The 72089-nt window shown below is 35.1% G+C and overlaps 3 protein-coding genes across 5 annotated transcripts; 2 read left to right on the top strand and 1 right to left on the bottom strand.

The window, feature by feature from the left end:
• Positions 1–303: 303 nt before the first annotated feature.
• On the bottom strand, positions 304–3865 carry LOC104896024 (14-3-3 protein 2). 2 transcript variants are annotated; one of them, XM_010682696.4, is made up of 4 exons: positions 3246–3865; positions 2089–2211; positions 586–702; positions 304–499 (listed from the first exon to the last, which is right to left on the bottom strand). In XM_010682696.4, the coding sequence occupies exons 1-4, from the start codon at positions 3729–3731 to the stop codon at positions 443–445; spliced, it is 783 nt and encodes a 260-aa protein (XP_010680998.1). In that variant the 5' UTR covers positions 3732–3865; the 3' UTR covers positions 304–442. The 2 variants fall into 2 exon arrangements, with proteins under 2 accessions (XP_010680998.1, XP_010680999.1); XM_010682697.4 differs by having other exon boundaries at positions 2089–2208; positions 3246–3862.
• Positions 3866–25259: 21394 nt separating this feature from the next.
• Positions 25260–31670, top strand: LOC104896022 (lanC-like protein GCL1). Of its 2 annotated transcripts, none has more exons than XM_019250239.3 (5): positions 25260–25633; positions 26857–27041; positions 29334–29457; positions 29590–30060; positions 30927–31670. In XM_019250239.3, exons 1-5 carry the CDS (start codon positions 25451–25453, stop codon positions 31269–31271), a joined length of 1308 nt encoding a protein of 435 aa, XP_019105784.2. In that variant the 5' UTR covers positions 25260–25450; the 3' UTR covers positions 31272–31670. The 2 variants fall into 2 exon arrangements, with proteins under 2 accessions (XP_019105784.2, XP_010680997.2); XM_010682695.4 differs by having other exon boundaries at positions 25262–25633; positions 29346–29457.
• A 10297-nt stretch (positions 31671–41967) lies between these two features.
• On the top strand, positions 41968–45913 carry LOC104896021 (serine/threonine-protein kinase SAPK1). Its single transcript, XM_010682694.4, has 8 exons — positions 41968–42252; positions 42363–42437; positions 43207–43308; positions 43811–43864; positions 43962–44147; positions 44492–44596; positions 44719–44817; positions 45340–45913. The coding sequence occupies exons 1-8, from the start codon at positions 42133–42135 to the stop codon at positions 45643–45645; spliced, it is 1047 nt and encodes a 348-aa protein (XP_010680996.2). The 5' UTR covers positions 41968–42132; the 3' UTR covers positions 45646–45913.
• The last annotated feature ends 26176 nt before the right edge of the window (positions 45914–72089 follow it).

Here is a 72089-nt window from a genome sequence, read left to right as displayed (position 1 = left end):
AAAGAACATAGGTAGTATATTGTAACAAATCGGGGAGACTCTGGGCAAAACTAGTTGAACTTTTAGGCAGATCCAATGAACGAGTCTGGGGTTCAAGCATCCCAATCATGGGTGTCATTACGAAAGCTCGACATATTATTAGGATGTAGTGATGGCTGTTCGCTAGCCATTGGGTCTCTTTTTGCTTGCTGGTTCTGGAGCTCGAGACGCAGAGTGAGATAGAATAGTGAGAAGGGAAAGAATGTATTAGTAAATATAAATGGAGATAGGCAGGCAACCAGCCATTTGCAATAGAACTTAAAATTTAGAAAAAGATATTGTTCGATATAACTTAAAATCAAGACAACAGCTAGGAACTGTCAAATATTCAGCAGCACCCTCAATTCAAAAATAAACCATTGCAAGTCAAAAAAAGGAAATCCTAATTCTAAAGAACAAGGTTTCACTTTTCTTCGTCCTGCTTGTTGGATGATTCTTTGATCTCATCAGCTCCATCCTCCTGCATTGGATAAAACAAACCCATCAAGGAACAAAATGGTGACGTAGTAGTTTACAGATACAAGGAAAGAGCTAACTATTATTTACCTGCATATCGGAAGTCCACAAAGTCAGATTATCCCGGAGTAGCTGCATGATCAGAGTGCTGTCTTTGTAGGAGTCTTCACCAAGGGTGTCCAACTCGGCAATAGCTTCATCAAAGGCCTTGCAGAGAAAGAAAGTCATTATGTTAAATGAAACTACACGAAACACAGCTCGTGATAGGTTTACCGCATGTTAGCAAACCTTGTAGAGAAAAAAAAAGGGGAGGGTGATTTGGCCACCCACTATACCGCCGATAATAAGTTATCAGCATGTCACAAAATCAGACAACAAAAATTGTATCATACAGATAAATTTGCAGTATATTGTACACTTAATTGATTGATGCACGACACAGAGCTGATTTGAATGACATAATTGATGAATGTCCAACACTCCAATACAGAAAAAAACTGCTAGACTGCACAGTATAGGGGTGAGTGATGTTCAAACAATCAACATCAAATAAGAGAAAAGGATGTTAGGGTAGCAATTTAAAGTTAGAAGAAAAGAATTCCCTTTATGCAAGACGAACATAATGGGAACCGGGATTATCGGTATGGCACTCAAGATAGAAAAATAATTTAGGTCAAGAAAAGAAAGTTAAAGTCACAAAACCTCTCAATTTCCTTATGTGTTTAGTTTGACAAGGGGAATTTTAATGCCCAACATAAACACCTGCACACTCAACCTTCCCCCACCCCCTAACCCTCTCTCCACCGTCTTCTCTATTTCCCCTCCATACACCCATGGGTCTGCTGCATAGCATGCCGTCTCTTCCTCAATCGGCATTGCATGTGGACCAACACCACGACTAGACATTTGGTGGTTGACTTTGACCATCAAAGATCCATATCGGGAGCTTTCATGGTCAAAGTTGACCATCCTAAGCTAAATCCACATTTTCATGGTTGAATATACAAGCTTTCTTTTCTCTTTATCTCTCTATCCTGTCGAATCTCTTTTCCAACATATCAGTTTGTGAAGACATGTTGGTCGTGGCCTCATGGGTCGAATTTGGGAGTGTGGGGGGCTTCAGTGTTTGTTGAGATTCCAGAGGGAAATATTTCGGATGGTGGAGGATTGTTGGTGGTCAGTGGTGAGGGAGGTGTGAGGTTGAAAGTGCCCAGTAGTGGATTTATTGGGGGGACTGTTGGTGAAGCTTGTGATGGAGCTTGAAAGTGCCCAGTGGTGGAGCTCGTCATGGAGCTGGGTTGGGATTGCGTTTATGCTAGAGGTCAAAGGAGGCTATGGTGTAGACGAGTTTTGTAGCTTGGTGGGGGGGGGGGGGATTTAGAGAATAGAAGTTTCCGACTTTCGGGGAAACTGGAGATAAGGGAAACGGAACCCAAAAAGTATTAACCAGACACTATTCAAGGGAATACCTTTCTTAAAGCCCTTATACCAAAAGCCAGTGAGATGTTAGATTAAAACACAAACCATAAATACCCAATTAACCATATAAGATAAGTAAGAAGAGAGTAACTCTTTCCAAGTTATGATTGTCACCTGTTTAGCCAGACTGCAGGCACGATCAGGGGAGTTGAGGATCTCGTAATAGAAGACTGAGAAGTTAAGTGCAAGACCAAGCCTAATAGGATGTGTTGGAGGCAAGTCATTCGCAATATCCTGCTAAATAGAAAACAAGCAGATCATTTCTCATTAGTTGTCTAATACACTAACTCACGGTGACAGACCAAACAGAACATTCAAGAAAACAAATAACTGAATAAGTTTAAGAGAACACATCTTCAAAATAGCAGTTTCATCAGAAAGAGATCCCAAAAGTCATTTCCCAACTGAACAATGATCCATCTATTTTTAAGATTGACCAACCCTTCAATTTTAATTGGTCAATACTCAAAAACATATCCTAATATTGCATTTATGGCAATTCTTACTTAGATTATTGAATTTATCACACTTTTCTATCTTGCATCATAGCTAACCCTGAAGGTCAATCAAAGGATCAAACATCTCCCCAATTCTAATCCTTCCTTTGAGCAAAAACCATTCGAGGCTCAGTTACTATTGCTTGAAAAACAAAAAACCGAAGCTATAAGATAGTCAATTACAACCAGACACATATCCACACCCACACCATGAGTATTCGAAGGTTGAATATCGTCAACCCTTCTCTGGCACTTCAGACCTCTATACAGTGACAAATTTAGATTAAATGCGACCGAGTAGATCCGCATTCGTTGTCTAAAATTGGCAATGATAAGTGAAATTTGCATCTAAGAATCAAATACCTAGACCATCACCAAAACTAAATACATTCAACAGTAAAGATCAACTTCGCCATCATCAAGAGGTCCCCAAGAGAACGCAAAACAAGAACGACTCCTCGAATCCCTTTCACATAAATAACGTTGATAATCTGATCCATCTTCCTTAACCTTTGCTCATATCAGTGCACATTGCCATATTATAAACAGTGTTATAAAACTGCCTAATCACAATTTATATAAACAGAATCCATATTAACTATAAGATCGGCCAACATCGTCGATTTAATGTATCGATCATAACAATGTCAATAAGAGCATCCACAATATAAACAACAAAACCTAATTCAGATGCTAAATCCATCACATCGCACAAACAAATCATACAATCAAATGAAGAAAATTCGCAAAAGAAGAAACGATCGAGTAAAATACCTGAGCAGCTTTATAAGCGGAGAGAGTATTCTCAGCAGCCTCCTTCCTTTCAGATCCAGTGGTAAACTCAGCCAAATAACGATAATAATCACCTTTCATCTTAAGATAAAACACCTTTGAATCAGGATTAGAAGCAACAGGAATAAGCTTAGATTCAAGCAGCTTAAGAATACCATCACAGATTTTAGAAAGTTCAGATTCAATCTTAGATCTGTAACTTTTAATGGTGGAAACATGATCTTCATTTCCACGACTTTCTTCCTTTTGTTCGATCGATGATACGATCCTCCATGAAGCACGACGAGCTCCAATCACGTTTTTGTATGCGACAGAGAGAAGATTTCGCTCCTCAACTGTTAGTTCTTCGCCTTCGCAAGCAGCAGACACGACTTTTTCCATAAATTCCACCATTTCTTCGTAACGCTCTGCTTGTTCGGCGAGTTTCGCCATGTATACATTTTCGTCTCTTGCTGATGATGCCGCCATTGTTGGAGCTTCGAGATTTGAGTTTTTTGTTTTGATTTTTTTTTTTTGGTTTGGATTTTGAAATTTGTGTGTTTGGATTCGGAGGAAATAAAGGAAAGGGGAGGGAAGAGAGTGGGGAGAGAAAGTAAAGAGGGGTGCCAGCTATATAATAACCGGTTTAAGCGCTGTTAAGGTTTCTTTTTTGTCCTTTTTTAGGTTTTTTTTTTTAACCTTATGGTACTTTTCTTGCAAATAATAAGGATTCAATTTTATGTAGGCTCTGTTTGGTAGGGCGTAAAACGTTTTTCTGGAAAACTGTTTTCCTCTATTTTAAGTTTTACATTGTTTGGTTGGCAAAAGAGTGTAAAACCATTTTCCCTTGGGGTAAAATTACTCTCCCAAGGATGGAAAACCATTTTCCTTTCAAAATGAAGGGAAAACTATTTTCCTTCTCTCTCTTGTACACTCCTCTCACTACCTCCTTACTTTCCCTTTCATTTTCCTTTCATTTCATCATTTTTTTACATCAAACGAAACAACGAAAAACTAATTTTGAAATTGTGTTTTCCATTGTAAATTGTTTTTCATGAAAATCAATTTACACTGAAAATATTATACGCCCTACCAAACGGAGCCGTAATGTGCAAGCACATAGAGCACTATCGAACTCCGAATTATATTGGGATGGGATGGGACAATCAAAACAATGACATACTTTGTGGTCTCACATACTCCCTCAGTTTCATATTAATCTACACACTTTGACATTTTACACTATTCACAAATTGCACTTTGACTCTCGTTTGTGATTTATATGTGAATAAAAACATAATCATGTGGGATCTTGTTAGATTCGTATTAGTATGTATTTTATTAATATGTATTTTTTATAATTTTTACAAATACAAAATTAAAGATATATGTCCTCAAAGTTTTACATTGGCATGCGTGAAAAGTGTAAGTGTGTAGATTAAAATGAAACGGATGGAGTATCTTCTAAGTATTTAGGTAAACATCGTATTGTCTATGATATTCTTGCACCCTTTTTTCCATGGTAACAATGGGTTTGAGCACGATTTATAAAGAAATAGAGAAGGTGGATAATTTATCATAAAGGTATCCTTTGAATTAATTAGAATAGGAGAAAAATAAATCTTTAATAAAATAAAAGCAACTTTATCCGACAAAGTTAGTAATTAACGATGGTTTAGTAAGATAAAGTAAGGGTTATATTGTCCACTATTTTTTTTCCTTACCAACAGTGTAATTGCAGCTGTAGATGTGAAACTAACCGAAATGGTAATTGTTGCGATAGAAAAAGAACGAGGAAGTAAGTCATAAGAGATCTTAAAACCTATAAATCAATTCTTTAGGGAGTTGATACATGTGCTATATATTTTTATTGATAAGTTAAGAGAAAAGAAATTTAGGAGACCCTCCACATGAGGAGAACTCCTAAATTATCAGTTACAAGGATTGAATTAAGAGCTGAATAATTACAATCATCAATAAATAAAGTGACAAAGTGGACTGAACTAGGTGATCAATATTGACATTCCAATCAAATGTCGTGTTTGCTTCATGTTAGATGTGGTTGATGCTCCAGCTATAGAATTGTTGCACGAGGTTTTGGATGTCTTGTATGATGTGTGAAATCTGTCATGGGGGTCCAAATGTCTTTGACCGAGTTGATGACCAAGAGATTGTCGCCTTCAATGTGGAGATGAGAAATTTTATACTTGATACCTGAAGAGATGCCTTGATGTAAAGTGGAAGCTTCTGCTACGAACACTGGGTTTATTGCCAAGATTGTAGCGCATGCTTAAACAAGTTTGCCGGTGTGTGGTCACCTGCTGCTGCCGGAATAGGAAAAGTGTAACGTGTTGAAAAGAAAGGTGGTCGCACCGAACCGTCAAAGTTAAGTTTGAAGTGTTGTGGTGGAGGAGGTTTCCAAGAGACAAGGATGGTGTTTTGCTGATATGCTGGAAGGGCGGAGCTGGAAGATGTGGATGAAAATGGAGATCTAGTTGTATGACAATTGTCTATTTAATTTGTTTTCTCATATTCCATTCAATGAAATAGAACTTTACTTTAAGAGTATATCCTACGAATGTTTCATTTTTCATTGTTGAAAATGATATCATTTCTCTCTTTCCAGATGCTCTATAGTAGAAAGATAAGTTTGCAAATTAAGGTTAGATTTGATTTCATGGAGGAGAGGTAATGAAGAAGTGTACAAGGTGGGAAGTATATTTGGGGGGTATAAGGATCGTATTCCAAGTTGAATTTATATTTCTCAACTGATGTCTCATCTTATTATTCCTTTCTAATTTTGACACCTCATCAATCTATCATTAATTACCTAAAGACTCCATTAATGTGACCCTTAATTATCTTATATAGTTAATTAGAGAGGATGAAGGGTTAAGATGAGAACTACTTAGGATCCCTTTTAGCTTATTCTAGAGTGTTTAAGGTAGTTAACAAAGTTGATTAAATACTAATAAAGTCTGTTAGTCTAGTATAAACACTAGATCAACTACAAGTGGGGGGGATTGTAGTTGGAGAGATTTTCAAACTTTTTGCAGATAAACTAAATTTGAAAGCTAATAGAGAGAAGTAGTAATTAGTAAAAACACACGAGGATCCTTTTAACAAGGTTCTCTTCCTCAATTATTTAGGAAGAAACCTTGCTCTTTTATTTATAATAGTTATTACAACTTATCATAAATCAATCTTCACTTAGTTCCTCTAGGAACCAGTCGTTCCCAGTCAAGTCACCTTATTCCCCTGAACACGTGACTTTCCTCACTTGACTTCATTAGAAGTCTTCACTTTCTCCTCTTTCTCTCTCTTGAATACATGCTTTTTGTTCTCTCAACCCAAACTCAAATACAATGATCGTAATAAATTGAAGATAGAAAACCGAATAAACTTTCTTATATGTAATACATGAAAATCTGGAAAGTCTTAAATTTGAATTCGATTTTCTAAAGCTATAAATAAGAAAATCTGATGCTCCACGTTTTTCTCCACTAGATTGTTATGGGCACTATAATTTAGCCTTCCACCAACCACTTCTGTAACCGTTACTTCACTGTTTCAGCATATTAAGCCCACGTTTATCTAGCTCTCATTTTTGCTCCACCAGTTTAGTGAGTGCTAGGAAGATGGCAGTTGGTTATGCTTCCTAAAATCCAGGAACTAGCTGACCAGCACCTTGTTTCCTTATTTGTAGCGAGACAGTTAATTTGTTGTTGCATGTTCAGTTTGCTCATCCAATTTACCTGTGCATACACCACTAACTAACTCCACTAACATTATGGAATTTAAGTTTGTTAGAATTAATATTCCACAACATTAGAATTAATCAAAATAATATAATCATGTAAAGATTCGAATAGACAAACAATTAGTTTAAATAACTTAATTTTGGTTAAATTCTTAACCAATTCTCCATAAGTCATAAATAAGCTAATTGTTTCAAAATAAAATAAATCTAAACTATACTATAATAATACAAAGTCATAAAATTAAATCTAAGAGAAAATAAAACTAAGATAATAATTGACTAGAATAAAAACTACATTATTTGTCATCATCAAAATAGTGAATATATACAACAATATTCCCCCTTTTTGATGATGGCAAATAATTTGGCAAATAGAATAAAAATTAAAAAAAAAAATAAAAACGAAAAACTTAAAAATGAGGCTCAACTAGAATTGAGAACAGAGACCAGGTAAGTTGAGAAAGGCTATACACAACAAGAATGTTAGGGTTTAGCGTCCGACAAAATCGGACGGTAAAAATGCGGAGTCGGACGCTAAACATATTAGCGTCCGATAACGGACGCTAAACAGCTGATGCAAAACACCTGGTCGCTAATGGCTAGCTTAGCGTCCGATAAACGGACGCTAAAATATAGCGACCGCTTTTCGACATTTAACGTCCGATTTGGTAGCTGACGCCAACTAGCGTCCGTCTGTGGCAGCGGACGGTATTTAGCGTCCGTTTTTAGAAGCGGACGCTAGTTAGCGTCGGCTTCAGCGGACGGTAATTTGCGTCCTCTGCCACAGACGGACGCTAGTTGGCGTCGGATAATCGGACGCTAGTTGTCCAGACGGTCGCTAATTCCTCGCCCTTTTCTGTAGGTCCAATGACTTTTAGCGGACGTTAATCTCCAAATGGCGGACGCTAATTCCTTTTTTTTTTTTTTAAATAATTGTAATTTAATAGTTTTTAACCTGTTTCGTTTTCCAATCAAATATATACTCAAGCTGTCCGCTAATGCGCCAAATTCTGCACTAATGACCTGTTTGCATTAAATATAACTTCATAAATACACTAAAACCAAGTTATGAACCTGCAGCACTAGAGAGTCAACAGTCTAGGCAGCAAGTAAGTACCTCAAATATATATCTCAAAATATTAGCCATCCTAGCATAACTGAGCATGTAAAATAGGAAATGATATAGGTAAAAGAGATCATATATGCACAACACAAGAGCAGGATGCATAAAAGAGAAAGAGCAAAAGGAATAGATAGTTCAGGACTTCATGTGTCACAGAAGGACACAGGAAGAAATATCAAAAAGAAAGAAAAAAAATTGTTCAGCCAATATTACAACCCAAAATATTTTTTCAGGAAACCAAATTTTAAAGAGGGAATGGGGAAATTAGATTTTGGGGCGCTTGAAGAGACTGGTGACCACTGATTCAATTTTGGATACCACGCCATCAACCTTGTTCCTGATCCCAGTATCTGCCTACTTGATAGCTGTCAAGCTTTGCTGCTGCTGTGAATCCAAGTTGGATACAGTGGCCTCCACTACACTCATCCTTGAATGCAGTAGGGTCAGGAACTCTTGAATATGTCTGAGCATTCCATGAAGGCCGGTGGTGGAGAGCAGAGGAAAATTTACAGCAGTAGAAGGAGCTGGATCAGCGTCTAGATTGATCAGTATAGCATCACCCTGATCCTGCTCCTTGATAGACTTGGAACCAACCAGTCTGTGGCTTTTTTTAACAGATCCTCTAACACCTCCTTCCTCAAACAATATTCTTTTTGAATCCGTCTCAACTTCAACAACTGTCTCCTCTCTCTTAAAATCCAGTTTACCATTTACCACCCTTAAACTAAGTCTGGATAAAGTTTCTTTGGTTAGATAGTTCTCAGGCTCCAGGGTAAAGGAGGGTCTTGCAAAGAATTTGACTTTGTTTTGTTTGAGTACGGTGGTAAAGAGATTACCATACCCAATTTTGGTATAGTGAGAAATGCAATAAGAAGATGAGAAATCATTAAGGAAGGGAAGTTTATCTTAATATTTTACGCGAGGCAATACATAATAAAGAGGTCCATTAGGTTTGCTTGGGTTCTGTTGGAGGATCTTGGTAAAAAAAAGCGCCAGACAAACTGAAATAAAAGCTTATGAAAAGGAGAGAGATCTTTTTGGTCAAGAGACAGGGAAGTGGGGTTTTCATTAAAGAAGGTCAAAATTTTGTCATTTGAGGCTCCATTAACATTCAATTTTTCCCTCCCCTTGATGTATTCCTTGTACCTTTCCAAAGGTACCTCAAACCAAATCACTAAGTTTTTTCTCAGTTAGGGTTACCACACATCCATTCACCAAGCTTACACAAACACCCTCAGTGATACTAAAATTTGAACATAAATCACTCATTTCATTTTCAAACAGATCTTCATCCAAACTAACCAATTTAATCCATTTTTGAAATTTCATAATGTTCAAAAACTCCATCCACTTAGCTTTCTTGCACTATGCAAGATCGACACAAAAACGCACAAGAAATGAGAAGATTTAGTTTTCTTACCCCTCTTAGTAGGAATCTAAATTTCTTTTTCTTGTTCACTCTCAACTTCGTCTTCTCCATCCTCAATCTTTGGAGAGATAGCTTCACGAGTAGTAGAAGGGGCTTTCGGATCCATTGAATCTTCTTTTGGGTTAGAGGATTCTTGATCACTGAGTTCTGCCAATGAAGAAGTATTTTCTGCCGGAAATCTTTAATGGTCACCGGAGTTTGTTCTTTTGGGAGTCATTTTGAGAGAATTTTGAGAGTGGGTGAAGAAGAGAGTTGAAAGAATTAAGAATTTGAGAGTGGGTGAAGAAGAAAGTTGGGTTTTTGAAGAGGTTATTGGGCTCCGTGTGCATTTAATAAATTTACTCTTTTCAAATTAGAATCATGACTAATGGAAATCGCTTTATACGGAAGATTTCAAATGACCCTAGATGTTATGTGTGTGGAACGGTGGAGGAAAACACTCTTCATATCCTAAAAGATTGCCCAGTAGCTCGGCGTTTGTGGCATGAACTGGGTGCACAAGTGGGAGATTTAAAGTGATCCTTTCTGTTGAACGCTTGGATGCTTACGAATGTTGAAGAAGTTTATGCTATGAGAGAAGATTGGGTTTGAGTGTTTAGTATAGCATGCTAGTGGCTTTGGAAGTAGAGGAATGAATGGAGCTTTAATCATTCTCCACAAATTCCAGCAGACCAGGTAAGCTTTATCATGGCAAGGGTTAAACAAGTTGAGGTTGCTATGAGTAGATTGGAACCTGGGTAAGATAAACTTAGGAGTGCGAGAGTGGGGACTTATATCAGATGGCAATATCCGAGGGTCGGGTGGGTGAAACTTAATACAAATGGGGCTGCAAAGGGGAATCTTGGGGAGGACACTAGTAGAATAAATGTTTATTACTGCGGTCAAAAAGTGGTCTATTGCGGCGGTTTTGGGCGTGCAGCAATTAAGGGGGCAGCAATAAGTAAATAATATATTGCTGTGATTTTAAACCGCAGCAATATTTGAACATATTGTTGCGGTTTTTAGATAAAATCGCAGCAATATACTTATTTTATATATCAGGTTTATAATACATATTGCTGCGGTTTTTCCTAAAAATCGCAGCAATAGATACAAGGTAAAAAAAAAATTTCTTTACACATTTTGCCATTAAATTCAAAACATAAAAGAAATTCAAAAACTAGCAAAAGATCATAAGCTTCCACCACCAATGAAACTAACAAAGAAAAAACAACAATAAGAAAACAAAACAAAGTAAAAAACAAACAAATCTGAAACAATGAACAAACAAATCTGAGAATTACACTATACAAAACAAACAAAAATGCGATAATTACAATTAACAAACAAATCTGAAACAAAAAACACACAAATCTAAAACAATGACTACAAGTCTACAACACTAACCTAACAAAAAGAATTGAATCAAAACAACCAGTTTGCTGAAAAAAAAAAACATCTGAGAATCGATTAAAAATTGAGTCGGCGGCGAGTTCCGGTGATGAAGCGAAGGCGGCGACGATGGAGGACTGATGATGGAGGGCTTAGCGACGCCGACGATGGAGGGCTGACGAGGATTGAGTTGGTTGCGAGTCTTCTTTTCATCTTCGTTTCTCCGCTGCTCGTCGTATATTTGGTTGGTCACCGGCGGGCCGAAGGCGGCGACGATGGAGGGCTGACGAGGATTGAGTCGGTTGCGAGTCTTCTTTTCGTCTTCGTTACTTTTCGTCTTTTTTTTTTCCGCTGCTCTTCGTATATTTGGTTGTCACCGGCGAGTTATTAGGGTTCAGGTGAGAAGGAATTGAGTGAGGGAGTTAGGGAAGGAGATGAGAGCGTTGGTGTTGGTGAGAGAGGAAGGAGAAAGTGAAGAGAGAGAGATTGGAGATGAGAGGTTAAGAATGAAACGACGTGAGAGGAAGAGGGAGGAAGGGCGTGTGATTGAGAGAGGAAGGGCGTGTGAAAAAACCCTAACTGTGTGTTATATATATATTTTTTTATGATATTGCTGCGGTTTTTATTCTTAAAACCGCAGCAATATATTAAAATATTGTTTTTTAATATTATTTTAATATATTGCTGCGGTTGTTGACCAAAACCGTAGCAATATGTCTGCTCTTGTTTTCAAAAAAATTTCTATTGACACTATTTTTTTAATATTATTTTATTTTTTATTTTTTCTTGTTACGTGATATATTGTTGCGTATGGGTAAAATCGCAGCAATATCACCGCAGCAAATAGCATTTATTCTACTAGTGGGAGGATGGTGGTGGCATTATTAGAGGCCATAGAGGTGAATTTTATGAAGTGTTCGCTATAAAATGTAGCTCATGTACGTGTACTAAAGTCGAGTTAATGGCCGTGCTTCGAGGTTTATTGGTGGCGTGGGATGGTGGCCATCAAAAAGGTGCATTTGGAGGTTAATTTAGAAGTAGTTGTCCGTATGTTAGAGGGAGGTTTGCCCTCTAATTCTCGTCTCATTCTTATTGTTCAAAAATGCATTGTGTTAATCAAGAGAAATCGGTGGGAAGTAATAGTAAAGCATTGCTACAGAGAGGCTTATCGAGCGACATATTGGTTGGCAAACTTTGGAGTTAAGCTGTAATCCCCCACAATTTTAAAGAATTTTCATAAATATTAAAGTATTTATGTAGTTATATTTAAATCCAAATGAGTTTGGAAAATGATTTGACTTTTAAAAAGGGTTGACTATTTTAAAAAGTCAACTAAAAATATTTTTCATACCTTAATAAAATTTGTAATGTTTTAATTAAGCATGTTTTAATAAGAGTTTAATTATTAAAAGCTTATTTGAAAAGGAAGCTTAATGGAATCGAAAGCCCAAAAGTGATAAAAAGGGAAAGGTTATTTGATGACTAAAGTCCTAATGAGCCCATCTTCTTAGTCATCAAAGTTTCATTTATTAAAAATCTCTTTTCCTAAGCCCAAAAGGAAAAGCCTCTATTTAAATATCCTAAAAACCCAAATTTTACCCTACACACTTTATTTCTCTCTCCTCTTCACACGTGATTCTCTCTCTCTCTCTCACTCGGCGCTTCTTTCCTTCTCTCTCCTCCTTTGTGCGCCATTCTTATTCTCTCAAAAGTTGTTTCTTCTTCTTCAAGTAACGTTTCTTGTTGAACAAGAAACGTCACAAATCTTTCAAGTTGCCAGAAACGTGCCGCCGGTCCCTGCTGCTGCTATTGCTGCCGGCCCTTCCTCTTCTCCATTGTTGTGGTTGTTTTCTTTCTTCCTCTCTAAGATTCCATTAAAGTATAGTTTTTATTATTTTATTATAATTAGCATGTTTATGATTTAAATTATGTTTTATATGCTAAAAATATTTCGGCATTATGTTTATTAGTATAATAAATTCAGATTTTATATGTTAAGTTTATTTCATTTTTTATCATGAAATTTATAGTTTTTAGGGTTTTTAATTACTAGAAACTATATATATAAAGTATAAATCATGAGATTTGGTTATAATTTTATATGTATTGAATATATTTTCAGAAGATTTATAAAATTTTATTAATGCTGTAATTTCAGAAAATAAGTATTTTAAGGGTTTTAAATGATTTTTAATCACTAGAATAGTTGTACTATACTAGGGATTAAAAATAACGAAAGTTTGGTACGTAAAAACGATTTTAAAACACGTTTAAGGGGATTTTGATCGTTTTAAAGTTGCTGTAAATTTTTAGTTCGAGATATTTATTTCATTATTTTATTTTCTAGGCGGAGATTTCGTAGTAGGAGACTTTTAGCGAGTAAAAGTGGCCTACGATTTGTTTATACAAGGTACGTACATTGTCTACGTGCTATATGATTTAGAAGCATGCTCTAAGAATGTTTTATTTATTAGTATCATGTATAGGACTCTATTTGTTCATATATATGATTACTGGAATTGTTTTACATGTTATTTGCCTGTGTGCTACATGTAAACTAGAAGTATTTATGATTATAAATGTTTGTATGGAAGTTTGATGCAAGCAGGATAAGTCAAGTTTATGTATTAATTCGTGAGTGAATTAATGTAAGTTAGATTGAATCATGTTTTACATGGATTCTTGAGTATATTATTATTATCTTATAAGAACCGTGGATCTTATTTGGTAAGTCACAAGTTATACCTATATAAAGGTAAAATTTATTGTTGGTTAGGTTCAACAAGCAAGTTAGTAAAGTATAAAAAGAAGTTAAAGGAGTCTTGATTGATGATTGTATCACTTGTTAATCCAAAGATAAAAAGAGTTTCTGTTATGATGTTTGATATTAGTTATGTGTTGCTTGTTTTTGTGTCAACACAAGTAATAAATATATTCAACGTAAAGTGAAACGAGAATAGGTTATAGACTTTAGACTGGTGCACGTCTAGAGTTGGACACTAAGGGTTGGAGTACATGGTGGTAGGCCATGGGTTTTCTAGGAATGGATTGATCACCATCCCTCTTTCAGTTCAAAGGTTCCTCGATATCGCAGGTCATTTTGGAATATTGTGGTAGCTCCCATATTCCTATTTTAGATAAGTAAACTCGTCCAATAACTATTCCATTTAAAGAAAGAAATAAAGTTTAGAGTCTAGTTCAGTAAGAGTTGTCTGCAGATTATTATATGTTTATATTATTATTTATTCCTGCAAGTTATATTTTTGTAGTATCATGTTTAGGATTATTTATGCCTGATATGTAGTACTCAGCTTTGCTGATTACGTGCTTGTTGTGTTTGTGATCATGGCTTTGCCTATTGATCCTGTGGTGATCCTTCGGGAGAGTAGAGTCAAGACAGCATTGACATTACAGGTTTGCAGATGCATCTCATTGGGAATCTGGAAGGGAGAGACTCTTTGTATATTAGTTCATTTAATTGTTTTATAGGAGCTTACGTTTTCAGACATTAGTTCGTTTTAAGTTGGTGTGTTTAGTTTCAGACAATTGTTATTGATTTCATAAGTTTTAATAAAGTTGATTTTTAATAAGTTGTTTTCCGCTGCAAAATTCTGAGTAAGCCGAAACGTTATCACACGGGCGATAATGCCTGGGTAATTCTCTAAGGTTTATTATAAAAGTATTTTCTAGAAAAGAGAATTATCGGGGTGTTACATAAGCTCAACCCGATGCTCTTAATGTTCGAGGCGATCCCTTTGGATCTTCGAATCATTTTATTGGAGGACTTTTGAGGAGTTGCTTGGCCACGAATGGTGTCGAGTAAGAGTGGTGTCTGATGTTCTTTTTGCTTTCTAATTTGTAATTTGGCTTGTTTTTATTTTCTTCATTGTTTTTCCTTTCTAGTTTGTGTGTTAGTTTTTGGATTTATAGCTAGGTTTGGGTTTTCACCCTCTTTTCTCACAAAAAAAAAGTTAGCTAGTTTATATGGATGATTTTGTTTTTTTAAAATTTCATTATTTTTCCTTTCAGTTTGTATGTTAGTTTTTGGTTTTGTTGCTCTAGTTTTGTAGCTGGGTTTGGGTTGTCACCCTCTTTTCTCACAAAAAGAAAAAAAAAACAAAGTTAGCTAGGATCTATATGTATGATTTTTGTTTTTTGAAATTTCGAGTTAAGCATAAATACGGGTCCTAAGTTTTCGTAATTTTTACTAATTGGTAAAGGTGGCCATGGGCCGGGATGGCCTGCGGGCTGCCCGAGCCCGGCCCGGCCCGAGCCCGCTATGGGCCCGGCCCGGCCCGCTGGCCATAACATGGGCCGTGGGCCTTGCACGTTTGGAGATTTTAGATTTCGGCCCGGGCCCGGCACGAGCCCGTGGGCCTTGCAAATTTTTTTTTCAAAAACTGTGATTTTCGGACCAGGCCCGTGGGCCGGGCCATGGACAAGTTTCCCACAATTTCAGCCCGTCCCGGCACGACACGAGTTTGATGGGCCACGGGCCCGGCCCGACCCGTATTCCACTTCAGCCCACGGGCCTGGCCCGTGGTCAGGCCCAGCACGGCCCGTGGCCAGCTCTACTAATTGGGGACTCTAAGTTTTTTTTCACCCTTAGAGTACAATGACCAGTTGACCACTTTTCAGGCTATGTTTCAATTTGTTGGCTTAAAAACTTAGTACCTTGAGTTAAAAACTTAATACCTAGGGTTATCATTGCTTTAATTGTTATATGCGTGGAGAATTCATCAAAGTGAATATCAAGTTTCACTTTATTTTACTCCCCTCTATTCAAGAAGCTTCCCAAAGCTAGATTATTAGTGGTAATCCAAATTCACTTTTTGCTTCCTCCATTTATGGCTTTCAACCAAGACGATTCCGCACTCTTTTCTGCTCCAAATTTATGTAAGTTGCCCTAAAATCCTTTTTTTTTTGTTTCAATTACTCAAGTTTTTGAATGCTATACGTTAGGGTTAAGGTTTATTAATTTTTTTTATATGAAGATTAAATTTATTCATGAAAATTTCATTGAATTGTAGCAATTCAGTTGATGATGAAGTAGTTGTTGTTCGTTTTTAATTAACTTCGATTTTTAGTATAAATTGTGCTTTATATTGAAGAAAAATGGCTAACTAACCTATGAGCATAACAAAGGAAGGGGATGTTAAAGGTGTTTGAATTCATGTTTGGTCTGATATTCAAATCTTGATTTGCATGAGTTAGTTATCATCATAATGCATTGTTTTAGCCTTTAAAAAATCCTAATTTCTATAATTCTAGGCAAAAAAAGTGGATGGTGATGCATTACACAAGGTGTGATGTCAAATACATTATTTTACAGATTTGTAATTAATTATCCTCCACTTTTACAGAGGTATAACATACCTATGCATTATATAAGAGGTAACATCGTATGTAAAGAATTCTTTTTTTTTTTTTGACATTAAGATAACGTACATTAAGGAAAAAACAAAATACAACCTACAAACAGTCTAGGGGATCATTACATCTTTGCTAGCAACAGATGCTATGCCTGCGTGTGATCCCTCGACCGCGACTGGACTGAAACACTGACAACTACAAACAGTAAAACAAGAACAAACGAAATTAATATATTTTTTCCTAACATGATAAGGGAGGTCTGATGAGGGCAGAGCATTGCTTTTCCTCTTAGATCCGACATGAGGGATGTCACCTGTGTTGATATTTTTCCTAAACATCCTTCTAGACTTGAGATTGGCCTGGAGAGCACCTTGTTCGGTTGGTCTTCGACGCCTTTCAATTGAGCTTCGTGCCTTCTTTTTCGTATTCTTTGCTTGTGCTTTGTTTTCCTTGAGTGAATGATCCAAATAACTGAGTTTGTCTTGCCCTTGGATACCTGCACTCAAAATTGTGTTAGTTAAAGTTTCGATACTTACCTCTTGGTGTTGCATTGCATTTTTACAGCCCAATAACCAATCCACTCCATGGAGAGGTGTAGATGTCCGATTTTCATCGTTCGGACTCGATGGCGGATATGAGATACCAGCCTGAAGGCCCTCATCTTCAATGAGAGCCGAATTAGAGACCTGAGCGACCCGCAATTCAGAATTGTGGGGGGCCTCCTTCAAATTTCCATTTTTTGAAGTGAAGGTGCGAACCTTCAAAATTGACAGAGAATGAGGTTGATAGAATTGGATTACTTTCCCTTTCCTTAACTTGTCTAAATCTGATTGTGAAATCATAAGGCGAGAGGATGGCTTGCTTTTGTTGACGAATGGGATTTTTCTATTGTTTTGAGCACAACGAGGCCCCGCACACTGCGAGTTAGCCGAAGGAGCCTCTTCTACACCCTTCGTATCCTGGTTGGTCATGATCTTATCGGCATTGCTGTTTTCTGAAGAGAACTTGCTCTTAACTGCTTCCTGGACATCCAAATCCATTGTAGTGATTCCAGGGTTCAGTAATGGGGTACCTGTAGCATCCGGTGAACCGTCGCCACTAATCACCGAGGGTTGACCAACACCCTCAGCAACCCTATGAACCTGAAAAAGGGCAACCTCGAGACTTGCAATCTCTTTAGCAATCACCTTATTTTTTGGCTCAACTCCTCGAGCTGTCCTAAAGTCATTGTAACCATCTTCAAAACTACCAATTTTTGTTAGAGCCACGCCTCGCCTAAAAAGAGCTTTCACATTGCTCTTGTCAACCCCTAACACCAAGGAACATGAACGGATGGCTTCCTTAAACAAACTAAGTTTGATTTCACACGCTGCAATGTTCAATTGCAGAGAAATAACTAGCTCTGTAATTTCACGATCAATATTATGCACAGAGCACTCTTCATACATGACAGAAATGGTAAGACAAAGGCACTTCATGGCATTCCTATATGTCTCATAAGCTTTGCAAAAATCAGTCACTTTGAAAAGAGAATTACCAATCTCCTTTGATGAGGTCACATATTGAATGGCCTCATTAGGTCCAGTAGTGTTTGCAAACAAATCCTCAAGAACTCTATCCTCCTCATCCAAGAAATCCAAGTGGTGCAACATGAATAACGCTAAACTAGGATCCTCCTCCATACTTTCTAAACAAACCATTAAAACTGGAAGTAAAAACAATAATAACTACAGCTAGAAACGCAAATCAGAACCACAAATACAAACTGAAGAAACACTAAACATCACAATATTCAATCCTATTCCCAATTCAACCAATTTCATCACACATAGTATACCCTTCGCTCCTTCTAACCAAAATCCAATCTTGTTTGTGCTTGACTTTAGTAAGAGTGGTTCAAATGAGAAACGCAACTACAAAGACACAGTGGGAGAGCAAAGAATACCTACGCGTGGAAACCGCCTTTAACGGTGATGGATGTGAAACTGTGCTGAGCCGTTGAAAGATCGAAACCCCCAATCCGAGCCTACCGGCCACCGGTGGAAACGAGGGAGATTCACGGCGCGAGGCTACAGAAAGGAGTCGCAAAGACTGACGATAACCCGAACTAAACCTTGAAGGAGAGGGAGCAGAGACTCGCCGGCAGCCAGAGATAGAAGAGCAAAATTTCTGGCCACCGACGAGTTTTCAACAAGACAGGGGAGGTGTCGGCGACGAGCAAAGAAGTTACTTAGGGTTTTGCTATTGATCAACACTAATTCATGTGTCCGTAAAATTATTTTACAAATCAAGAGTTTTATATACGATGTAATTAGTACTTCATAATACCACATATATTGTTACTTGCTTGATATTCTGCACATTTCACTTGCTTGTGTTTTTTATTATATTATGTTATTACTAGTTTGATGGTTGCTACTCTTTTTTGGCGTAGATATGGATTTGGATATTGATCCATGTATTGTTGTTCATCATGGTGGAAAGTGGGTGTATAACCCTAAGATGATATATATTGAGGAACAAGTTAAGATTTTCAATGATTTACCAACAAATTTAGATGGAAGAGGCTGAAGAAAATTATTAACTCTCTTGGTTATAGTAATGTCCCCAAGATACATTATTGTGATCGCTTGAAGACCTTGGAATTAGGAATTAGATTTTTAGATTTTGATGACACAACATTCACCAGGTTTTTAAGTGTAGTGCATAAGTACAAATTGATTGATATGTTCATTGAACATGATGAGGAGTATGGGGGAATTGACTCAGTGTGAAAGCAACATTGTAAACCATGAGGAGTATGCTGCATTGACTCAGTGTGAAAACAACTTTACCCATGTCAATGCTGATGTAATTGAAGAAGCTGACTTACTTGACCATGTAACTAGGTTAGCTGAGGATGTTGATTATATATGATGAGGAAGGGAGTGATAATGAGGATTTTGAGACTCAAGAAGTAAGCCAAAAAAAATTAAACATGCTGCAAAATCTAAGCTCCAGTACCTCAAAGAATTAGAGTCACTTGAAAGAGTAGCTGAGAGATCTAGAAGTAAGAGACTTAACAATGACAACGAGTATGAAGATGATTCATCTGAAATGGAGTCTCCTCCAACTCATATGATGAGGAAGATTGTGGTCACCTTTTGTCCGCGTGAAAAAAATTGAAGCATGGGATGTCATATGCTAAAGGAATGTATTCATTGTCGGTAAGTCTAACCACTAGTTGAAAAATGAAGAAGGGCTGCGCTGAAAAAGGCATGTAGGGCTGCGCTTTTTGACAGCAGCCCTTTCAGTAGCAGCCCTTCACTTTTACCTAAAAAGCGCAGCCCTTCCTACCAAAAAAAAAAAATATTTTTTTCGACATTTTTTTACTATTAATCTCACGTTTTCTAAATTTTAACATTTGCATTAAACTTTAAAGTAAACCATCCAAATCCAGAAGAGAAGAAATTATAGATCTACAATGCAACTAAACCCAAATATACAGAAGAGAAGAAATTATAGATCTACAATGCAACTAAACCCAAAACAAAAAAAAAAAACGAAATGAAAAGGAACAAAAACAAATATACAGAAGAGAAGAAATTATAGATCTGAAAATACAAGAACATTAATCAAAACAAAGATTACGAAATTATAGATCTGAAAATACAAGAACATTAATCAAAAACTGCCTCCAAACATTGACCTAATAATGTTTAAATACGTAAAACAAAACCCTAATACATAATTAAGGAAATAAAAAAATTTGGAAATACTTAAAATGTCTATTTGGAGCCTTAAACGAACTCGGATGGCTTAAAAAGCCTATACATCACAGCATAGCGATGAGCTTGACTCGTTGGCCCGTTCCGCTTCCGAAAAGGTATCACAATAGGCAATCGGACTCCGTCGGCATGATTAGCGCAAATCATTTCAGGCTTTTTGTCGCAACGTTTCTGGGAGTTTTTGAGAGAGAAGAGAGGAAAGGGAGGAGGGACGTGAGAGAAGGAGGAAAATGGAGGAGGGACGTGAGAGAGGAGAGAGAATGAGGGATAATATATTTGAAGCCCGCTTAATATTTGAAGCCCGCGAATTTTTTATTTCAAATTTTTTTAAGTGGGATAATATATTTGAAGCCCGCTTAATATTTGAAGAAAAGCGCAGCCCTTCTGAGTGTGAGAAGGGTTGCGCTTTTCCTAAAAGCGCAACCCTACTAAGTGAAGGGCTGCGCTTTTTAAAAAAACACAATCTCCTTTTTTTCTTGGGACAACAGTTTGAGAATGCAGTTGAGTTTAGAAAAGAAATTACTAATTAGTGTGTGAGCATAGGAAGGGATGTAGATTACAGAATAAATGACAAGAACTGAATTGGTGCTGCATGTAAAGCAAAAAGCGACGGTGTCCCTAGTATATATGGGCATCATTTGAAAAGAGTAAAAACACATTTGTAGTGAAGACTCATGTAGCACCTCACAATTGTGGTAGGTTGTCCGTAGTTTAGAAAATTTCTTGCTTCTTTATTGAATCCAACTACCACAAAAAATTCAAGGTGAATCCATATCTAAAGTGCCAAGAGATAGTTGACACTATCTAGTCTGTATTGGACATTAAGATATCTTTGTGGCTTGCTTTGAAAGCTAGGAAAGCCGCTCAAAATCTGATTTTAGGCGTGTACAAGGAGAAATATTCATTACGTCACAGGTATGCGCAAGAAATATTAAGGTCCAACACTGAAAACACAATCAAATTCAACTTAGACAATAATGTGTTTGAAAGAGTTTACATCTGCTTTGTAGCACTTAAAAAAAAGGCTCTTAGCTGGTTGTAGACCCTATTTTGGGATTGATGGTTGTTTTTTAAAGGGTTCATATGGTGAACAATTACTTGTTGCCGTGGGAAGGGATGACAACAATCAAATGTACCCAATAGCATGAGCCTGTGTTGAGATCGAAAATACTGAAACTTGGAGTTGGTTTCTACAAGTCCTTGCTGATGATTTGGGTACAAGTGATGGCCATGGGTACACTATAATGTCTGATCAACAGAAGGGCTTACTTAAGGCGGTGTCTGACATATGGCCAAAGGTAGAGACTAAAGTGTGCATGAGACATGTTTATTGCAATTTTAGGCATGTATTTGGTGGAGGTTTGCAATATAGGAGAGGATTTTGGAAAATTGCAAAGAGTACAACTAAAAATGATTTTAAAGTAAACATGCAATAATTGTTCTCATAAATTTTCGACTTAGCTAGTAAAGATTTGATAAAAAGGAATCACAAAAAATGGGTCAGAGCTTTTTTCAACCCTCATTCTGAGTGTGACAGCATTGACAACAACATGAATGAGGTGCTCAATGCCCACATCTTGTCCTCAAGGCACACGCTAATCATCACTATTCTTGAAGATATTAAAGAAGGTTTAATGGAGAAACTACATAAAAAAAAAGGGATTTTATTGCCAAAAAAATATGATATGCGCAAGGATTCAAAAAAGATTAGAGAAATCCAAACATGATGCTAGGGGTTGCTCAGCCTTTTGGGATGGTAATTTCTCTTATATGGTCAGAGAGGGTGCAATATGTGGTGAGCTTATTGAATTGGACATGTACAGTTGCAATGCATGGTAGTTGAGTGGAGTTCCATGCAACCATGCGGTGGCGGCAATTTGGAAAGCAGTGAAGCACCCAAAGCACTCTGTTGCTAGCTGCTTTACAAAAGATGCATATTTAAAGGCATACATATCAATTCCCTTTGGAGCCGGTAAATGGTCCTCAAGAATGGCCAACATCTCCTTATGTTGTAATTGAGGCACCTCATATCAAGAAAGTGCAAAATAGACCAATTATGAAGAGGAAGCCATCTCTAGGAGAGGTAGAAGGAACTAAACTGTCAAGGCAAGGACAACTCCATAAACGTAGTAATTGTGGTGAGAAAGGACATAGCAAAAGAAAGTGTCCAATGTCATTAACAGATACACCCACAACACCACAAGGGCCGTTAAATCAACAACAAGCTAAACAAAAGGAATCAAGAGAGAAGCAATCAAAACAGAAGCAACCAACAAAAGAGAAGACAATTGCACCCTCAACACAAGAAAGTCAAACAAGTGTTCTAATGCACAATTAAGGTGTAGGTGTTTACACCTACCCAAATGGTTACCAAGGACAAGTCATGATAAGTTAATATGCTCATTTATTCTTCATATTCATTCTTATTACATAATTAACATTTTAACTTCTCAAGTTGCTTGAGTTGGCAGTACAAAAATCAAAGTCAAACTCAATTCAACATGACCTCAAATCTAACATCATCCAACCTTGATTAGTAGGTGACCATACTTATTGTTGAGTTTATTTATTTACATCACTGTAAGTTTGAACAAGTACATGATTTTAAACTTTAAAGGTGTTTGTTGTTCCATTTTATGTAGGTGTTGCTCTTATACTGATGCATGGGGATATCGGGACAGGATGAGGCAAGCTAATTAGCTTCTTGTTTGTTCATAGTCGCATGAAGTTGCATGGTGTTGCTGGACCATTTATTAGCTTTCTTTTTTTAGTTCAGATTTTATTGCCATAATTTTTTGAGTTTTTGGTTGTTACAGTTGCATTATTGGTTTAGGGACTAAGGTTTTTGTAAAAGGTACTAAGTTTTAGATTTAATGGTACTATATTTTTGCATTTTTTTACTCGGGTGACTTAAATCAAAGTTAAGCCATTGAAAACTTAACTACAGAACTCGATCTAAGGGTGAAAACAAAACTTAAAGTCCCCAATTGGTGAAAATTACCAAAACTTAGGGCTCATATTTATGCTCAACTCTTGAAATTTCACTTTCAAGTGCAACAAGTGCCTACACCTAATCGTAACATATGATTAGAATACTTTCTAATTAAAAAAAGGATCACTATACCTTTAAAAAAAGTTTCAAATAAAGACGCAAATAAAATTAAAAATATCTGCTAAATTATATTCCAATAATTTAAGATACGTTATCTTTAAATTAATTAAATTTCAATGTTTGAAAATAGTAGTCAACGATCGAAATTCGGCCTAAAATAGCTTAGCACTTTCACGTTCAAATTACTTTCGTATGACCTTTTTTTAAAAAGATAGTTTATTACAAGATTGTTATAAATTTCTCTTTCATAAGCAAAGGCCTAAATAAAGTCAAATACTCTTGCTGCTAATTTTTTTCCCCACTAACTTAGGATACATTCTCTTCAACTTAAATCAGATATTAAAATAATTTTAATATACTAGTTGTATATATTGATAAATTCCAATAAATTGTGAAATGAGTGAGCTTCATAAAATCTAATAAGTTTGTAAATCAAAATTCAAATGAAAAATTACATCCCTTGTCGTTAAAATCATGTACGAGTAGTACAATACCCCGCCATAATCTTATAGTTCTACACTTCTACTAAATATCCAAATTGTATTCGTCAACCCTAGTAGTAGAGTAGTAGACTACTACTAGTGAGCAAACTAAAATGAGATTAATTAAATTAACTTAATTGAAATAGTATTTCAAAGAATAAGGTCTTAGAGTACGTTTGGTTTATGATTTGTAGGTTTCAAAAAAACTTAATCAATTATCGATTTTTTTTGGTCCCCCCCCCCCCCCACTTCTCTCAAAAAAAAGCATTATTTGGTGGTAATGGTTACAATTGCATTTTCATTCTATGGTTTGAACGAAACATCTAATAAAAGTAATCATTTTTATTTCCATTTATTTCTTCTATTTGTTTCCATTCTTTTCCATTTAATACTTTGAACCAAATAACTCCTTAGTGTCTTTCAAACAAAAACTGACTCTCCAAATCTTGATGTATCTCTATTATATAAGGGAAGGGATGAGCAATGATGTCCTCTTTTAAAATGCCTATTTTGCCCCCTTTTTTTCTAAATTACAAAAGGAATGTCAAAATCATAATCGGCACTCAAAAAAAAAACTACCAAAAATTAATTTACAACACTCACTCACAAATCACTTAAAAGTAGTGGTGTATTTGTAGTGAAATTGAAATTTAGAAGTTAGATAAGGAAAAAAAAATATTTACTTTTTTATAGTGTTCCCTATATATAATGAAACTTTTACATATATTTGGACCTATCTTTTTCTATTATATAATAGCAATTAATCATCAAGGTAAAAAGGTTTATGTAAAATATCGTTCAAGAATTAAAGTACAACAAATCTCTATTACATAAGGGAAGGGGGGAGTTATGGTGTCTCCGAATGAAGATACTATTATGTTACCCCCTTCCCATTCTAAATTACAAATTCACTTACAAATTAAAGGGGGCTTCAAACAAAAATACAAAAATATAATTATAACAATCACTTACAAGTCAATTTAAAAAATTGCATAATTTACGTTATGCAAATCATTAAAATGAGAAAACTTTACAAAAACTTAAAAATTCACTTATAAACTACAACCTATGAAAAAATTGACTTGAAATCAAAGTGTCCACTTTCTTTACAATTTATGAAGTACTGTACTTAATTCAAAAATCAACTAAAAAATTATAATATTAAAAATCATAAATAAATTCAATAAAATTTCTATTTTGTTCATAGAATTTAACTTTGAAAAGTAAAAAAAAAAAAAAAAAAGATTGGTGAGAGACTTAAGTGACGAAAACTAAACCAATCAAATTTTGTAACTAAAAACAATTATACTTCGTATGTCTAATATTCAAATTTTGACTCTTATACCGAAGAAAATCAAGTTTCTATTTCAAAAAAAATTCTAGCCGGAATTTTGCGGGATAGGCCCATAGGGTGAGATAACATGGCCATAGCCCATAGTGTATCTGAGATAAAGTGAGTATCGAAAACTCGGTGCAATCCAACGGCCAAGTTTTGCCCTAGACATCAAATGCGTCCATAAAACGGCACGTGTTGTAATATATTCCCCATGCGGCATGCTCCTCGCTTTTATATATCCACTCCGCAGTCCGCACACAAACTGATTAGTGATTTGCATTTATCAAACGCCAAACGAAAGAATGAAAGTTATTGTACTTCCTACAGCTTAAGGAATAAGCTATAACTTACTTTTTAGACCCAAGAGTAGAGTGAAACCGAAAAAGAAAGAGAAAGAGAAAGAGAAAGAGAGAGAAGATTCAGCAAAAACTATACTTAATTATATACAATACATCATGTCATCATCCTCAATAGTGGAGCGTACATCTGATGATGGCGATCGAAGCCAACATGAAGAGATAAATCAACGGCTCAATTCCTTCGTAGCTGTTGATCAGACTCAGACGTCTACCAAGTTGTCTCAGCTTGTTCCTGATCACCAGACCTTTTTACAAGCTGCTATTACCCTCAAAAACCAGGTTAATTATTCTACTCTTATTATAACAAAGGAAATTAGTTTTTACAGACTTTTCCCAAGTCCAAACGGAAAAAACACATTGTACCTACTAGCTAGTATTACTCTTAAAGATGTACCACGTATGTAATTTTTTTATCTTTCTTACCTGACATTGCACGTTTCTTAATGCACTTATTTTACCTCAAATATCTTATTACAAAAAAATCTAAAAAATTATCTTAGAGAGAGTATGTTGGAGACTCTAGCTACAAAGTAATAATGGCAGATTGAGATTGATTCAAGTGGTGAGTTTTCTTATTTTAATTTTCCTAATAAAGTTTAGGGTTCAATTTTTACGCCCAAGTATTTATTTGGAATTTAAGGAGAGGGAGATATGGGGTGTTTGGGTTATAATGGGAGTTTGGATGAGGTCCTGTGTGAGGTAGTTCGGAAAAATTCTTCTTATTAATTTTTTAAAATGAAAATTACTTTTTTTTAGAAAATAAAAGAGGGAGTGAGATGGAGAAGGTATGTTAAATTGTGAGTGGCGTTTTATTTAGCGAAATTTTAGCTGTGTCATACTCCCTCCGTCTTTTTTTATTTGCTACAAGCACTTTTTCACAAAGATCAAGGAGGGAGTGGGGACCATTGACATAAATGGAATTAACAAAAAAGCAAATAGGTAAATTGTGGGACCTATGACAAATTTGTAAATAAAGTGTGGGACCTATGTACTATATATGGAAATATTTGCAAATGTAGCAAATAAATTGAAATACCCCTAAATGGCAAAATGTAGCAAATAAAAAAAGACGGAGGGAGTAACTCATAAGAGAGTGAAGTTAGGACATACATGTAATTTCGTCTTCCTCTCTTTTAATCCCCTTTTAAAACTTTCAGGTATTTACTGCATTGGCTCCGTATTGATATTATTACTTGAAAATTTGGAATTATTTAGATTTATATCGGATCTTCTAAATTTTTGTCAGAATGTCAATGACTATTTTAATGATATCACATTTTGTATAATTAAACTAAATAATTCCAAAACTATTATTATAAAATTTATTTTCATTACCATCATTTACTACGACTACCAAACTCGCCATATGAGCATCCTGAAGACGGGTTCCACAACTCCAGAATTTGTGTTTATGTTACGTTGTTACTGGTTTTGAAAATGGGCAAGTAGAATGCAAAGGGTTTTAAATTTTTATGTAATTGGGTTTACTGGTCGGTAATTAGGTTGTGGAGGTGACGTGGAAAGAGAAAGACAAGGAGATGCAGGCAATTGATCCCACGGTATACACGGGTTTGATGGGGACAGCCTTCACTTGCTTCAACTCTTACCAGCTCACCCGTTGTCATCAGGATTTGCTAATGTGCGCCGATATCGTTCGCACGTGTGCTGCTCTCGCACATACTTCAAGGTTACCTTCCTTTTCTTCTTTATTTTTTGGGGGATCCAAACATGGCTAATTAACTGGCTATGTTCGGTTCATCTTATTTTTGCTTATTTCAGATCTAATCTGATCAAATCAGATCAGATCATATCAGAAAAAAATAAGTTAAGATCATATCAGAAAAAATAAGTTCAGATCAGATCAGTTCAGATCATGCTTACATTTAAAAATCATTATTACTATTAAATATCTTTCGTTACATATTAGTAAAAATTATAATAATTAAATATTAATAAAATACTCAGTGAGACGAATCAAACAAGACCCCACATGACATATTTTTCTTTATATTGAGAAAAATCTAAAAGATAAGATCTTGTAAATCAGATCAGATCAGACCAGTTCAGATCAGATCAGAAAAAATAAGTTCAGATCAGATTAGATCAGATCAGAAAATTTCAAGTAAACTACACATAGCCTTAAACTTAACTTAAGACTGATATAGATATTATAAAATATGTCTATTTTTAAGATAGATACAAAGGGGGAATAAAGTAAGAAATAGCATGGAAGATGACTAATTAGCTTTGGATTTGTTTGGTTAAATATAAGAAGTAAATTTTTCTTTAGATTTGTTTTTCTCATGTATGTCTATTTTCTAAGAACTATGAAATACTACCTCTGTTTCTTTTAGCTGACTTGTTTCCCTTAGGCACACATGTCAATGTACTATTTTAAACCTTTATATTTCCAATTATCAATAAGCAAAAATACATGAATTCGCAAAAGATAGTCAAAAGTACACATGTGAATAGTGTCAAAAGTCAAAACGGGTCATCTAAAAAAACGGAGGAAGTGGAATAAAGTTGTGGTTAAGACTTGAGAGAAGTAAAACATTTCATAGAGAGCGCACCATTTTGTGAATGTGGGTAAATATGTTAATTAATGCATTATAATATAAGGCAATACATGCCGGACACCAAAAATTAAGAAAAGGAAAAAAACAAAATAAAAAAAATAGATAACTACCACGTGCCAACCATATTTTAAAAAAATCCCAAATTTATCTCTTATCCCAAAACAAAAATTATTAAAAGAGATGGTCTAATTTTAATATAAAAGTAGACCTAGTCCCTAAATGAATTAAATTAGTCACTGAAAGAAATTAACTTAGTCATTATTGGGCTAATTCTCTTTCTAATATTGGGCTTACCATTGCCTAATTTTAATTTAAAAGTAGAAGGTCTCTTACAAGACAAACTAATCCCAAAAACAAGTTAAGCCATATCACAAGTTGCACGGACACGGGACACCGACAAGGACACGGAGACACGGGGAAACGCAAATTAAGTGAAAAAACGTGGGGGAAATGTTAGAGAACACGATATTTTATAGTTTTGATAGTAGATTAGGCTATATTTTGAGAGATTTAGAGATATTGAAAGGAAAAAGTAAGCTTGAAAGGGAAAACATTTCTTTTAGTAACAAAAAACTATGTTGATCTCGTTTCAATTCACTATTTATCTTCAAAAGAAAATTCAAAGTATCGGAAAGTGTCCTGAAGTGTCGGAAACGCGACACGTTGACCCAAAGAGAGTGTCTGTGCATCGTATTACCATCTTCTTCCTCATCATTATATTCTCTTTTTCATCATCTGCAAACAAAAAACACATAATAAGTTCCTCTTTTCAATTTTTGCAAACAACTTTTGATGAAAATTATTACTAAAAGTAATTAAAAAAGATTATATTTTCACACGCATAGCGTGCATATAAAGGCTAGTGCGTTATATTTCAAAGGGACATTTTGTAATTTTACATTGATGGTAGAGATTACACCAACAACCTATCTTAAAAGTTACAGGTTCAAATCGTTCACTTACAGATGACAAATGTATTACATGCATGGAGCCTGGGGAGGCACCAGAGTAATGTTTTGAAAACTTTACTCAACTTAGGCTATGTTTAGTTCATCTGAAATTTTCTGATCTGAACTTATCTGATCTGATCTGAACTTATTTTTTCTGATCTGATCTGATCTGAACTGATCTGATTACAAGATCTTATCTTTTAGATTTTTCTCAATATATAAGAAAAAATATAGTCATGTGAAATCTTGTTTGATTCGTCTCAATGAGTACTTTATTAATATTCAATTATTATAATTTTTACTAATATGTAATGAAAGATATAATGATTTTTAAATATAAGCATGATCTGAACTTATTTTTTCTGATCTGATCTGATTAGATCTGAAATAAGCAAAAATAAGGTGAACTAAACATAGCCTTAGTAGAGATGTGTATCGATAGCTTTATAGTGATTTGTGCAGATATGTGACTTTTTTAAGCGGTAGAGGAGGAGTCTATGCACTTGGCGCTGTCATCATGAACCATATGGAGGACCATCAAAGCTGTAGCCGCTTTCTGGATATGTTTATGAAGGTTTTTTCTCCAAACATATGTCTAATATTATGGAGTGTGATTCACATTTTGTTCTAATTATGACTGTTCAATGTGTTTCTACTTGCTAGCTAGGAAGTATATGAAGAACTTACGCCATATCATGACTTTCAGGTGGCACAAGAAGAAGCCCTTCCAGTAGGACCTGAAGATGGGGGGTTTGGAATGTCATATGATCTTCTATATGGGAGAGCAGGGTTCTTATGGGCAGCTTTATTCATCAAGAGGCACCTTGGAGAAGAGGCATTGTCGAATGATCTGCTCACGCCTGTTGTTGAAGCTATCTTAGCAGGGGGTCGAGCAGGAGCCTCTGATAATCCGTCTTGTCCTTTGATGTATAGGTGGCATGGGACGAGATACTTGGGTTCTGCTCATGGTCTTGCTGGGATTTTGCATGTTTTGCTTCACTTTCCTCTCTCAGGAGATGATTCTGAGGACGTCAAGAAGACTTTGAGGTACTTGATGAGTAAAAGGTTCCCTGAGAGTGGAAACTACCCATCAAGTGACGGCAACCCTAGGGACAACTTAATCCAATGGTCTCATGGTGCAACCGGTGTGGCTATTACCTTGTGCAAGGCCTCGCAGGTTTGTAGCTTTAGCATTTTTATCCTTTTGCTGTTGGAGTTATTGGTGAAATGGTTGAAGTTGAGTTACAGTAGCTCCGATGTGTGCTTTAGCATATGGTCCCGTTAGAAATAAAGACTTTTGCTTATGCATTATATTTCCTATTTCTCAACAATGAACAATTCCAAAAAAAATTCTTTAGCAAAGATTAATAAGCATAGCAACTCGATAAGGCTTTTCATGACGCATTTTCTCACTTGTCCTCGATGGCTTAATTTTACAATGTAGTACATATAGTTACTAAGGATATCTTATGTGAATGTCTTAGGTAATGAACTTTAGCAACTATTCATTTATCTATATTATTTTCATTTTTTCTTGGCTACTAAATGGTAAGAAAAGGTGATGAGAATGAAGGAATAGACGTTTGATTATGGAAATTGTATTGGTTGAGTCATTCACATGAGAAGTTTCATGAAAACTTGCATCCAAACATTTGTTTCTGTCATTTATTACAAGAGTTATTCTATATAAGCCACGCTAGCAATAGGATTTACTTGCAAGTTGTTTGTAGGTAAACTCTGATGATCTGCTTGACAAATACTACTATTTTTCTTCACAATTTTATACCACTCGATTCAATTGTAGAGGTGGTATTCTGTGCTAGTGGAATATTATGAAGACAACCACATATGATTGCAGATGAAATTTACATTACCATTGGCCTTGACATAATACACACGGAGTATATATGAGTTTAACATTACCACTATTTATCACTGGCTACCAAACGAGTTATTATTGCTTAGACATGTTTTTCATCATCATGGACTGTGCTTGGGAATGCTTGAATGGTAGATATGTTTTCCTTTATTGTTGCTTTGCAGGTTTTCCCCGATGAAAGAGAGTTTCGTGACGGAGCCATAGAAGCAGGGGAAGTAGTGTGGAAGAGCGGTCTGGTGAAGAAGGCAGGACTTGCTGATGGGGTAGCTGGAAACGCTTATGCTTTCCTTTCCCTCTATAAATTGACAGGAGAGGTTGTCTATGTAGAGAGAGCAAAGGCGTTTGCAAGCTTCTTGTATCATAAGGGAAGCGAGGTGGCAAATGCAGAAGAGTATCCTGGTGGGACAGATCATGCATATTCCCTTTTCCTAGGACTTGCGGGAGTTGCTTGTCTCTTCTTTGATCTTCTTCATCCAGAAAATTCGAAATTCCCTGGCTATGAACTTTGAAGGTAATAGTAGTTTTAAATGTTATATTTGAGTAGTCTTGAGTATTCTGTCTTAGTGTTAGCATTTCAGTCAGAAAAAATAGTTATGTGCTGCTCGCATCTCGTCTCGTGACAAAGGGATGATGGAAGTAGCAGATTCATGGAACTTGTATAACTTGGTATATAGTAGTGGACTAGTTCATATTCTTCAGAAGCCATTCCAGTGTTGATTTCACCTTACATTTTGCTTCCATATTGAGATCCAGTAGCTAATTGTATAGTACGTAACGGTTGTGGTACTTCATGTACTACATAGTCAGAAGTAGGCCTTGGGAGAGTGTTTATGCTCTTGCTCGGCGAACAAGTTATGCAGGTTATTATCTGTTTAAGCTGTGCTTAAAATGTTTAGCAGGTTATTATCTGTTTAGGCTTTGCTTCAAATGTTTTTGGCACGTATGAAATAGATAGGAGTATACTTTGTTTTTTAATTAAGTGACACAGAGAGAAAGGTCAAAAATCTAGAGAGAATTAAAGTTGGGATTTGAGAGATAAAGGCAAGTAAACTAAATTACTTAATCACTACGCTAAACTAATTTGCCTCCTCACCTCAACCTAAACACCATAATTTTCCACTGTCGACTTGCTGTTGAATACATCATCTCCACTTCCAACTTGATCCAAAAATTGCTACCACAAATACCACTTTCAACTTGATCTAAAATTGCTCCCATAAACACAACCCAGAGGCTACCATTGCCACCATTTTTGTTCACTACTACGAAAACTATTTTCCACGGTCGAGATCTGGTGCAATTTTCGAAAAATGGTTTGAGGTTGCACCATCTTGTACTCTCACCTCAACCAACCGTTGTACCACTGCCAAACATGCTATTTTCGAGATCTGGTGCGATCGCTGTCTCAACCCAACCATTTTCAAGATTCAAGCTATGAAAGTGGAGGAAGTGAGAAGGAAAAGAAGGATTTCACATCTTGTGCGACCGTAGTGATAGAGGAAGGAAGGGGAGAAAATGAGATTTCTGGGTTTTTGAGGATAGAGAAGGAACATAAGGGAATTATGAGGTGATAATGGTGGAGGAAGGAAGAGAAGAAAGTGTCGCGGTAGTACGTGCGTCGGTGGTAGTACGAGCGTAGTGTTGCGGGCACGGTGGTTAGAGGAAAGGAGGAGAGATAGGGGGTTGGGTCGAATGAGTGGGTGGTTGATTAAATTAACTTAGGATGGAATAAAAATAATTAATGCATGTTAGGTTAGTGGGGTGGTGAAATTAATAAGGGTAGTTCTTTAACAAAATTCAAGTTTTGTTTTTAATTTTGAGCTATGTGTCACTTATTATGATTTTTTCAAAAAGGAATATGTTTTACCTATTAAAAAACGGAGGAAGTATATGAAAATACTACATTGTCGTTTTATGATTGGAATACATTTTTAATTCCATTATGGATGGAAGTAATGAAGGTAAATTGTTCAAAGGGTTTAATACACAAATGACAAGTGTTATAAGCTAATAGGTTAATTCACCACTTTTGCAGTAGACAATTTGAATAAATAGATAAATAAAATAAAATGTATGGGGTTTTACAAAAGTAAAAGAGTCCTGCACATATTGGAAGCTTTCTCAAGAAGAATTCTAACATCAAGGAAGCATTTCCATTCCATGACCCTTTTTTTTGAGAAGAAAATATATATATTAACAATAAGTCAAACGATACATATAATAATAATGATTAAAAATCGGAAAAATATTGGTTTAAGAAATTGCAACAATTTTTATAATGGAAACCAGTTAATTTTAAGCATATACGAGTACAATTCCAACTCCACTACTTCAAGCTTGACGTCAGTAGTGACTTCGATGTCTTTGCATTTGTCCAAGTAGAGACCGTTAAAATGTGATTATGTGATATAATTGTTTCTAGTAATGAATTGCTTTTAAAACCTAAACCTTCATGGATCCAGACCATCTTTCAAATCATTGATACCATGAAAATAAGAAAATTCATACAAAAGATGAGAAGCAATCACGAAGAATGGGGACAAAAACTCTCACGGATGAAGAAAACTAAACAAAAGAAAGCAATGAAGATAATAATACTAAAATTTAAACAAAAATGTCAAAAGTAATCTAAATTTCAAAAAAAAAAAAAAGACTATTTTTGACCAAGGAAGCCGGGAAATTGAAAAGCTATAGAAAATATAATTGGAGAAGAAGAAGGGAGCGGAGAAGACTAGAACAAGTTGTTCTTGAAAGTCTTATGGTTGTCACAAAATATCCTAATTTTTAATAATAATGCGAAATTAACCAATGCATGGTCTGCCTTAGAGTGCCTCGTGATCTAATTTACAAGTAATTTTTGCCTTTATATTTGCCATAATCAAATCACGGCTTTCACTTTCTTTTATTTATATAGTTTTCTCTATTGAAATTATCACTCACTTCCCAAATTACAAATTTGACATCTAAAAATATTAGCAAAAATTTACATCAATACCAAAATTATCCTTAGTTGGTATTAATTTTGGAAGAGTGTTAGTACTTGAAAATATTGATATGAATTTTTCCAAAATTATTTATTCATTTTTTTAAAAAAAAAATGACAAAAAAGTTCGAAATATTATTCCAATCACTGTAGTGTGTATAGGAGAGTGATCATCACTTCCTCCTGAAGGGGTCTAGCAAACAATTCTAATATTTAAGGCATGTTCTCTTCGGCATAAAACAACTAAACTGAACTAAAATGAATGTACTGAAATGAATTAAACTATAACTAATAGAAATAATAATTGGAGCTAAACTGAACTGAATTGAACTAAATTGATTGCAACTGAACTGAACTGAACTCAAAATAAGGTGGGGAGAACAGGTACCAAAATGAATTGAACTGAAAATAAGTTGGGGAGAACAAACTCTAAAATGAATTAAACTGGAAATAAGTTGGGGAGAACGGACCGTGACAGCGAGTAAGGGTCTGTTCTCTCCAGCTTATTTTCAGTTTGGTTCAATTCAATTCAATTGCAATCAGTTCAGTTTAATTTAGCTCCGATTATTATTTCTGTTAGTTATAATTTAATTAATTTCAATTCAATTCAATTGTTTTATGTCGAAGAGAACATACCCTAACTTAACAAGTCAATATTTATTTAGTTGGCCAATCAATAATGATCTATACCACGTGGATGGTGTAACGAACTTTTTGTTAGAAATTTAGTTTCCAAATACTTTGGGAAGATGACAATCTTCGTATTGAACTCTTTAAAAGTCTAAATGACTTGAATAGAGGGAGCCCAATGCATGAAGAGTTAAGAGTAGCATGTACTCCAATAGTATATATCAATTTCATTAAAGACATTCACAAAACTTTCCTAGTATGAAAACAGACTTGCTGATGATCAGAGACAGGTGTTGCGCTTCCAACGTAAAAACAGTGCTTTCAAAAATGTTAGCAAATGATTACTTCTAATTAGTTGTGAGAATTTAAGCAATACTTCGCCCCCAAGAACAAGTCGCTATATTTTGTTACCGTACGCCCAGCCACTTGCCAAAATTCCATCGGCCATCATAATGCAATCCGTACACCCACTTGCCAAATTGTTCATTGTGACGTAGAGAATTTGGTTTTGGTAGCTTTTTTCTCATCATCAATGTATAATTTCATCTTTTGGTGCAATAATTCAGAGGCAACAAGCTAACCGACTCTCCAATTTCAACTGTAATTACGTGAGTTGGTGAATGTAGGGTTTGATAGCAAATAACAACATTGAGACAAGCAGACAAGCTAGCATTTTTGGGAAACGAATAAAACAGATGAGGTAGGGTGAGTCTGGAGCATATCCACATTAGAGCCAACAATTTGGATCTATGGGACGATATTGTATAGATTTGGGTTCGATTTTACGTAAGAACTAACTATGATAATTAAATCATATGGAATTTTGGGTTATTTATAGTTAATTTGGATCATATTTATATTTTTCGCAATAATTTAAGATTCATGGAGCTTACGTAGTAAAATATTGAGCCAAGTTTAAGGTAAAAGAGCTAACTAGGAGTAGTGTCGATCAATAAGTTGGAACAACTTCGTAAGTTTATCTTTGATAGAGAGATCGAAAAGATCAAAATAATACAAGTTTAAAAAAGGAACCACTTCTTGGCAAATTAATGGCAAACTTTTCATCATAGATCAGCTAAAACTTTATGGGTTTTCAACTTGCAAATCATAAGAAGTCTTCGGAAAAAGTATATATGCTTTATGTAGTTTATATTTGTTCCAAAAGTATATTTTTCAAGGAACATTTGAAAAATCGCTCTCTCCTACCATCCTACTCTTTTCTAACGATCATACCACCCCTTAACAATACCATTAGCCTAAAAGTCATTATGCCATTGGAGAACTGCCACCTTCAAACTATTGTACAGCTGTCACCCAAATAACCATACCGTTGGAAAGATATATACATGGACAAAAAAAATTATCTTAATTAAATTATGCAATTATGGAAAGGCTCATGGACAATGATTCAATTAACCATTAGATATGAAATAGTACTAAATTAGAAAATTTAATATAAAAAGGAAACTAAACAAACAAATTCATCCAAACAACGACCCGTATATTAGTTTTGCATAAGCCATAAGACTATCCTAGCGAAAATTGAAGGAGCAAATAAGCTCAGAAATATAGAAATGTATTTAGAGAAGAAAGAAGAGAGAGATGTGTTTATTACAAATCAGAAAGTTAGTATAATAGACTTAACAGCTTTGTCTATTTATAGAGAAGTATTCTAACTAACTCTTAACTAACTAATCATTTACAGAAAATAAATATATCTTTTACACCCCCTTCAAGCTGGACTTAGAGACTAGTCCAAGCTTGGAACAAATAGCAGAATGTTGTGGAGATGCAAGAGCTTTTGTAAGGACATCAGCTAGCTGTTGCTTGGTTGAAACATGTGCAGTAGTGAGAAAGCCTTCAGCCACTTGCTCACATACATAATGCATATCTCGCTTTAAGTGTTTGGTCTTCTCATGGAACATTGGATTGTGGGCCAAATGTTCTGCTGATGTATTATCACAATACAAAGTAATAGGCAAAGAAACTGAAAATTGCAAATCTGTGAGTAAACCATGAACCCAAACTAATTCACTTGCAGCATTGGACATACTCCTATACTCAGCCTCTGTAGATGATTTGCTCACTGAAGATTGCTTTTTAGTTTTCCATGAAACAAGATTAGAACCAATAAAGACAGCATATGCACTTAATGATCTGCTGCTGAATGTGCATGAACTCCAGTCAGAATCACTATAAGCATGGACGTTGAGACTACTGTCTGCAGTATAGTGTAATCCAAAATCTAAAGTCCCTTTAAGGTACTTTACAACATGTAAGGCTGCCTTCAAATGTGGAACTCGAGGAGTGTGCATAAACTGGCTTAGATGTTGCACAGCATAGGATAAATCTGGTCTTGTGATGCCAAGATATAGAAGTCTCCCAACTAATCTTCTATAAACATCAAGTTCTTCTAATATATCTCCAGTTTCAGTGCTCAACTTCAACCCAGTAGAGAGAGGAGCATTCACAGGTAAACATTCTTCCATTCCAGTGTCAGTGAGAATGTCTTTAATGTACTTTTTCTGAGACATAAAAGTACCTTGACTAGATCTTGTGATTTCAACTCCAAGAAAATAATTTAACTCTCCAAGATCTTTGATAGTAAAAGCTAAATCAAGAGCATGTTTTACTTCATCAATTTGCAACAGAGAAGTCCCTGTGACCATCATGTCATCTACATAGACTAATATCACCAAAAATTCACCATTCTTTGTCCTTGTAAACAAAGAGTAATCTTGCATAAATTGTTGAAACCCAATAGACAAAAGGAATCTAGTTAATTCTTTGTTCCATTGCCTAGAAGCTTGTTTTAGGCCATACAAAGACTTCTTAAGTCTACACACTTCTCCTTTTTGAGCCTTAGTATAACCTGCTGGTGGCAACATATATACCTCCTCATCCAGAAAACCATGCAAGAAAGCATTATTTACATCCAGTTGACATAGAGACCAATTATGAACAGTAGCTAATGCAATCACAATTCTGACAGTTGCTGGTTTTGCAACAGGTGAAAAGGTTTGAGTGAAGTCTTGACCCTCTACCTGTTGATATCCAATGGCTACTAACCTAGCCTTATATCTTTCTATGGTTCCATCAGGTTTAAGTTTAATTTTATAAACCCATTAGAACCTATACTTTCTTTCCACTTGGTAAATCAGTTAATCCCAAGTTTCATTTTCTTCAAGAGCCTTAAGTCTTTATTCATGGCTTCTATCCAATGAGGATCATTCTTAGCCTGATGATAATACTTAGGTTCAGCAATGTGGCAAGAATTAACAGCAAAAATTTGAGATTCAGAACTAGAAGAAGTTGTAGGATTAGTGGTATGAGGTATGTATGTGTGAACAAAATCAGTTAGTTTAACTGATGGTTTAATGGTTCTAGAACTGTGTCTTGTGTTTGGGATATTATTAGTAGAAAGAGAAGGAGGAGACAAAGGTAAAGAAGAAGTATTAAGAGGAACATGGTTAGGATTAGAAGAAGAAGTAGAAGAGTTTAGCAAAGAAGTATCATAAGAAGAGGACATGTTATGAGAAGTAGAAGTATTTGGAGAAGAAAATTGTGCATTGGGATTGGTTGTAACATTAACACAATCATCTGAATTAAAAGAATCATGAAAAGAAACAAGATTAGGATTATAGGTTTGTTTTATAGATTCTTCAGTGTGATATGGAAAGATTTGTTCAAAGAACACAACATCTCTTGATATGAAAACAGTGTGGGACATCAAATCATAGAGTTTATAGGCTTTTTGTCCATATGGATAACCTATAAAAATGCACTTTCTAGTTCTGGAATTAAATTTATCTCTTTTAATATGCACATTATATGCATAACACAGACAACCAAAACATCTCAGATTAGTATAATCAGGCTTTTGATTGAACATTACCTCATATGGAGACTTCCAAGACAGCACTTTTGTAGGAAGCTTGTTAATCAGATGTGTAGCAGTCAATAAACATTCCCCCCAGAACTTCTTGGACAAATTAGCTTGAAATCTAAGTGCTCTAGACATCTCCAATAAATGTCTATGCTTCCTTTCAACTCTACCATTTTGTTGATGAGCATAAGGAGCACTTCTTTGCATCAAAATTCCTTTTGACAAGAATAAATTCAAGCATTCTTCTTTTATAATCTCTGTCCCATTATCTGATCTAATTTGCTTGATTCTTTTCCCAAAATGAGTATCAACCATACTTAAGAAATCACATATGGTTTTAGCTACTTGCAACTTGTTATGTAACAAATATGTCCAAGTAACACGACTGTAATCATCAACTAGAGTTAAGAAGTATCTTGCACCATTCAAAGTATGTATTCTATAAGGACCCCATAGGTCAATATGTATCAAATCAAAGCAACATTCAGCTCTACTGTTACTGACAGGAAATGGCAACTTAGTTTGTTTAGAATAATGTAAACAAACACCACAATTATATTCAGTCAATCCTTGACACTTACAAACATCAATATGTTGCATTTTTGAAAGAGATACATGACCAAGTCTTTTATGCATCAATTCCAAGTTATCTACACCACTTTTTTTATTTATTCTTCCCACTGCTGTTTTATTTGGTAAAGAACATGAAGCTACCACATTATGACAAGCAGAATTCATACCAGATTGAACACCATTTGAGCTGAAGTAGTAATACAATCCTCCTTGCTTTTGACCACTTCCAAGAATTTGTAAACTACATTGGTCCTGAAAGTAACATGCATCTTTTGTGAATTGAACCAATATTCCAGCCTTCTCAGCTAACTTACTGACAGAAAGTAAGTTATATTTGAACCCTTCTACCAGCAGCACATCATGTATCATCAATCTTTTATCCAAAACAACACTACCAGAAAATTTAACATATCTACATGTTCCATCAGGTAAGCCAACCTTAATCTCTGTATTTAACCTTTTTTTATTGATCAATTGCCTCTCATCAAACACCATATGATCACAAGCTCCAGAATCAACAATCCAAGAACATATTTCTTCTTTTAACAAATTAGAACAAGAAGATATAACAACATTACCTGCAAAACTTGCAAAAGAATTGTTGTTATTTGCAGATTGCTGTTGTTTACCCTTCATAATCTTCATGACTTCTTGACAGATACTATTCATCATGCCTTGATCTATTTGTCCTCCTGAAATACCAGCCATGTTGCAATCTTCATCCAATGGTGATTCCAGACCCTCTTCTTGTGAAACATGCACATTTGCAGCAAATTTCTTATTGCTTCCATTACCAAAACCACTTGAACTCCCTTTTGCAGATTTAATGGCATTGTACCACTCAGGGTATCCAATGATTTGAAAACATTGGTCCCTAGTGTGTCCCTTACCCTTGCAATGATCACATTTTTTATCCTGTTTTTCTTTCTTCCAATCACGTCTAACTTGAAACTTCTGTCCACCAGTTATAACCCCTTGAGAAAAACGTTGAGCAGCCATAGCACTACTTTCTGTAATCTCCATAGCACCTGATATTTCCTTCTGTTTTTCAATCTGCTGAGTGATTGAGAATGCTCTATTGATAGTAGGCAGTGGTTCCATGGATAACATATTTGTTATTATTCCATCAAAACCACTATTTAAGCCTAATAGAAACTGCATCAATTTATCTTCAGCTTCAAGATCAGATATCTTTTTCAGAAATTGACAACTACATTTTGCCAAAGCTCCACAGTTACGGACTGGAAATGATCTTAATGCCTTAAGTTCATCCCACAATTTCTTGAGTTTTCCATAATAAGCTATGATAGTCAAATTCTCTTGTCTTAATCCTTCTATCTCTTTCTTCAATTGATACACTAGAGGTCCATTAGATTGACCAAAACGTTCACATAATTCTTCCCACAATTCAGCAGAATTAGACACATAAGAGAAATCATCAGCTATATTAGGATTCATAGAACTCAAGATCCAACTCATCACCATGTAATCAGCTCTAGTCCATCTAGAGTAATCTTTATGATTTTCAGCAGGCATAGGTAATGATCCAGTGATAAAACATTCTTTATTCTTAGCTATAAGCGCACGTTTAACATTTCTACTCCATCGCATAAAGTTTGTACCAGAAAATGTAGCAGAAACTAAAGAAGATGTCGGATTATCCGAACTTGCAATGAAAAATGGATCAAGATTACCTCCATTATGAATGTTATGTGGATCAAAACTACCTCCATTGGAATTATTTGGTACACCAGTACTATTAATTCTCGCACCATCAGATTCCGCCATTGATGAATATTTTCAAGAAATTCACAGAAATCAAGAAATTGCAACGACAATTTCAATTCTCAGATATCAGCAATTGTAATCGATTTAATGAATATCGATTTCAATTAAGCTAAAAAAAACCTCAATCTCAAACGTGAGATTATTGCTCTGATACCATGAAGGAGCAAATAAGCTCAGAAATATAGAAATGTATTGAGAGAAGAAAGAAGAGAGAGATGTGTTTATTACAAATCAGAAAGTTAGTAATAGACTTAACAGCTTTGTCAATTTATAGAGAAGTATTCTAACTAACTCTTAACTAATCATTTACAGAAAATAAATATATCTTTTAAAAATCAATACTCGTTGAACCACGTGCTAGGATCGCAGTCCTACACCTTTCATAGAATGACAAAATAAGGTCTCAACTCTCAAACTTAATTTCTCTACTTCATACATGTCCATTGTCCGAACTATATAATGGACTTAATCAGAATTCATAATAAACCTAGAAATTGGACACTTGGCTCTTTTTGAAATATTTTCTATCACTAACATAGAAAATCTTCTATGATTATTGTATCATCTAATTTACTTCATTTTTATATAGAATAACCTACCTAGAAAATGAAACTAGTAGTATATAAGACTATAAGGCTCTGTTATTCTTGAAGCAAAATGTTTGAAAACAATTTCCCCATTTTCCGTCATTTGGGTTGGACGAGAGATAAAAGGAAAAAAAAAAGTTCCGCATCTTTTTATAATCATAAAAATTGAAGGATAATCATTTTCCCCTCCATTTATCTAATTCCCAACATCATAATTTTCCTTCTCTTAACTTATCAAACCAAAAAAAAAAAAAAAAATTAATATTCATTTACATTTTCTACTAATAAAAAAAACACAATTTCTATTTAATCAAATAGAGCTCAAAACCAAAAAGCAGGAAGTTTCATAAGGCATAAGTGTATATGCAATCCACGACCTAAACACAAAGACGAGAAGCTAAGTCACAATCAGCAATTTCAGCATCCTTCACACAATACGCAACTTGCCATCTTCTCATTACTCAACTACACTCACCCTCCAATCATTCCTTTGATTATTTCTCTTTCTCTTTATAACTTTTATTTTTTGTAACAGCGCAACAGCGCGTACACACCACTCTTTCATTAGCGCGCGTAGGGTGGGCGGCAACACATACTGTCCACGTCACCTCATCCTTCCATCCGCTATCCTCTCGCCACGTGTCATATTCTATTAACATTCTCTCTCCTTTTTTCCCATTACTTTTTATATACCAAAAATACCCCTGTTGAAAATCTACTATAATGTCATCACAAGAATAAGCTAGAAACAGCTCAACAATTAAACCTTACAAAACTCGTTTTTGATCATAATATCAAAAAAAACAAAAAAAAAAAACTTATAAGGATTGAAGTTGAACTATTATATATATCTCTTCTTCCTTTCATTCGATAGTCCTAGTGGTCAAAGGAGAGAGAAAGTAAGGTAGCAGATTTTATTGAAAATGGAGAGGTATGAGAATATGAAGAATATTGGGTCTGGAAATTTTGGGGTTGCCAAGCTTGTCAAAGACAAATGGACTGGAGAACTCTTTGCTATCAAATATATTGAAAGAGGACAAAAGGTGGCTTTAATTCATTTGTCTTTTCTCTTTTTTTTTTTTGTTCCTTTGATTTTTCACTATTTTCTACAAATATTGAATTTTATGACTAAGATAAAGTTTCTTTTTCTTAGATTGATGAGCATGTCCAAAGGGAGATCATGAATCATAGATCGTTGAAACATCCTAATATTATTAGATTCAAAGAGGTAAGAAACATCATATCATACATATATATATAAAGGAATTTCTTTTCTATATTTTTGGATGATGTGAATGAATAATAATCATCTTATAAGCCGCATTCGATATAAATATACATGTATCAATCATTTTGGTCATGTTCTTCACATGCGTATACTCCTCTATATATATAAGTACTTTCTCCATCATATGTAGCTCGTTCACGTGAAATGGAAGCCAACCAACCAGAGTTGGCTCAAGTAAGCAAAGCAGCTTGATGTCGTTTAAGGTAGGTCTCGAGTTCAAGCCTCACTATATACAGAAACTCTGGTTGGGAGACTCATCAATCAAAGAGGTGTGCGACCCGAGTCGGACTCAAATGTAGTTTGGAGCTTTGCTCCGGTGAATCAAGTGGGCAACCAACCAAAAAAAGAAATGGAGGCCAAAAATTAATTCTTCTCGTCCACGGATAACTATGAAAAGAAAAGTAACATATATAGACCATATCTGATCCATGTCTTAGGTATCATGTACGCGTATTTGATAATTGGTATCCGTTGGAAGCCAAGTTTATACTTGCATAGAATGAGATTAATGTTCTGACTAAATCGATTTTGATCTTTTTGCAATAACTATATTAGTGTCCATATATTGCAAAAGAAGTTAAATTAAAGTAGCTATATATATATATATCATATGTATAATAAAAATTAGAGAATAAGTGCTTGGAGTTTGGTAATTATGTAAATCATTAATTAGGGAATTATCATGATAAGTTCATAATCATTTGTGCAGGTCTTTCTCACTCCTACTCATTTGGCTATAGTAATGGAATATGCTGCTGGAGGAGAGCTTTTTGAAAGAATTTGTACTGCTGGAAGATTTAGTGAAGATGAGGTTAATATATGATAATCTTTAATTTGAAAAATACTTCTACATAAAGAAACATAACGATATATATCTTTGAATTTTATCATGAATCTATGTTACTTATTTCACTAGTTACAACTTTTTGGATTTACTTGTCAAGATACTATAACTTTAAATTAGTACTCTCTGTTTTTTTTTTTTTTTTATCTTTCTCACTTTCTAATGTACATCTCCTAATGCACATCTTTGAACTTAAATATCTTTAATGTACTAATTGAGACAAATCAAACAAGACCCCACATGACTATATTTTTTCTTATATATTGAAAAAAATTGAGAAGATTATCTCTAAATATGATGAATAGTGTCAAAATTCTAAGTGAGAACGATAAAAAAAAACAGAGGGAGTACTATATAGTATTTATTCGGAGCAGAAGGTTGAATTACATGATTAATTTGTTTTTAACAAGGGTGATTTATGAACAGGAATGTTAATCTGAGCTTTGGGAGTTTTCTTTATTGTTTACAGGCAAGGTATTATTTCCAACAACTAATTTCAGGAGTCAGTTACTGCCATTCCATGGTATAACTAACTATGGACTTATGTTGTACTTATATAAAGCATTATATAAACAGAATCCCGTCTAATTATGTGTGTTTTTAATTTGATTATAATGCAGCAAATTTGTCATAGGGATCTTAAGCTGGAAAACACACTCTTAGATGGTACTCCAGACCCGCGTCTCAAAATATGTGACTTTGGCTACTCTAAATCAGCCGTGCTACATTCTCAACCGAAATCGACTGTCGGAACACCGGCTTACATTGCACCAGAGGTTCTTTCAAGAAAAGAATATGATGGAAAGGTAATAAATGAAATAAGGCAATGATATACTCTTTCCGTTTCATTTTAATTTACTCACTTCCTTTTGGGAGAACCAAGGAGGAAGTACAAATGGTGGAAAGAGAAACAAAAGATTGGGTTAAAATATTAAAAAGTGAATGACATGGGTGGAAAAGGAGGAGAAATTAAAACATATGTGATATGTTTTCAAAAATAGAAACAACAGTGTGTAGATTAAAAAGAAACGGACTAAAAAGGAAAATGTGTAGATTAAAAAGAAACGACTGAGTGAGTATACGCGTTTCTCTTGTCTTAATTGTAGTCATTAATAGTTTAAAGTTTATGTAATTCACTTAAGAATTACAGATTGCAGATGTTTGGTCTTGTGGAGTCACCCTTTATGTAATGTTGGTTGGAGCTTATCCCTTTGAAGATCCAGAGGATCCCAGAAATTTCAAAACCACTATCTCGGTATGTATGTATGCATGTATGTATATACGTGTGCTTAAACATTGTTATAATATTTTAGGAACTTTGGTATATCTAGAATATGATTCTTAGATGACTGAATAATTTCCGATGGCTTATGGCAGAGGATACTTAGCGTACAGTATTCAATTCCGGATTATGTCCGTGTCTCCAAGGACTGTAATCACCTCCTCTCTCGAATATTCGTAGCCAACCCCGAAAAGGTATTTACAACTTTTTCTTATGAAAAATTTCATATAAATTTATTACTATTACCACAATTTGCTACTAAACGTGCAGTTGCCATATTTCACAACATAATATTCTCTTTGCTATTTCAACATCATTAATAGTTATTTAATTTCCGTGTATAATTGGCATATAACTAACGGAAAATGATATACATGTATAAGGTGCTTAAAATGGAAATAAAATATTGAATCAAGCATTTATTACCTCAATTGATGTGAAAATGTGTCTTGAATTCTTGAACTGTTTCCATTTAAAGAAATGTATTTAATGCTTATATGTATCCCTAAGGGCTACATATATCATTACCCCATACTATATTATATAAGTAACACATTCAATGAAATTAATGGTCAAATATACTACTTTATATTAAGATGTTTGAAAAAAGTTGTAACTTATACTAATGGTTTACAATTGATTTTCCCAATACGCTACTATATGAATATTGATTGTAAAATGATCATATAACATTATTAAATGATGTAACGTTGCAGAGGATAAGCATTGAAGAGATAAAGAAACACCCATGGTTTCTAAAGAGTTTGCCAGACAAATACAAGGAAGGTGGGCTAGAAGAGACCCTACATACAAAAGAAATAAAAGAGGTATCAAGTCAAGGTGAAGAAGAAATATTAGGCATAATTGAAGAAGCAAGGAAAGCCGGAGTAGTACAAGGTTCTATGCTATTGGGTGGAGATGGTCTGCTCTTAGGCGGCAGCTTGGATTTCGACGATAGTGAGCTTGATGCTGACCTTGATGATTTAGAAATGAGCGGTGATGATTTTGTATGTGCTCTATGATATATGATAACAACAACACATCAACAACTATATACTAATACTACTACTATGTGTGTTTGCTAATCATGCATGTTATTGTTGATTAATACTTTCCATCAACTTGTTGGAATAGAAAACAAGTTAAGTGCTAGCAGTTGAAAAGGGCTTTAATTTTTTTGTGATTTAGTTACCAAGTGTGAAGTGTGTGTAGTAATTTGGTATTACCGTATTATACTACTACAACTACATGATAATATATGGGCACACTAGCTAGCTAGCTTTAACTTGAGATTGTGCTGTTGCTGTAACAGTGAAACCACTAATAAATTTGTTACATGCATGGATAAAAATCATTGCTTGCATGATTGCGCATGTCAGATGATCGTATGAACCAAAATTGCTTGCAGTGGGTAGAATGGGCTAATTGGGGGCATGCATGAGAATTTGTAATTAATGTTATGGGAGAAAGAGAAAGCGGGGATATTGGAACTTGAAAGATTTATTTTCTTTAGAACGGTTATGAGTTATGACATGCGATCATATAATTCATTTATAAATTATTCTTGGAAATATGGAGTGAGGGGTTATTGGGGATTTTTTTTTAACAAGGAATCAAGGATTAGTCTTACATAAAACCAAACATAATATTGAATTTACGACAATTCAATCGAAATGTACGCGTTCATGCAAGTTATATTCATGCAATCATCTAGTCTTCTGGCCTCCTTGACAAGCTTGTCCGCAAGTTTATTCTTCACCCTTGACACATGAATGATCCTAAGATTGTTGAACTCCCTGCATTGAATAATTAATAAGATTGGTATACAATAAGATCTTAAAGCTCCTCTTTAAATAGTTGAGTCGTATGTGCAAACTCTCAGAGTAAAACACACAATCAAGAATATTATCTTTTATAGCAAGTTGCAACCATTGTTGAATATTAAGAAGCTCAGTCATGAGGGCGTTAGTTGCATAAGATTTTTTTACAAAGCCCTTAGTCCACTGTCGAATGTTATCTCTAATGACACCTCTAAGCCTACATATTGAGTGAGATATCTTAGGCAAGATTATAGTGATTGATGTATTTATTTTTGGGCAGAATATTTGCATACCAAAGATACTTGTAATATATATTTGGCACAAGATGAATGAAAAGGCAACACAAAAACTTAAACCTAAAATTATCATGGTATCAGGCTAGGTTAACACGCCGTCATTTTTTTTTCCCACCGTCATGACTGGTGCGGCAGCTTCCGACGCGGTTGTTCATCCTCCGCCACCCCTAATTCCTTCCACCTCTCCTTATTTTCTCGGTCCTCAGGATCGTCCCGGAGACTTCATCACACCTACTCGGCTCACAGCCGAGAATTATGATCATTGGGCGTCCGACGTCCAGATGGCTCTCGAAGCCCGTCGCAAATGGGTTTTCTTGGATGGTACCATCACTTCTCCCTCCTCACCTTGCACAATTTCTGATTGGAGCACCATTCAAGCCATGCTTATTTCATGGATCATGAACACCATCTCTCCGGAGATTAAAGGTACGTTATCCAAGTATCGTGATGCTAAGAAACTATGGGACTCTTTAAAATCCCGTTTTGCTATGGCCAATGGCCCCCGTATTCACCAATTAAAATCCTCTCTTGCTCATTGTCAACAAACTAAGTCCATGAATATTGCTTCTTATTTCGGCAAACTCACTGTTTTATGGGAAGAACTTAATAATCATGAACCACTTATTGAATGCACCTGTTGCTCAAATTGTTCTGCTGGTCAATTACATGAAGCACGTAGAGATGTCGGTAAACTTCATGAATTTTTGATGGGTCTGGATTCTGACTATTAAAGTACTGTTAGATCTAACATTCTTTCCCAAGACCCCTTGCCCACTCTTGATAGGGCTTATCAATTACTTGTGCAAGCGGAAAGAGTTCGTTTGGCCCAAACCACACCTGATGACACCCACGGTGTGGTTGGTTTTGCCGTTCGTACCGCCCCACGCGGTGGTGCTGCTGCTGCTTCTCAATCCCGTCCTCGGGTTCGTGAGGACAAATCGCATCTTCACTGTTCTCACTGCAAAAAAACCGGGCATGATCTTGGCACTTGCTTTGAAATTCATGGATACCCTGCTTGGTGGGAGGAACGTAGAGCTGCTGCTGCAGCCACTCGTGGGAGTGCTAAACCCACGCCTTCTCAACCTGCTCGTAGTCGCGAGCCCGTCCTCGCCAATGCCACGGCTGTGGCTGCTGCCTCGGGCCCTGGCGTGGTTCTAAGCGCTGCTGCCTCTCCTTCTTCCTTCTTTACAGCCGATCAATGGCAAGCTTTGGCAGGTCTTCTTGGTAATAATAAACTTTCTGAGGATCGGTTACACGGTATGTTTCCTTCTACTGACTGGATTGTCGATACTGGTGCCTCTAATCATGTTACAGGCGATGCTTCTTTGTTGTTTGATATTATGACTATTCCGGATTGTCCTGTGGGCTTGCCTAATGGTGCTATTGTAATGGCTAAAGAAGAGGGTTCAGTTCGTCTCTCGGATAATCTTATTCTCACTCATGTTTTATATGTGCCTCTTTTACAATGCAATTTACTTTCCGTTTCTCAATTAACTGCGACTATGAATTGTGTTGTTCAATTCAATAATAATGTTTGTGCTATACAGGACCCGTTGAGGAATCTGATTGGAACAGTGGTTAGGAGAAATGGACTCTACTACTTTGGCGGAGGGACTCCTGTGTTTCATGTTTCGGTTGGTGAGGCTACTTCATCCTTGGAATTGTGGCATCATCGCATGGGTCATCCTTCAGAAAAGATTGTGAAGTTATTACCTCCTGCTCGTCATTTGCCGGGTAGTTTGAATAAAGGATGTGAGGTGTGTTTTCGGGCTAAACATCCTCGTAGTAAATTTCCTCTTAGTGATCATAAGGCCAGTAGAATTTTTGGCAAAGTACATTGTGATTTGTGGGGCCCATATAAACATGTTTCTTCATGTGGTGCTAAATATTTTTTGACATTGGTGGATGATTACTCTAGAGCTGTTTGGGTTTACTTGTTGATTGATAAAACTGAAGTTTTTACTATGTTTATGGCCTTTATTGCTATGATTCAACGTCAATTTTCCCAAACTATTCAAATTGTGCAAAGTGATAATGGCACTTAATTTAACTGTCTTAAGGATTATTTCACTGCTAATGGCATTCTTTTTCAAACCTCTTGTGTTCATACCCCTCAACAAAATGGCCGAGTCGAACGTAAACATCAACATATTTTAAATGTGGGTCGTGCTCTTCGTTTTCATGCTAATCTCCCTATTTATTTTTGGGGTGAAAGCATTCTCACTGCCGCTCATCTTATAAACCGCACCCCCACTCCTTTACTCAACAACAAAACACCCTATGAGCTTTTGTTTAATCAACCTCCTTCCTATGATGGTATTAAGGTGTTTGGGTCGTTATGCTTTGCTTATAATCATCGCTCTAAGGGTGATAAATTTGAAAGTCAGAGTCGCAAATGTATGTTTGTGGGTTATCCTCTTGGGAAAAAGGGATGGAAATTATTTGATCTTGATCGCAAAGAATTTTTTGTTTCAAGGGATGTTAAATTTTTTGAGGAGACTACTTTTCCTTTTTGTGATCCCGAAGCTGCTAACATTGATCCTCATACCTTGGTTACTCATTATGATTATGTTCATCTTGACTTTGATGACTTTGAACCCTCTGCCACTTCACATATTTCACCCTCTACAAAAATTCAGCCCACTTCCTTACCTTCAAACTCCACAAACTCTCCCCTCCTTATTACCCAATCCACCGAAACCGGTCCCCCTTCTCCTACTGGGCCTGACCCACCCAATCTCTCTCCGCCTACTTCTCCTCACTTATCTTCCCCGGCCCCATCTCCTTCGGCCCAACTCAATTCCCCTCAACCCACATACACTTCCGCGCCTTCTCCTCCTGCAAACACTCAACCAACCCAGCCCATATTACCCCTCACCCCTACTGGCCCACCTGCCAGCACCCCTACTGGCCCACCTGCCAGCACCCCTACTGGTCCACCCGCCAGCGCTTCTACCGGCCCATCTGCTGGCCCACCAGATTCCTCATCCGAGCCCTCTAATTTGGGCCGCGGTTTTCGTACTCGTACACCCTCAGTTCTCTTACGGGATTATGTTACTAACTCCGTCACTGTAGAGAGTCCATCTTCGCCTTCCTCTGCTCCACTGCATTCCTCAGGTACGTCCTATCCTATAGCTCATTACATTAATTGTCAAAGTTTTTCCAAGAAATATCGGAAGTTTATTGCTAATGTCACATCTATCACCGAACCCAAATCTTTTAAAGAGGCTATGCAGGATGCAGGATGGCGTAAATCAATGAATGATGAGATACGGGCTCTGGAGGATAATGGTACGTGGACTATGGAGCTCTTGCCTCCCGGTAAACGTGCTCTTGGTAGTCAATGGGTCTACCGCAATAAATTTGATTCTGCTGGCAATTTGGAACGACAAAAATCTCGCTTGGTGGTACTTGGCAACCACCAAAAGGAAGGCATTGACTACACTGAAACTTTTGCTCCCGTGGCCAAAATGGTCACAGTTCGTGCTTTTCTTGCTATTGCTGCTGCTAAAAATTGGGAGTTACATCAGATGGATGTTCACAACGCCTTTTTACATGGCGATTTAGAGGAAGAAGCTTACATGAAACTTCCTCCCGGTTTTACCTCTTCTCAGCCCAATATGGTTTGCCGTCTTCGAAAATCTCTATATGGCCTCAAACAGGCTCCTCGGTGTTGGTTTGCAAAACTTGTGTCTGCCTTGAAAGGGTATGGTTTCTTACAATCTTACTCTGATTATTCATTATTTACCTTCACCAAAGGATCCGTTCAGATTAATGTTCTGGTTTATGTTGATGATCTGATTGTTGCTGGGAATGATTCTTCTGCTTTGGGGGCTTTCAAAGCCTATCTCTGTGAGTGCTTTAAGATGAAGGACTTGGGTCCTTTAAAATATTTTCTTGGTATTGAGGTAGCTCGTAGTTCCTCTGGTCTCTTTCTTTGTCAGCGCAAGTATACTTTGGATATCATATCTGAAGCTGGTCTTCTTGGCTCCAAACCGGCTGGTTTTCCCATTGAGCAAAACCATCGTCTTGGTCTTGCTACTGGTGCTCATCTTGATGATCCCGAGCCTTATCGGCGACTGGTTGGTCGACTCATCTATCTTGCAGTGACCCGTCCTGACTTAGCTTATTCTGTGCATATCTTGTCTCAGTTTATGCAGGCCCCCCGTACCGATCATTGGGAGGCTGCTTTGCGCGTGGTTCGCTACTTAAAAGGTACTCCTGGTCAGGGTATTCTTCTCCGCGCTGATAGTGATCTTACTCTTACTGGCTGGTGTGACTCTGATTGGGCTGATTGTCCTCTCACTCGTCGTTCTCTCACTGGCTGGCTGGTGTTTCTTGGTGGCTCTCCTATTGCATGGAAAACCAAGAAACAAGCTACTGTCTCTCGTTCATCGGCCGAGGCCGAATATTGATCTATGGCAGCTATTACATGTGAACTCAAGTGGTTGAAAGGTCTTCTTTTGAGTTTGGGTATCCATCATCCTACGGCTATTCGTCTTTTATGTGATAGTCAATCTGCTCTTCACATTGCCAAAAATCCGGTCTTTCATGAGCGCACTAAACACATTGAGGTTGATTGCCACTTTGTTCGTGACGCTATCACTGACGGTCTCATTGCTCCTTCATATGTTCATACCACCGAACAACTTGCGGACATCTTCACTAAAGCTCTTGGGAAGCTTTCTTTTGACTCTCTTCTTGGCAAGTTGGGCATTTTTGATCCCCATGCTCCAACTTGAGGGAGGGTATTGAGTGAGATATCTTAGGCAAGATTATAGTGATTGATGTATTTATTTTTGGGCAGAATATTTGCATACCAAAGATACTTGTAATACATATTTGAAACAAGATGAATGAAAAGGCAACACAAAAACTTAAACCTAAAATTATCACTACATGATAGTAAATATCGGTAAAAAAAATGCATCGGTATGAATCATGAAGAATGAATTTGGAAGAGGAGGAGGGTGCTGCGGGGAAGTAAGGGTAGGGGTAATTTGCTGGGTGATGGGGAAGACTGGGAAAACTCCCTAGTTGGAATCCTGGCTCTTTGAATGATACAAGTGGGGTTATTGGGGATTTATCTTAATTAGAATCGTTTTATTGGTTTATCCAAAAAAATTGTTTTATTGGTGAGAATTTGGTTTACGCTGCAATCCATATAATATATATTCCCTCTGTATTATTTATTTTTTTAACTTGGAATGTTGACACCTTACACAATTCGAGAGAGTCTTTTAAATTTTACTCAACATATAAGGAGAAATATAGTCATTTGGGATCTTATTTGATTCGTCTATATGACTCCTTTTATAGATATTCAAGCATTATAATTTTTACCAATATGTAATGAAAGATATTTAAGGTCCAATAACTACATTGGCAAACATGAAGAATTAAAGTAGGAGATGAAAAAAACATATAGTGGGAGTACTATTGAACAACTATCTTGTAGGATTTTATAATTTTTTTTAGGGGATTTTATAGTTTTTTTTTTGCTTGATTTGCATTCTTGCCATTCTTATTAATAGTCCCTCTCCCTACGACTTCGGGCGTATTTGACACAAGCTAAGCTTTCTAAATAACTTTTAGTATTTTGACTCGATCAAAACGCTAATTAGAAAATTAGTATTGTTTGGTAAGGTAATGGCATAAGTAGGTTTTAGTTGTATAAGTAGTGTTTTAGTAGTGTTTGTGAAAAGCTACAGATTGTAGCTTGGGGTAGCGTTTAGCGGTGTATAAATTATATATTAAAGTCTTGTTTGTTTGAATTAAAGTTTTTAACTAGTTGTTTGTAAACAACTACTTTGACATCTTCTTTTATCAAACATCAATATCTTATAACGCCACTTGGACAACTAACATCTAATAGTTACACACCAATCATTAACAGTTACCAGCACAACTAACAGATATTCTTACCGCTAAAAGCAATGTTCTCGAACACGCCCTTCATGTTCATAATTTTTTTTCTAAAAGTTAGATTTCACAATGATTTGACCATATATTATCACCAATATACTGCAAAGGCATCTTATAAAATAATCTTGTAGATATGTGTCAATATAATGCTACAATATATACTTTCAAAATACCAATTTCTTTTGAAAGGAAAATATACCAAATTTTTATCTTCCTTCTATTTTTTTTTGTTCTCTATTTCATTAGCTTCTACACTTTAGAAAGAAACAAATAGATAATTGTGATCACAATGTCACATACATACTAGTTGTTGTGAGAAGAAGAATAGAACGTTATATAACTAATACTCACTCCATTCTATAATAAACGTCTTATTTTCTTTTAAAAAATTTCAAAATATAAATCTTGTTTCTAACTGAGTCCAATATTTTTACCTAAAATATACTTATTTTAATAATTTAAACCGAGCTATGCCTCATAAATTCATTAGAAACTACACCCATACTTAATGCAAATATGGAATCTTTGACAAGATTACCTAAATAATCTCACCATTCCTCACTCCTCATTTACTCTCTTAATATTCGTGTGCTATCCAAAACATTTGTTGAATCCAATTGTTTCTTCGGTTTTTTCACCAAGTACCCCCGAGTTTTCAAAAATTCACATGGTACCCTCCATATTTTCAAAATTCACCAAGTACCCCTCAGTTTTATGTAAATACACCCTAATGCCCTTAATGACTATCGGCGTTAACCGTCGTTAGTCATCAAACCTAATTTTCTACTTTAAACCCTAATTAACCTCTAATTTTAACCCTAATACTAACCCTTACCCTAAACCCTAAACCTAACCCTAGCCACCCCTCCCCACCCTCCCACCACCCCTGCAGTCTCCTCCACCCTATCCCCTACCCCCACGCCACTGCATCCTAAACCCAGTTCCCCAACCCTCCCCCACCACCGCTCCCCCGATCTCAGAACAGCCCCCCCCCCTCATTTATGCTCCCGTCACAACAAACCACCCCCTTCCATTTTCGAGATATCCTGGTGAACTTCCGAACAAGGTCTCGCTGAGTAACCCGAACAAGCTGCTCGCGACAGGGGGTAGGGGGAGGGGTGGGGTTCTGGGCTCGCGACGGGGTGGGGGCTGGGCCGTGGTGGGGTGTAGGGGGGAGGTGTGCGTTTCGACGGGGGTGGGGGCTAGGCTCACCAAGGGGGGTGGGGCTAGGCTCGCGACGGGGGCTGCGGGGGTGGGGGAGGGGGAGGGGCTGCTGGGGTGAGAGGGTGGAGGAGGGGGTTAAGGTTAGGGTTAGGTTTAGAAGTTAGGTTAGGGTTAGTTCGGCTTTAGGGTTTATTTAGGGATTAATTGGAATTAAGACTAACGGCGGTTAACGTCGTTAGTCATTAAGGGTATTTGAGTGTATTATTTTGAAACTTAGGAGTACCTGGTGAATTTTGAAAACATGGGGATATCAGGTGAATTTTTTGAAAACTCGGGGGTATCTGGTGAAAAAACTGTTGTTTCTTTTTTGGTTAATATTCGTATACTATTCCTTCCATCGGAGTAATCTCTTCAACTTTCATAGGTTAATAGCTCTGTGTATTATTCCTTCAACATTCATTGATTTTTTTTTTTTGTTTTAAAAAAAAGAAAGATAAAGTTTTCCCATGCAATTGAATCTATTAATCCAGATAAGCAAAATTCCATTTACTTTGTTTCCATATAAAAATAAAATCGGGACTTTATATTATTGAAAAGAGGGATCGGAGTATATTACAAGAAAGAAAATAAAAAAGAATAAGAAATAGATGGAACATTTCTCATCAATAATACGTCATTAAAAAGTGCATTCATAATGTTTTAGTTATTTCCAATTGTTTCTACTAAGCTAAGGTTAGCCTATTTGTAAGGAAAGAACCTTCTAATTTCAAGGTTCGGGTTTAGGAGTTTAATTTTACTAGAGGCATTTTGGAAAAGGGTTTCCCATTACCATCCCTCCACTTTCAAATTACCTGCCTGCATACACAGGTCGATCAACCTGCGAGAAAGTTCGATTTAGCAGTGTTATTCATCTGACCATAGGGTCCCACGTGGGAGCCAAAAAAATTACAATTGCTTCTACAAAGTTACCAAGGAAGATAGGCCAAATGTGGAGTTGTGGGCCGTTGGATTCACATCGGTAGTTTAGTAAACTTAGTAAAAGAAACTCTAAAAATAGCAAAAAGAAATACATTTCAAAGAGGAAAATGAGAATAAATGAAATATATAGATAAAGAGAATAAAAAATAGATATATAGTATATATTTGGTTCAGGCACATTTGAAGACCTTGAAAAAAAATAGCTAAGGAGAATTCTTTTAGGGAACAAAAGGAGTATAAATTTTACGACCCCTTTTTTAATTGTAATATTTGAATTTTTATGCTTGTCAAAATGTACTTTAATCATTAATATATTTAAATATCTTTTACTAAAAATTATAAGATGTTGATATATTGAAATTATATACCGATCGAGACAAATATAACAAGATCTCACATGACAATATCTTTCTGTACATAAAAATCACATAATGGTGATAGTGTTGTGTTGGAAAGCCAATTGTTGCAATTAATGAAGAATGGAGGAAGTATATAAATGAAAATATTGTTAGAATTATTTTTAAAAAATCAACACTATTTATATTTTAAATATAAATGTAATTAAAGATATATAATGAAATGGACTGCATGTTTAAATTTTTAAAAAAAACATAATTCTTTTATAGGACGAAATGCACATTAAACATTATTATGTATTATTCCGTAAAAAAAAAAGTATTATGTATTATGGTATCAACTGCTACTGAAAATTACAGAATTACCCCTTCGAGAAGTGAACTTATTTTTATTGCCAAAAATTGATTTTGGGATGAAATAAATATTTAGCAATGCATAACGGTCCCTTGTCTTTGAGTATCATAATCTCCATTTAATCAATTTAACTAGTTATCAAGCTCATGCTATATGCGAGTAGAGATCGTCAACAACACAAGTCAATCTAACCCATCCAGCCCATCCGCCTTTTGGGCTATGTGGACTTAGCCCACGAAAAGCTCGGTTTAGCTCAACTCGAACCGTGAAATGGTGGGTGGGTCGTGGGCCAGATTTTTTCAGCTCCACCCATGAAAGCCCCCTACTAAAACCACCCAGCCCGGTCCACGAAACCGGTCCAGCCCGGTCTATGAACCAACCAGCCCAACTCAAGTAATTATTCAACCAAATAGTATATATTTTAATCAAATTGTATATATTTTAATCAAATTTCATATACTTTCTCCGTTCTGTTTTAAATGAAACGTTTGCTTTTTCACGCAACTCAACGCGCTTATTTAATCATTAATATGTTTAGTTGTGCACACATAAAGAATATAAAAAAGTTATAATTTGATAGTATGCATCAAGACGAATCTAACAAGATCTCACTTGACTATGTTTTTCCTTACATAATGGCGATAAATTGGAGTAAAAATTGATCAATGAATAATGTCATTTCACCCAATGTTTCATTTAAAACAGAACAAAGGAAGTATTATAATTCAATCAGATTCAAAAATAATGAAATTATGCATTAATATTAATAATTACATATATATATATTAATTAATTTTAAAGGTTCTAGTTAACAATAATAAATGATTTCAATGATTAAATAATTTTTAAAAAAAATTCTCATGTCAGCCCGCCATCCCATTAGGGCCACGAACCGCGAAAATCGGTAACAGACCGATGTGGGCCAATATTGGTCAGCTCGTGGACCAGCCCGCCCAAACCGTGAATTTCACGGTCCGGTTTTGAGCCATGAAATCTCAGCCCGATCCACTAGGCCCCGCGGATCAACTCATCCAGCCCGCACCAGTGGCCAGCTTAGTAAGGAAAAATTTCTTTTATTAATAGTGTAGTTTAAAATGGTAATACTAAATACAACTTGGTCTAGTGGTTAAAAATTTAGTATATGAACTTGAGGTCACAGGATCAAATCCGATACTATGCAATTTCTATTATTTTTTTAATTGTACATGTACTACAAAAAGTAAAACGCCCCCTAGGGAGAGCGCCACGTGACACCGTTCCTTGCTTAGGAACGCCTTTTAATATACTCCCTCCGTCTTTTATTAGTTTACCCCTTTTGACTTTTGACACTATTCACATAAATGACTTTGACTATCTCTTCTGATTTGTATTTAAGGAAAAATATAGTCATGTGAGATCTTGTTGGATTCGTCTCAATGTGTATTATCCAAATATCAACTTTTTGTAATTTTTGCTTATCGAAAATTAGAGATATTAAGGTTCAAATTAGTATCTCGGCAAATGTGCCCCAAAGAAAGGGGTAAACTAATAGAAGACGGATGGAGTATTTACTAATTACTAGTATGTGGACCCGCGCGTTGCCCTGGGTTGGTATTGTGTTTTCGAACTTAATATGCATTTTTTTTCCACTTCCACTAAAATATATTAAGGAAAACTCAACATTTAAAAGGTACAAATAAAATAATGTGGACACTTAAAGCATGGTTAAGAGTCGATGAAGATGGTAATTGTGTCATATATAATAGCAAGAGGTCACATGTTCAAATCTTGTTGCAAGCTAATTTTATTTTTGTTAATTGACATGACTTATGTATACATTGGATAATTCTAGTGGAGTAATAGAGGTGCCACGTGGCGTGTATACATTATGATGTACACCTTTTAATATATTTACTAGTTTTTTTTGCCCGGGTAATGCCTCGGGTCAGTTACAATAAACAAATATGTTATTATTTTTAAATTTTATAATTTATTTTGCTATTTTTCGTATTTTTTGTCCATTAAGAAATTGAAAAATTCACGTCACATCGAAATAAGTAAAAATATGTTATTATTTTTAAATATTTGATTGATGTAATATTCCTTTTTAATTTTTTTCAATATAAATATACTAAATCTTGTAGTCAATGCTTGTTTTTTCGTTGGCTCAATTACAAATTGATTGCCTCTAACATTTAAGTTAATTTTTTAATGTTATACTTGAGTTTGACTTTGTTTTTTTTCCTTTTTCTAGTAGTAGTACTTGTTTTATTTACTTATGGGTAATTAATTAATTTGTAGGGGAGACATCATAGATCCCCCTTCCCTTATATAAGATTTGACTATCAAGTATGGACAATATGACATCAATATTCTCTTATAAGTTACGTAATAAGAGTGTTAGAGATGTATATACTTGGTTAAGTCTTTTTAGTTACTTATAATTATTATCAGACTTCATCATATTTTATTTGAAACATTAGACAACAAAGTCATAGTGTATTGATGGTTAAGCTCTTATTTTTCATTTCAAAGGTCACGTGTTCGATACCTTACACTTACACATTTTTTTAAAGTGAGGAGTACAGTTGGATATAAAACATTTGCATTAGAAATTTGAGGAGAGTGTCATGTGGCAAATAAGCTTTCTTTCGCACGCCTTTTAATATATTTGTATAAATAATTATATAAATAGATAGATAGATAAGTTATATAGATGTTCTTGTAGTGTTTCAGTTAAGTAAGGCTGATTAGGGGCTTAGGGCCCTCCACTATTGCTAGTAATAGTATCATTATATCATATAGTGACGAATAGTATCGACCACCAAAACTTAGCTTGGGTGATGTCAAGCAACAGTATCTTTTTTTTTTTTATAATCAAGGGGTGACTCTACTAAAGTCTAAAGTCTAAAGTCTAAAGTCTAAAGTCTGAAGTCTTAAATTACTACTATATAGCAAGTCTTAAACTACTAAAGTCTATATATCAAGGATGTTTTGGTCTAGTGGTTAAGATTGATGTGTTGTGAATAATAAGTCACATGTTCGAATCCCCCTCCCCTACTTTATACTTTGCCAATAATATCATTTTAGGAATAAACAATGGTGAAAATTACGCATTAGCTACCTTAAAAGACCATAAACACTACAAACGCATCTATATAAATATATTAAAAAAGACGTTCCAATCAAAAGAACATTGCCACATGGTACTATTATCAAGCTACTTTTTAAATGAAATGTAGAGTTTAACCACTAATCCACTATAATTTTAATGCTTAATATTTCAAAGTAAAACATAATAAAGTCTTATAATTGTATGGAATTATAATGACATAGACAACCTTTTTTTTTATCTCTAACACTTTTATTCCATTAGAATTATTATTTCTATCCCCAATTCCTTTTAGTTTCTTTTTAAACAACTTATCATGCATAAGGTCCATCTTACAATTTCACACTAGACTAAACATTATGAAAAGCTAATAAAATTAATTATGAAATTTATGAAAAATAATAATATATTTGATAACTGACTCGGACCATTGCTCGGGTCAAAATACTAGTTAACAACTAACAAGTCACCATTCATAAGAAACAAGTCATACTCAGTGATGGAGCCAGCTGGGGGGGACATGGGGACAAATGTCCCCCACTTTAAAAAAATAATTTCTTTTAAAAAAAAATCGAAAAAAAAATACGCTCAGGGAGGGAGTCAAACGCGTTAAATGTTTTGAAAAAAAATACTGAAGAGTGAAGAGAGAGATTGAGGAAGACGTCGACCGGAGTCCAGAGATTTAGAGTCGTCGGAGCCGACGACGACGACCGTTGAGGAACGAACTACGAAGTCACGAACACTCGAAGTCTCGAACGACGAACAGGAAGCGAAGAGTTGCGACGGCCGACGGCTGAAGCGAAGCAAAGCCGCGCACCGCCACCCCCATCGCCCACGCGTACGTCGCCGTCGCCGACTATCCGACTCGTCGGCCGCCATTACATTTTTCAGGCAGTTTGTAAGTTTTCTTAACTAACCCTAAGTTTTAGTTTTAGTTTTAGTTTTTTTTAAGGTAATATTTTATATTTACAATTTACATTGTTTGGTTTTGAATTACTGAATTATGATATTTTTGAAATATTAATTTGTGATTGTGGATTTATAGTTGTTGATTGATTTGTTGAATTGTTGTTGGTTTGGAAATTGGAATTGCTCATGAACTCATGATTAGGAAATTGTTAGTTTGCAATTTGAAATTTCTAATTAGGAAATTATAAATATGAGTTGATTTATAATTGAAATCAATATTGAATAGTTTGGTTTAAAGAGGAATACTTTGATATGTAATTGATTAATGTTTATCAATTTAATATATAGGAAATGGCAAGTGATTCACATTCACTTAATTTTAACAAGTCCAAAGCTAAGGGAAAACAACCCTATCTTCGACAATTTCTCTTTAAAAGAATAATCCCAAGAAACTTCTTCACCCGCTCATAGTGAAACACCTCAAAATGAATCTCCTTCATTTACCTCTCCTCAAACTCATGATGTTGATATGGATGTTGGTGGTTCAAATACTTGTAATTTTTATTTTTAGTTTAATTTTTTTTTGTCATATTTCTTAGATTGTAAGACTATAAGCATTTTGGAATTTTCAATGTAAAACATTAAGTATTAATCAACTTGTGCTGTATTGTTTTTTTTTTACATATTTTTTTTTCGAATGTTTGACGGTCAAATTTTGTGCCCCCACTTTGAGAATCCTGGCTCCGCCACTGGTCATACCAATATGGTAAAGCAAGCGCTTGTAACATTGTAGATTGAGATGTAGTGGTATGACAATCTCATACTTCATCCGTTCTGTTTTAAATAAAGCATTGGGTGAAATGACACTAGCCGTTGATCAATTTTGACTCCAATTTATCGCCATTATATAAAGAAAAACATAATCAAGTGGGATTTTGTTAGATTCGTCTCGATGCATACTATCAAATTATTTTTTATATTTTTTTACGTGTGCACAACTAAAGATATTAAACGATTAAAGAAGCACGTTGGCTTGCGTGAAAAAGCAAACGTTTCATTTAGAACAGAACGAAGGAAGTATAAGTTTTGGCACGTTTATAATGATAATCATGTTCTCATAATTGTATCAAATTTATTTTGTAACATATTATATTAATTTTAAAAGCTAATTTGTTAGATTATCACTTAATTATATATCGACTTTCATTAATATATATAATTTGAAAGAGAATCATGTGGGAGCCCAATGGTTGGAGCTCCCACCTCTCAACCTCATAGTGGGGGGTTCGACTCTCATCAACCCCATATTTGGGGTCATGGGGTGTTTGTGTGGATTTATGCTTCTGGGTATAAATCCCCAGTTTCTAGTCTCTAGAAATTTCTTTATGGGTTGGGATCCCCTTCTTACCCCCTAACTCATGAGGGTTTAGCCTACTTGAACTAGTAAATTACCGAATCAAAAAAAAAAATTAATATAATTTGAAAAGTAACATTATTTAACCTCTAAAATCTTAAGCAATAAGCATCATCTTAAGAGACTATATACGAAAGAATAATCTAAAAAGGTTTAACAAATGATAGTGCAGTTTAGGTCAAAAGATCTATATAAAATTTAACATATGATGGTGCATTTAGGTCGAAAGATCTATATAAAATTTAAGAAAAGAAATCGAGTAGCTTGATAAGTTCTCGAGTCAAACAAATAGATAATGAGATAGTGTTGGATTTCCATTTGATTAAATTAGAAGCAACTTGACTTGTTTAAAATCTTTTTATAAACTTATATAGTTATATTTGTCACTGAAATCTTAAAAGTTCTAAACCATTAGCAAAATGTTTGTACGTGGATAATGTTGTTATTCCACGAATTCGTCACATTAATTTCCTTTCATTGCCATTGGTTGCTTCTGATCTGTTGCAACTTAATGACTGAAGCATGAGTTTAATATCGCAACTTGATTCATTTATTATAGTTGTTAAGTTGTCATGTCTTCGAACTTTTATGCTTGGATTTGTGTCGAGTTCGTTTCTCTTGATTGGATAAATCCAATACAATTGAGGTATTTCTGGTTTATTAAGTGATAGACCACTACCTATAATATTGAGTCCTTCTCAGTTCTCATAACATCAAATCTCATAGTTACGTGACACATAACACAAGTTGAAGAATTTTATTCGAAAAAATTGATTCTAATAATCTAATCTTTGGACCGTTCGCTTAAATTAGTCCCATCTTTTGATTATTTATTAATAATCCAACATTTGAGCACAATTTGCTCATATTGAAAAGTGACACCGATAACCTGTAGAAGTTGTAAAATTAAATATTTTGTATTTTTTTCATATTTCTCTTTTCTTTTCTAATCTCTAGCTTTGAATCTGTCTTACCTCCATTTCTCTCTTTCTCCCATCACCACCCCCTCACCAGCGACAACGTCATACCTCCCCTGCGAGCAATCACCAACCCCTGCCCCGTCCCCTGAGCAAAATGCCATGACAAGTGACACCCCTCCTCCTGTGCAAAACCAGAAACAAAAGAATACAAATTGATAAGCCATATATCTACGAAAATGCACCGCTCTCATCTCAGTCGTCTCCTTCATTCCTCATTTTTCCAACGTATGATCTTTCTCTTCATTCTTCATCACCTGCAACGCCAATCCATCATGTTTCTCATTTTTTTTCAATCTTTCATCGGTAAGTTTTTTAATTAAATTCTCCTCTATTACTTCATTCCTAAACAGCTCATTTCTCCCCTTCTTTTTCTCTTTTATCTTCTTGTCCCCCTCTTTCTCTCTCCTCCTCTACTTCTCTCCCATGGCGTTCTTATTTAATTTAGGGTTTTCAATTGATTATTGCGAATTTCAGTTATTATTGTTTAGGTTTAAGGTTATTAAAAAAATGGCGGAACATGCGAGTCCAGGCGATGGCAACCATGAAAGTGGTGAGCAAAGTCCGCATTCCCATGTTCGAGATCAGGACAAATATTAGTCGGATTGGTAATGATAGTGGATAGTAGTTGGCAACCTTGGTGGCAAGGCTTGGTGGTTGGAAGTGAGTGATTGCTGGTTAGGTTTTGTGGTTGGTGGTGATTTGTGGTGGATGGTAGTGGGTGTCTGGCGGTGCGGCGGTTGCGTGGTGGTGGATGGTGGTGGTGTGGGGCGAAATGCAAGGGGTTGGAAGTGGTGTTGTTGTTGTTGGCTTTAGTGGTGGTGTGGTTGGTGGTTAATTGTAATAGTAAATATTAAATTAAATTAAAATTAATTAATTAGATTAGAGCGAATTAGAACAAAACACGTGTCTAATTAATCTAATCTAATGGTCACCAACTTGTTTCAACAGGTCACGGTTCAATATGAGTTGATTGTGTTAAAAGGTTAGATTATTAAAAAAATAATCAAAATGTGAGATTAACTTGAGCGAACGGTCTAAATATTGGATAATCAAATCAATTTTTCCATTTTATTGGACTAATTATTAAGTAAAAAATGTAATGATGATGGAACATCCATCTTTTATCTTTTATAGTTGTAATAACAAAATGTATACTTCTTTCTAAAAGCCCGTGTTATGAAAAGAAAGATGGTTTTTTCATCCTTTTCATTTTCATAATAAACCAAGTTCAGTAATTAGCTAAGTAGAGGTTTGTACTTTTCAATAATATGTTTTTTAATTTCTCTGTTTTGAAATAAGTAAAATATTTCTCTCATAAAACTCTCATATAAAAGATAGAATTATTTTAATTATTTCAAAATGAAGAAAATATATGTTTTCCCCCTCATATATATGGTGTTTAATCCTTCCTCATTTACTAGTGATAGATTTGTTAGTCTTTCAATATGTTCAGGAGAATAAGGTAAAATATATTTTTATGATTGTCAAATAATTCATTTTTTTAAAAAAAGATATTATTTCATTTGTGAGTTAATATAACATGTGTTGTTATAAACTTATAATACACTTTTAAGTCTCTAAGTACTCCCCCCGTCTCATAATATAAGTCATGAAATGTTTTTACACGGGAATTAAGGGAAAGTGAAATCTTGTTTTATTTGAATAAAAAGATTCATTTTTATTGGGAAACACTTACATTATTTTTTCTTTTTAACAAAAAATAAAAACTGAATATTAATGTTGCATGGTATACTATATAGAGGAGTTCAATAGGGTAAAATATTCCATGTTGTCATTAATAATGACGCATTGGAAGCTGAAATTATAAGGACATTTTGGGAATTATATTATTTTCATGAGGATATTTTGGGCATAATATTGATTGAAAATAGATATAGGACTTATATTTTGGGACACCTTATAAGAAAACATAACTTATATTATGGGACATAGGGAATAATTAATAACCCTTTTAATTATTTTGTTTAACTTTTGTCGCTTTATTTTAGATGATGTACTAGCTTTATGGCCCATGCATAATGCATGAGCGTATTTTTGGCTTTATTATGGAGTATATTTTAGAAGTCACACAATAACAATCACTTAACTTCTCGTATTACACAAATTTAATAAATCATAAGGTAAGATTGGTTAAAGAACAATAATGACAAATGTAATTTCCAAATAAATTTATACATTTTCAAACACTTCATTGTAAACTACATTTGTCGTACTTGTACGTACACCGTGTTCTTGATCAAACGGAAGGATATTCATACCATTTTTGCTCGTCACTCTGGAAAAGACAACATAAAATTGACCATGACTGAAAAAGGTGTATCGTGCTTAATGGACATAAATATTTTTATTTATTAAGTAGCCTCTTCTATTCCAAATTTATTAAATGCATTATTATTAGAATGCATGCATATAAAGTTGAAAGAGTAAAAAATGTAAAACTAAATAATCGTACAATATCATGATTAATTCAGAATAATTTGAAATTGGCTTACAACCCGTGACTATGTATTACAATTATGACTTGTGACTTACTCCCTCTGTTTTTTTTTATCATTCCTACTTTGACTTTGCACGTTTGCCAATGCACGTTTTAAAACTTAAATATCTTTAATTATATATTAGTAAAAATTATAACGATTGAATTTTAATAAAGTACTAATTGAGACGAATCAAACAAGACCCCACATGACTATGTTTTTTCTTATAAATTGAGAACATTTGAGAAGATTCTCTCTATGCATGAATAGTGTCAAGATTCTAAGTGAGAAAGATAAAAAAAAACAGAGGGAGTATTTGTAATAATTAGTATCCATCACATTGATTATGGTGAAATTGGTTCACAATGCGTGAGTTGCATAAGTATGACTTGTGACTTATGGCTTATAATCAGTGAGCTGCACTTATAATTTTTTAAATCCATAATTCATGATCATATTGATTATTTTTTGTTTTATAAATTTTAGAATTTAAGAAGTTTCTCTTAAAAATGTGGTGTGATATTAGCTCGTGATATAAAAATTTTACCGTCATCATGTATTAAAATGCTCAAAAATTTAGCTTATGACCAGTGCGTTCAGTGACTAATGTAGTTAATATTATGGTGGAAAACGTAATCAATCTTTTCTTAAAAAAAATATTTTGAAAAATATAGTCATATACGTTGTTAAAATCCCGATCCGAATCTAATGATTCTACAATTCAAAGTAGGACACCGGTAGACCTGGCAATCGGACCAATCGGATCGGATTCGGACCGGACCAATTCAGATCGGACCGTTTTCGGATCAAGTTACATTCGGACTGGGATCGGACCGGATCGGACCGTTTCGGATTGGGTCATCGTTCGGGCTATTATTTCGGATCGGATTCGGACCGGACCAATTCAGATCATATCGTTTTCGGATCAAGTTACATTCGGACCGGGATCGGACCGGATCAGATCGTTTCGGATTGGGTCATCGTTCGGACTATTATTTCGGATCGGAATCGGACTATGGTGGAATGAATGGAATACTTATGCCAATGATATTTTTTTATATAAAAAACGGGTAAGTTTCGGGTATTTCGGATCAAAGCCTAATCGAAACCAATAATTTCGGATCGGTTTACCTTCAGGTCGGATCGGGTAAGATTATATTGGATCATTCGGATTTCGGATGAGTTTCGGATCGGGATTCGGACCGGATCGGGACCGTTTCGGATTCGGATCAATGTCCGGACTGTCTCGTTCGGACCCAGATCGGACTACGGATCGGATATTTCGGACCGGATTTTCGGATCAGGACCAACTTTGCCGGGTCTAGACACCGGTCCTGATAACAATGGTTATATGGGATCTTGTTTGATTTTTCTCATTGAATACTCTATTAAAATCTAATTGTTATAACTTTTAACTAATAGGCAATGAAAAATATTTAAGGTCAAAGAAGTGTAGTGCAAAACACGCACAATCATAATAGGAAGAAAAAAACAAATGGAAAAAATTCTTACATATTTTTTAAAAAATTACCTTAAAATCACTCAAGATCAAGATATGTTTAATGCTAATTAATAGTGATTATGTATTGAAACTTTTATAATAAAATATGATGGCATAATGAATTAATGACCCATATTTTTCTGTCCATACTAAACTGAAATCTAACAATTTACAAATCTCGACCTAATACTTACAAATTCCTCTTTTGAGTCTAATACACTTCTTCATCCATTTACACCATCTGAATGATGTTTGTTTCCAACGAATTTTTATAATATGTTTAATACCAGATTTTGATAATCCTAACTTTCCTTATGCACACTTTTGCAGTTTTGGTTAAATCACTAATCTTGATCCCGGTCAGCTTAACACAAAGTTTGAATACATTTTGAGTCAGTCTTGTGTGGACCTAGTCCACAGTAATATTAGGTGAACAAAAACCTTCCATGTAATATAGTGATCCTTCTTTTTTCCATATAATCACTTTTTTACAAAGCTAAAGTTATACTAATGTACCATTGTTCAACATAGTAATTGTTTTTTTAATAGTCACCCTTACTATATTAGTTTACTATAATGGAAATTACACTTTATAACATAGTAGTACTCTTTTCTCACATAATCACCCTTAATAATCTATAGCTACGTCTCTTTTATATTTATTTATTTTTAACATTGTGACCCCTTTTATTCCCATAAATCACATGTATATACATTAAGTGCAAATTAGATTTTATGTGATCAAGTCCATATAAGTTTTTTAGTTTTAAGAAAAGAATAAATTATTATATATGCAATGGAAAAATTTAATAGATAATAAGATATCATCTATTGTGTTAATTCTCGATTTTGGAACTTAACCAAAAAAGTCAATTTAACTTTACATTTATATTTAAAGACCATACAACATTTCAAGGTGATAGAAGAATTTGCTTGATAACTTTATTCTTCTTTGTTAAGAAAATTTAATTGATCCTCTAACATTCATTGGTCAATCTTTGCTTGATTGATTGGTCAATATTGGAACATCAATTGAAGATCACCAATCAATGTTGAAAATTGAAACTCACTACTCCAAATTTTCCTATTAGATTATAAAATTATCTGTACTCTTATAAAAAATGCAAAAAGTTTTTCAGACTTTTTCATTAATTACCCAATAGTTTCATAAGATAACCAATTTTATGTTTGATATAATTTTCCTTGATTTTTGATTCTTATAGTTGTCAACCTTTTTTCTTAGTTATAATGTTGACTATTTTTTCAAGAAAAGTTTTATAACAATGACTATAGAAAAGAGGTGTAATAACTGCTCCAAATATCAATATCATATCCTACTAATTACGACAATAATCACGGGATTATGTCTTGATTTTTTATTCTATATAATTGCCAACCTTTTTTCTTAGTTATAACTTTGACTATTTTTTAAGGAAATTTTTATAACAATGACTATAGGAAAAAGGTATAACAACTACTCGAAATATAAATATTATGTTCCACTGATCATCACGGGATTATGTCAAGTGAATTATGACATTTATATTTGGTAAGTTAATAAGTTTTTCGTATCTTTTTATTTAATACAAAAAGTAAGTGTAAGATTATTCAACCCAAAAAAAAGTATGGAAAAAGAAATAAAGCTCACCAAACTTCTCTCTCTAAGCCTTCTCTGCCTTTTCTCTACAACAAAACACCCTCACCCCTCCTAACTCTAGAACTCGTCAGAGATCCGGCGCCGCGCAAGTTTCCGCGAGTTTCCTAATGTTCCCTCGTCTTTTTCTTCGTTTTTTTATCTTTTTGAGTCGTTTTCATCAGGTTCGTCGGCACTTTCCTCGTCCCCTTCATAGTTTCGTCGCGGTTTTCTGGTTGTTTCTCCCCCGCCCCACCTTTGCAGCTCCGCGAGGTGATTCTCCCCCATTTTCACCATGATCTATCCACCGGTAGGCTCGGCTTCGCTTGTTCCACGGCTCACCGCAGTTTCACATCCTTCACTGTTCAAGGTGGTTTCCAGTGTCGGTAATTCTACTCTCCCACTGTGTTGTAGTTGTGAAATTCTGTTGTCCAAATCATACTAAAGGTTAGAATAACAAACAAGGTTGATTGGATTTTGGTTAGAAGGAGAGAAGAGTATACTCTGTTGTGATGAAACTGATTGAATTGGGCTTGGGTTTGAATATTGCGATGTTTAGTGTTTATTAAGTTTTTATTTGTGGATTTGGTTTGTCTTTCTAGTTGTTGTTATTACTGCATATATTTCTAGTTTCCATGGTTCATCTGGATAGTATAGAGGAGGATCCTAGTTTAGCTTTATTCATGTTGCACCATTGGGATTTCTTGGAGGATGAGGATAGAGTTCTTCAGGATTTGTTTGCAAATACTACTGGACCTAATGAGGCCATTCAATATGTGGCCTTCTTAAAAGAGATTGGTAATTCTCTTTTTAAAGTGATTGGTTTTTGCAAAGCTTATGAGACATATAGGAATGCTATAAAGTGCCTCTGTGTTACCATTTATGCTATGTATGAAGAGTGCTTTGTTCATACTATTGATCTTGAAATTCGAGAGCTAGTTGTTTCTATACAATTGAACATTGCAGCATGTGTGATCAAACTTAGTCTGTTTAAGGAAGCTATTGGTTCATGTTCCTTGGTTCTAGGGGTTAACAAGAGCAATGTGAAAGCTCTTGGTGTGGCTCTAACAAAAATTGGTAGTATGGAAGATGGTTACGCTGAGGAGTTGAGCCAAAAAATAAGGCGATTGCTCAAGAGATTGCAAGTCTCGAGGCTGTCCTTTTTTCGGTTCCTAGGGTTGATGTTGTTGTAGGTCACCACTCGGTGATTAGTGGCGTAGATAGTGGTGTAGGCATACCCGATGTCACAGGTACCCCATTGCTGGACCCTGGACTCACTACCATGAATTTGGATGTGCAGGAAGAGGTCAAGAGCAAGTTCTCGTCAGAAAACAGCAATGCTGATGACATCATGACCAACGTAACTAGGATATGAAGTGGGTAGAAGAGGCTCCTTCGGATAACTCACAGTGTGCGGAGCCTCATTGTGCAGAAAACATTCAAAAGATCCCCTTCGTCAACAAACGAAACACATCCTCGCGCCTTCTATTTCTCAATTAGATTTAGACAAGTTAAAGAAAGGGAATGAAATCCAATTCTATCAACCTCATTCTCTATCAATTTTGATGGTTCGCACCTTCACTTCAAAAACTGAAAATTTGAAGGAGGCCCCCTGCAATTCTGAATTGCGGGCCGTACAGGTCTCTAATTCGGCTCTCTCTGAAAATGAGGGCCTTCAGGCTGGTATCTCATATCCGCTATCGAGTCCGAAGGATGAAAATCGGACATGCACAACTCTTCATGAAATGCAACACTAAGAGGTAAGTATCAGTACCTCAACTAACACAATTTTGAGTGCAGGTATCCAAGGGCAAGATAAACTCAGTTATTTGGATCATTCACTCAAGGAAGACAACACACAGGCACAAAATTCGAGAAAGAAGACAAGAAGCTCATTTGAAAGGCGACGAAGACCAATTGGACAAGGTGCTCTCCAGGCCAATCCTAGGTCTAGCAGGTCGTTTAGGAAAACTATCAACAAAGGTGACATTCCTCATGTCGGCTCCAAAAGGAAAAGCAATACTCCTCTCTCATCGGACCTTCCTTATCATGTTCGGAAAAAATATATTAATTTTGTTTGTTCCTGTTTTAATGTTTGTACTTTTCAGTGTCTTTAGTCCAGTCGAGGGATCGCATGAAGTCCTAGCGTATGTTACTAGCAAAGATGCAATGGTCTCCTAGATTGTTCGTAAGTTGTATTTCGGTTTTTCATTTATGCATGTTATCTCAATGTCAAGAAAAAAAAGTATGGCAAATAATGCAAAGAGCGAAAAAAAAACCTAGCCCCCCTCTCTCCTTTTCTCTCTCTAAAACCCTAGCCTCCATTACCCCTTCTTCATCAATTAGGGGGCTACCATGGATGTTTTCATCCATGGTAAGCCCCTTTTTCCCTTTTATTTTCAGTTTTTAGTTCATTTTCTTGTTTTGTTCAATAAATTAGTATCTCTTTATGAGATTTTCTCAAACCCTTTTATGGGGTTTTTAGTTTCTGTTTTGGAAATCTCCTTCTCCCCTATGGGAGTTGTGAGTATGGTTCTTTTGTTTTTAGGTATGAGAAATTATTCTCATTGGTTGAAGTTCGAGACTCAACCTGAAGAATTAGGGTTTCACAACTTCTGTAAAATTATGGAAGACTATTGGAGTACGTTCATCCCAAAATTTCCGCATCTGCAGATCGTATGCCGAACCAGAGCGAACTCACAGATTGCATTGCTTCAGATGAAGATTTTTATAAAGGCAAAATTAAGTCTTGCGATGTTTACTTTTCTAGGGTGATATGTATTTCTATTAGAATTTTATGTTTTTCAGAAATGACTTGTAAGTGCCGTTTGGCGAAATATTAATGAAATCTCTTTTCTTTTAAAAAAAAGAGTATGGCAAGTTTAATGTTCCACTCTAATTATATCAAGCTTAATGTTCCACTCTACTTATCTTTTTATCAATATTACGTCAAGCTTAATGTTCCACTATGGTTATTAGTTTTAAATTTCGAATAACAAAATTTGAAATGGCTAACTCATAGTAACCTGGGCTTTTCAAAGTATGATTTGTCATGTGTTACATATAATTCAATTACAATAGGGTATGACTTTCTTTTACTTATTTGTTTTCAATTTGATCATACTTTGTCTTTATGTAATTTAGTCTTGCATTATATTTATCTTTACATTGTCATATAGTATTATAATAATTTAAAATTATTCTATTAAATAAATTTCTAATAATCATTCCATGATAAGGAAACCTAATAAAACAAAAGCTACTTATAAAGTTGTGAATATATTAATTACTTAGCCATAATTATAAAAAATTAGACAACCTAGCATGTACGTGTACAACTGCTTAGAGGCCAAGATAATTTTTCTTAACTCACTAACAATTTTTCTTCAACTAACTCTCAATATGATTTCATTCAATTCACGATGTTTAAAAAAAATGATCTCGCTATTCCAATAACTCATTGTTTCTTTTACCTGACCAAGCTATAAAATAAACTTGCACTACTTCTCTATCTACCTCACCGAGCTAAAACATATGTTATTCATAATCAAATGAAACGAAGTAAATTCATTTCACTAAAACCGAGAGATTATCATAATATTAAGAAATTAATTCGAAAAGAACCTGCATGGATTGCATTTACCAAATTTCTAGCAAATCAAGCTATGAGATTAAAGATTTTGGGGTGAAATTTAAGGTTGGAGGTTATACAAATGGGGAAGAAAATATGGAATGAAGGAGCTAAAAATCTCGGGTTTCACGTAATTAAAGTGTACATCCTAACTAATTTGGTAATTTTTAACTTCAAATACTTAAAATCGAAATTGTTATTCATATTATAAACTCTATTTGGCAAATTTACATAGTAATTATGTTAAACAAATCAAAAATCAATATTGGAGTGTACCTCTAATTGCATATAAGTTTCGATTAATTCCTAAATTACCTAATGTGACAAGTTTTAAATTTCAATATTTTTTATTCCAAAATTCAATTGTACGTTCTACTACATTTCACGCAATTTTAATGATTAACCTTCTACCATTATATAGATATGACATTCAACATATATAGATGAGGGTGTAATGGTTAGTGATGTTATCTAAATATTTCAAATTGAGGTTTGTAAGCCAAAAATCGTAAATTATGCATAGGCCTCATTTAAAATTTAGTAAGCTAGTTAATACCGATTTAATTATTAGTAGAGTATTTAAAGGAATATATTAAAATGAGTCATAGTCTTAAAAAACTTATCTTGAAATTGATCCATTAAATCACACATACAAATAAAATAATATTCGAAGTCTGAAAAGTTTGTATAAGTTACTGATACTCCTTCTGTATTAATTTTTTTATTTTAGCCAATTGGAATCTTAACACCGTTCAAGATTAGCGAGAATGTTTTAATTTTTTCTCAATATACGAGAATAAATATAATCATGTTGGATGTCTTCTGATTCGTCTCAATGAGTACATTGTCAATATTCAATCATTATTTCCCTTAAAAAAATTCAATCGTTGTAATTTTTAGTAATATGCAATAAAA

The sequence above is a fragment of the Beta vulgaris genome, chromosome 6 (assembly GCF_026745355.1).
Source record: "Beta vulgaris subsp. vulgaris cultivar EL10 chromosome 6, EL10.2, whole genome shotgun sequence".
In the NCBI taxonomy this organism is placed as follows: Eukaryota; Viridiplantae; Streptophyta; class Magnoliopsida; order Caryophyllales; family Amaranthaceae; genus Beta; species Beta vulgaris.
Note: the sequence above shows the minus strand (reverse complement) of the source record. Positions and strands in the feature narration are given on the sequence as shown.

Excerpts from the sequence above, each read along its gene's own strand:
- LOC104896024 (XM_010682696.4), bottom strand. The coding sequence starts at position 3,731 with ATGGCGGCATCATCAGCAAGAGACGAAAATGTATACATGGCGAAACTC. Across the intron at positions 703-2,088 it reads CCTGCAGTCTGGCTAAACAG|GCCTTTGATGAAGCTATTGC; the intron begins GTGACAATCATA and ends TTTCTCTGCAAG. Across the intron at positions 500-585 it reads TGTGGACTTCCGATATGCAG|GAGGATGGAGCTGATGAGAT; the intron begins GTAAATAATAGT and ends TATCCAATGCAG.
- LOC104896022 (XM_019250239.3), top strand. The coding sequence starts at position 25,451 with ATGTCATCATCCTCAATAGTGGAGCGTACATCTGATGATGGCGATCGA. Across the intron at positions 27,042-29,333 it reads GCTCTCGCACATACTTCAAG|TGATTTGTGCAGATATGTGA; the intron begins GTTACCTTCCTT and ends ATAGCTTTATAG. Across the intron at positions 30,061-30,926 it reads CCTTGTGCAAGGCCTCGCAG|GTTTTCCCCGATGAAAGAGA; the intron begins GTTTGTAGCTTT and ends GTTGCTTTGCAG.
- LOC104896021 (XM_010682694.4), top strand. The coding sequence starts at position 42,133 with ATGGAGAGGTATGAGAATATGAAGAATATTGGGTCTGGAAATTTTGGG. Across the intron at positions 42,253-42,362 it reads ATATTGAAAGAGGACAAAAG|ATTGATGAGCATGTCCAAAG; the intron begins GTGGCTTTAATT and ends TCTTTTTCTTAG. Across the intron at positions 43,309-43,810 it reads GAAGATTTAGTGAAGATGAG|GCAAGGTATTATTTCCAACA; the intron begins GTTAATATATGA and ends TATTGTTTACAG.